We start from the raw sequence: 71,736 nt of genomic DNA, 5'->3' as shown, positions 1-71,736 counted from the left end.
CACTCTGCCCATTGAACTACACCCCCAGCCCTGTAACTTTGGTTTGGTTTTTGTTGTTCTTGTTGTTTGTTTGTTTTACAGGACTCAGAATTTGGTGCCTTAAGAGTTTTTATTTCTGTGACGAAAACACCATGACCAAAAGCAAGGAGACACAGGGATTATTTCACATTTCTGTTGTAGGCAATCCTCCAGGGAGTCAGGGAAGGGACTCAAGGCAAGAACCTGGAGGCAGGAGCTAATCCAGAGGCTGTGAAGAAATGCCTCTTGTTAACTTGATCCTTATGGTTTGCTCAGCTTGCTTCCCTTCCAGCCTCACTCTCCTTGAGACTTGCTTTCTCTGTGTAGCCTTGGCTGTCCTAGAACCTAATGTGTAGAGCAAGCTGACCTCAAACTCAGAGATCTACCTGCCCCTGCCTCCCAAGTGCTGGAATTAAGTGTATACCACCACACCAGGCTGTTGCTTTCTTATACCAACTAGAACCACCTGCTCAAAGATGGCACTGCCCACAATGGTCTAGGCCCTCCCATATCAATCAGTAAATAAGAAAACACCCCACAGGTTTGCCCACAAAGGTATTTTCCCCCCCTTGGCTGTGGTTCTCTCTTCTCAGATTACTAATTTGTGTCAAGTTGGCAAAACAAAACAAAAACAACTGGGATCTTAGAGGAGACTCTGGGCTTTCAAGTCACACTGGACTTGTTAAGACTATGGAGGTCACTGGGCTATGAGTTGTCTGGAGACCAAAGATAAAAATTTAAAAAATAAAAAAGAATGCTATGGTTTAAACAAGGAATCTCCCCAGTGGGCTCAGGTATGGGTGGGATTTGGAGAAGTGATAGACCTCTAAGGACCCCGTCCCCAACAATCCATTAGTCCCTTGATGGAGCCAAAACATAAGGGCACTATTGAAAGGTGATAAAAAGTCAAAGATGGGGCCTGTTTGGAGACAGGAGGCCGACGAGAGTGTATGCTTCATGATTTAGCTCTTGTCCTGGCTCCTTCCCGAATTCCCTTTGTTTCTGCTTCCTGGCTGCTGCCATGATGTGAGCTACTCTGCTCCACCTTTCTTTCCCACCATGGCAGATGGACATCCCCACCCCCCATCCCAGCCTCCCCAAACTGTGAGCCAGTATAAATCTTTCCTCTGCTCCAGATAAACAAGTATTCTTCCTAGGGTTCTCTACTCCCCAGTACAAGCCCCAGACTTGCTGTGCTGACTCTGAAGACCTTCCCCAACCCTGCCTTGTACTTTCTGACCTGCATTCTGTCACAGCTTGTGCCATATTCCATAGTTCTACAGCCGGGTAACTGTTGGTATTTCCTCATTGCTTTGCCTAAATTTGAGTCCACCTTGACCTCTGTTGCTCAGTCATCGGACACCTACAGTACTAGTTGCATCTAACTTCACAGACAGTACCCTTAGAACCCCTGCCATAAAGTGGCAATTACTTCTCCCCACATGGAACCCCTTACATTGGATGGTACCACAGCTGAACACCTTTTCTCTGTGCATCCTTGGACTCCTTGTATACTCTGTGTATCATGTACTCTTCTATGTGCAGGTTCTGTCTGCATGATTGGCATGTGTGCAGTCATGCGTGTGCTTTGGGCGTGTGTATATGTGTGTGTGTGTGTGTGTGTGTGTGTGTGTGTGTGTGTGTGTGTGTACTCCGGGAGAGCAGATGTCAATTTCAAGGCTCTTCCTCCTTATTGCTCACTGCTGTATTCTTTGAGACAGAATCCCTCATTGCATGTCCCAGAGACTGGCCCAACACCAAGAGCCTGGGATCTGCTTGTCTCTACATCCCCAAACCAGTACTGCAGTGACCACTTGGCTTTTGTTTCTGATCTTAGAACCCTAACTCTGGTCCTTAAGCTTGCATGGCAAACCCTTAACTGATGGAGCCATCCTCCTATCTCCATGTGATCGCTTTCCTGTCCTATCCTGGAGCCCTAAACAGTTTTCAGTTAGGGGAAAGCCTGGAGAAGAAAAGTACCTGGTTTTGTATGTGTATTTTGGGCGTACAGGCTACACCGTGGCACACATGTGGAGGTCACATACAGGAGTCTGGTCTTCCCTTCACCATATGGTTCCCAGGAGACTGAACTCAGGTAGACAGATTTGATGAGGGCCTTTGTCTGCAAAAGCATATCTCTGTACCCGTGCTTTTTATTTTCTAATGAATCCCCACCCCAGGACACAGTGTAATAGACCTGGCTGTCCTAGAACTCACTAAGTAAACCAGGCTGGCCTCTGACTCCCCAGTGCTGAGATTGAAGGTACCAGTGGGTTTGCCTATTTGCTTGCTTGCTTTTTAAAGACCCCTCAGTTTTTTAAGTTACTACGTAGCCAAGTCCTGTCTTGCCTCTACCTCATAAGAGCTGGGATTGGAGGGGTACACTGAGAGGCCAAGTTCAGAATATTCTTCACTGACTTCTGTGAGGCCTCAAGACCCAGTTAAGACAGCATTCTCTAAACCCAAGGCAAGCAAGTGTTCTGTGCCTCTGACCTCCACTACTCAACTCAGATTAAAAATTCAAGAGCTTCACCAGAAACACCTGCCACAGGTCACCCCAGCAAAGAAATTTTGCAAAGTTGCCAGCTTGCTTCTAACCCAATAAGGTTGAGGGTAACTGTAGCTCATGACATGAATCCCTACCTCTGGGGCTATGACAGCCTCGAGTCCTAATGGAGTAGAAGCTTGTTCCTAGCCCTACAAGAACACACACAAACACAAACACACACACATACACACACACACACACACACACACACACACACACACACACATCCCTGCACACAGACAGAGACAACTTAATAAGGCCTGGCGGGATTTTGAAGCTTCTCTCCCCAGTAGCCCGTGGAATTGAATTTCTGCTCTAAGTGCATACGTGGATATGCGGTTTCCATTACTTGTTTAGGCAGACTATAAAACATTACTGTTAGAAGAGCCACCGATTTATGAACAGGTTGCAGGATTCAGGTTTGTTTGTAAGCTATTTGAAACTTTGAATGTGTTTTTTCCTGGAAGCAAGAGTATTTAGGTCTCCTAACAGGCACCTACTTAACCCATGAAGTGCTGTACTCTAATGCAAAGGAGCAATTTTCATTTGGGTTTGCAAATGCTACACAAATGCCTTTAGTGGCCAAGGTGCAATGCAAAGGCAGAAGAGGGAAGATGCAAAGGCAGAAGAGGCTTGGGAAAATGGGTAGAGACAAAGACTGCACTGCACGTAGCCCTTCCGTAGGGTCAGACACCCTCCAGTCTCTAGTAGACAACAGGCCGAATGTACCAATCAGGAAAAAGCCAAAACCCATATTTGTATGTGAAAATTGCAAAAATTTTTGAACACCATGCCGACAGATCACCCATGCTCAGTGAGTTACTGGTTGGAAAAGAAAAGTATTTTTATTTAAATAAGTCAACACCAGAGAAGTGGTGTTTTCTCACTTCTAGGGATGTGGGTGGCTCATCCTGGGCACTCATCCCAGGACAAGGCTCTTCTTTGCATGGAGAAGTTTCATGTATCTGTGGCACTAAGATCCCAAATCTGACAAAGGGTGCCTGGCTCTGAAGCTGTCCCCTTCTGGCTCCAAAACTGACTTTGAGGGTATAAACCCTACATATGGAGACCAGAGGTTAAAGTTCAGTTTTCTCCTCAGTCTCTTCCCGCCTTTATTTTTTCTAAATCATTTTTATATTTATTTATTTATTTATATTTAATATTTAGGATGAATATTTTGCCTGCATTATGTATGTGTGCCATGTACATGCCTGGTCGGAGGAGGGCATCAGAGTCCCAGGAACTGGAGGTACAAATGATTGTGGGCCACTGTGGGGCAAGTAGGCTGTATTAAGAACCCTGATTCTTGGTTGAGGCAGTCGAAGCCCCAGGAATGAAAAATGAGATGGCAGTAAGCTTCCCAAACTCTGAGAATCAGAAATCTTCCCGCTGCCATAAGCAGTTGGCCACGCCTCAAGTCCCGCCTCCACAGGAGAATGTGACATAGACCTCAGCCAGATCAACCATGCCCCAAGTCCTTCCCCTGCACTTAGACGTGACCACAGATCATGTAAGCTCTAGGCAGAAGCAGGACTGCACCCAAATATGTAGACAAGGTCTTCCCAAGCCCTCAGGCCAAACCAATAGGAAGTGCTGGTTATCAGACTCAGAACCATTTCAAAACTGTAATTTTACAGGAGCTTGGGGCAAAAGTAAAGAGACAGGGGTAGAAAGCATTCCTCCGCCTGAGTTCCTTTGTTCTAAAGAGCTGATAACACCTTTGTTTGGGAAGAGATTTTCTCTCCTGAAGCTTCTTGCATCCTGCGCCGGAGCCTCTCACTGGCTCGGTTTCAGTTCAACTTGGTCTGGCGCCCAGTGGCAGCAGTGAAAACATGCATGTCCCACCAAGACCAGCAGCAGAGCACTGGTCTCAAGGGCCCAAGCTTGAGCTCACGTGCACCAGCCTGACCCAGGGGTGGAGTTGGCAGAGGCTGCCTTTTCCCCACCCAGAGAGCTGTGTAGGATTCCTAGCACCAGATCCCACTGGCCACCAGGTAAGGGTTAGGAGCCAAACCTAGGTCCTTCACAAAAGCAGCAAGTTCTCTTAACTGCTGAGCCCTCTGTGGCCCGCAATATCACACATGCACCTTATTGTTTAAGACTGGGTCTCTCACTAATTCTGAGGTCCACTCATTGTGCTGGAATGAGTGACCAGCAATCCACAGGGATCCTGTCTCCACCTTCCCAGAGCTGAGATTTTAGACATGCTGGGGACCTGAACCCACACCTTCACACTTGTGAGACAAACACTTAACCAACTGAGCCCCCACTGAAGTCCCCTCGACTGACTTTCTGATCTGTCACAGGTATGTGTTTATGGGGTGTTGTAGAAGTTAGGACATCCCTGTGTTTTGCTTTTGATGTCGTCTTAGCATTAATTCTTGCCTAGCTATCATTGTTCTGTGGTTTCTGATTTATTGTTGGTAGTGGATTTTTCAGATAGGTTCTCCTGTGCTGTCAAACCTGATGCTGATCTTGTTATGCAGTCCAGGGTCTCCTAGACTTAAAATCTTCATGCCTTTTACTTCCTGAATGTTGGAATCACAGGCATGTGCCACCATGCCCAAATCTGTTTTATCTGATTATACATATGATATGGGTTCACTATCGAAAATTTAAAATTCCTCCCAGCGGGAACAAAGTAATCATTGTTATTGACTTATTTTCCTTTTTTTTTTTCATAATACAGGCACAGTAGATTAAATACCTTATGTTCATGTGTCCCTGTCCTTATCTCTGGAGTCTGTGAATGTGTCCTAATTTAAACAAGGGTCTTGGCAGATACAATTAAGTTAAGGATGTTGCGATGAAGAGATTGTGCTGGGTTGTCCTGGCAGGTTCAAACTGCAAGGGGAATGTCTTTACAAATAAAAAACAAAACAAAAACAAGACATATGAGCTGGAGAGATGGCTCAGCAAATAAAGAGCACTTGCTGCACAAGCCAGAGGACCTGAGTTCAAATCCCGAGTGAAAACTAGGGGTGGACAAATGCCTGTAAACTTAGCACTAGACAGTAAGATAGGCACACTGCAGGGGCTCTCTGGTCAGCCAACCTAACCAAGGCACGATGAACTCCCAGTTCAGTGAGACACCCTGTCTTTGGGGAATGAGGTACAGTATGATAGAAGAGACCATGCCACATCCTGCTCTAACCTTTGTATCTGTGCACAAGCATATTTGTGTATACACACACAGAGAGAAGAGGAGGATGCACTGTGACTATGAGACTGGTGTAGCCTCAGTGGAAGAGTCCTGGCAGCCTCAGCAGCTAGGAGAGGCCTGGGACACTCTCTACTGGCCCTTTGGATAGCTGCACACTTGAGCTAATTGTTGGTACTGTTACCAGGTCTTAAGCTGCTCCTCTAGAGTTAGAACTATTCACAACAACCCATCAGGAGGAACTGAGATAGTTCTGGGTTACCCTGTAACTGAACATGCAGGGCCTGAGCCAATCATATGGATTGTTTACAGGTGGCTGTGGGCCTCTGGGGCAGCTGGTGGATCTTAGGACTAACTCATCCATTGATTGCTTGCCTCAGTCCTTTTGAGCACTTGTCTGTCACACAGGGCCTTGAGGGGTTTGAGTCACTGACTGCTTGGTCCCCTTTACTGACTGTTTAGGTACTAAACTGGAGCTACAATCCTGGTGATCCAGCACAGCACTAGGCTAAGTATTGGCCAAGCCGACCCTCCATCAGGACACCCATGGCTCAGCTGAAATTATCGCCTGGCGTCCTGACCCTTGAACTCTTAACCTAATTAAACGGAGTGACCATTGGGCCAGACTTGCAATAGTTCATTTGAGGAGATTATTTGTTGGCTTTGTGCTCAAAGTCTCTTCCCCTACCTCTGTCATTCATGGGTGAGCAGTGGATACACATGTGTACAGGTAAATATATGTGTACGTTTTGAGGTCAGAGGACAATCTTGATTGTCATATTTTGAGGCAAAGCCTCTCATTAGCCAATTAGGCTAGACTGGCTGGTCAACGAGCCCCAGAAATGTGTCTCTTTCTTTGCCTTCCTACCCCTGAGATCACAAGCACACCCAGGATGCTTTCTACATGCTTTTTAGGGATCAAACTCAGGTCCTTGTGTTTGCAAGGCAAGCTCTTTCCAGACTAAGCCACGTCTTCAACTCTCGGTATCAGAATCTGAATTACACTAACCAACTCTTTGGAACATTTGTTTTTCTCAGAGTCCCACAGACAAGCTCCACCTTTTCAGTATGTTGTTCACACCTTGACTTTTGAGAGTTGTCAGTAGAATTTCCCTGAAGTCCATGTTTGGCCTCAAGGAGAGTTAAGTCTGAATTTCCTCCTGTGCTGAAGAAGTACTTGAACAATCTGCCTCCACTCCTGCTCTCAGCCACTCCTGTAGCTTCCCCCTTCCATCCCCCTGGCCTGGATGACAGACAAGCTGCTCACAGGACGCAGCCTTTGGAGAGAATCCTGCTGGACTTTGGATTTCTGGCTTCCAGAACCATGACAGAATAAACCTATGTTTTCCCAAGTTTGTGGTAGTTTGACACAGCAGTCCTAGGAAGCAAATCCAAACAATACACAAACACTTGTGACTGTAGCTTTTCATCACTGGAACAAGTCACCAAGAGAAAAGACTCAGATAGCAAAAAGTGACTTGGGCTTATGGTTTCAGTCCACGATTGGCTGACTCTGTGTCTTCAGCCTGAGGTAAAGCAGTATGCCATGGTTAAGAGGGGGCAGATTGGGGTCTGTAATTGTGATCAAAGGGAGAAAGGGTTCACTTGGGCTCCCAGCTCAAAGGTGCCATCCTTCATAGCAGGGAAGCCATGGTGTCAGAGTGTGAGGTGGCTGGTCATAGGGCAGCTGCAGTCAGGAACAGAGAGCAGTGAATGACAGCCCAGGCCCCCAGCCCACAGAACAGTGCTGCTCAGAGGTAAGGTGAGTCATGTCACCCTAGGGAACCTAATCTACAAAGTCCCTCACAGTCATGCCAACAAACAACTATCACAGACTAATCTGTGCCCTCAATGCTTGGCTCCTTTTAATTTTTTAAGAGTGGTTTTGTGGGGCAGGAGAGATGGCTCAGTGGTTAAAAGCAATGACTGCTCTTCCAGAGGACCTGAGTTCAATTCCCAGCAACCACATGGTGACTCACAACCATCTGTAATGGGATCCAATGCCCTCTTCTGTGTGTCTGAAGACAGCTACAGTGTACTGATACAAATAAAATTAATATTTTTTTTTAAGTAGTTTTGTGCTTGTGTTTTGCCACCAGTATGGGTGCCAAAGGGGACAGAAGGTTTTGAACCTCCTGGAGCCGAAATTACAGGAAGTTTCTCTTTGCCCAAATTGGATGCCGAGTCCTCTGGAAGAGCAGTGTGCGTTCCTAACCTCTGAGCCATCTTTTCAGTCCCAATTTGTTCTCTTTTAAGTTAACCATATCTCAAGCACACTTCTAAACAAGATCTGCCTTCTCCTTCTCACTAATACAGCATATTCTGAATGTGCTCTCATTGGTTTCATGGATTTTAGATGTATTGGAGAAACAATACTGCAATGATAAGCAGAAGTTGGCCCTCTTCCCTTTGCTACAATTAAAGTCATCGTGTATGTGTGGATAGACACACACACACACACATATATATATATATGTATGGGCATGCACATACAGATATATTTAAGGTTGTTACTTCTCCACCATGTCTGACTTCCTGCTTTGTGCCCTCAGAACTGAATGTGACTGAGTGAGTGCTTTGACTAGTCAGTAATGTCCTTCAGCACTGCAAGGAAGAGTGTCCCACCTGCTTCATTCATTTTCCCCTGAAATACAGAGGATGTTCCACCTGCCAGTTCTCCTCGTGAGTGTGACGGATGAACTAGGGAGACACATGGTTTGGTTGAGGAATCTTCCCATGTTGATGAATCTGCAAAAAATTTGAGAGAGTTTTGTTACTGTCGCACATCCCAGACAACCATAGTGGATTATAATACATACTACAGATCTCACATGTGTGTGTTCCTGCTCTCTTTTCTTAATGTATTTATTTTATCTGCGGGAGTGTTTTGACCATCATAAGTATGTAGTGCCTGTGGAGGCCAGGAGAGGACAATAGATTCTTTGGCGCTGGAGTTACAGATGGTTGTGAGCATGCTGGGAACTGAGCTCAGGTCCTCTGCCAAGAGCAGCAAGAGCACTTGACCCCTGAGCCATCACTCCAGCCCTTTCTGCCCTTTTAAAATAGGAGAAATTATCATTTACCAAAGCAGTTCCACTTATACATATATTTCCAATAGAAAACAGCATGGTGGTGCACCCCCCATAATCTCAGTACTCTGGAGTCTGGCAGGAAGATCACCACAAGTTCTAGGCAAGCTTGAGGTACATAGCAGGTTCTAGGCCAGCCAGGGTGATAAAGCAAAAGATCTCTCAAAAACAAAATATTCTAAAATTAAGCAGAATTCAAAATAATCATGAAAATGCTCATATTAGTATATACATAATAGTGGAAATGTGGATTTTTCCAAACATCCACCAATAGTGAATGAATAAAACATGCTTTATCAATAAAATAAAATGCTATTGAACAACTTTTAGAAACAAAATCAATATCATACATAATGACATGGATAGACCTTAAAAACGTTATGCTAGAAGCTGGGTGTGTGGCTTAGCGGCAGAGCGTCTGCCTAGAATGCACAAGCCTGTGAGTTTCATAGCCAATGCTGAATAAAGGAAAGTCTACACTAGCTGGAGAGAGGACTGTCACACAGAAGCACCCACCCCGGGCCCCTCATGACAGGCTGACAGGGGATCTGACAATCCTGGCTTCCACAAGTACTGCACATATGTGGCATGCATACAGAAAAGAAGGCACATTAGTACACACATAAAAAAATAATTTTTGAAAGAATGGGATTTACTTTTTAATCATGACCAAAATGTGTTACACTTGCTGTTAAACATATTTATGAAGAATTGAGCCTATCTGTTCATACGATAACCCATGAGTTATATATAACATGAGTATGTTCATAACTGTATAGGTAACATAAAAGGTATCTAATTATAACAAATGAATGTAGTTATTTGTGTTTATATTATGTCAAATATATTTATAACTATATGTATTTTTATTTCATTCCCTTTTGGTGTTGGGGACTAAACCCAGGGCCTAACACATGCTAAGCAAGTGCTCTACCACTGAGCTACACACCCAGCCCTGAACTGTACCTCTGAAGGCAGCACTGTGTAATCCATAAAGCTGCTAACAAATTATACAACTATGGAAAGGAAGTTCAAGTATTGTGAGTGGTTTATCATGGCTTGGTGTTGATCAGATATATCCCATTTAGTTGGTCTTTCCTTTGTCCATTTCAGCCAGAAGATGAATGTAACGGGCCATGGGGGAGGAGGGCGACCTCCTCCACGTTACCAGGATCATAAATCTCATGTCAGCATTGGCCAGTAAGTACAGTGTGCGTGTGGCTGTTAAATCTGCATCCACTAATGAAGAGGCTGGCCTCGGGTTACTGTCTACACTTTTATATACACTGAAATAACAGCAGTTCCAGGCCTAAGACTACCCCTTCCCTCTGGCTGCTGGATCAGGGATTGGCAGGCACTGGGAACTTCAGAGAAGGGGATGTGTTATGTGATCACTGTACTGCCTCAAGCTAATTAAAGAACTGTGTGCGCAGAACTGGAAGGGCACCAAACTGCCTTCCAGTCACAAAAGATAAGGCCTTGAAAGCTAAGTGGTAAACAGGACTAGAGTTTTACAGTTTCTAAGATCTAAGCAGGTTCTCTCATGGGCAAAAGAATATGGTTTTTAATGATATCTCTTGAAGTGTGTATGTGTACGCGTGTATGTGTATGTGTGTGTGTGTGTGTGTGTGTGTGTGTGTGTGTGTGTGTGTGTATACACAAGATGGAGCTGGGGGGTTGCTTCCTCCCACCTAAACACTATAGAAATGAGCTCTTCACAGTCTGCCCATCAAAGCTCTGCATGGAAGGCGTGCTGCACAGGGCCCAAGTGCCCACTATGTTAGGCTTGCTCACTGCAGCCACCAGATGAAGGAGGGACAGAGAAGGCTGACATCTTAAATTTACAATTCAGATCTTCAAAAAATGCCAGGAGTCACAGGGATTCTAAGGGTGGGTGCTAATCTGGAGGACAAAAGTCACCTGCTCTTTGTGAGAAGATGCTGGAGAAATCAATGAAGCCTTACTGCCCTCCTCCAGCTGGGGTTGGGGGCAGCTCTGTGCAAGGCTCCAACGTGAAGTCTGGGTCCAGGACGACTCAGCTCTGAAGCCACGCAACCTTTGTTCACTGAGCCATCTCACTAGCCCAAGTTTTTTTGTTTGTTTGTTTGTTTGTTTGTTTGTTTGTTTAATCATCATGGTAGCTGGGTATGGTGGTACATGCCTTTAATCTTAGCACTGGGGAGGCAGAGGCAGGTGGATCTCTGTGAGTTCCGGGACAGCTGGGGCTGTCCCACAAAGAAACCCTGTCTTAACAAACCAACAAACAAAAATATTGTTAGACAGAATTCTAAGACAGTCCAAGATTCCTGGCCCTTTGGTGTAGACACACTTTATCCCAGTTACTTGTTCAAATGAGAATCTTAGTGGTGGTGCAAAGAGACTTTTAAACAAAATTTAGATTCCATGTGTGTGATGGCATATGCCTTTAATCTCAGTGCTCAGGAGACTGAGGTGCATAGATTGCAGGGGTTCACAGCCACCCCAGGATACTTAGAAAGACTTTGTCCCAGAAAACAGTTAAGAATATCGGCCATTTTGTTTCAGTCTTTATTCATTTGCTTCCTAATCAGATATAAAAGTATCCTTTAAGATGCCTTTTACTTTACTTATTAAGCAATGAAAATAAGTAGATGTTCCTTATTTAATTTATCCCAAACCTGGAGGTTTAGGATCCTTGTCAAGTATTCCTTGTTTTCTTTTCCATTTCTCCAAAACCTTTGTTGTATTTATATTGATTTCAGAACTCTTAGTCTATTGGCACAGATGTAAAATGGGATTTGTGACCCCAACTCATATATGCAGTAACAAAGCAGAGTAAATAGGAAAACTCTGTGTGATGAATTTACCCAGTGAAATAAATATTTATCAAGACCTGCTGAAATATTGCTACATGGTGGGCAAAACTTAATCTCATCAAAGAAAATCAATCAAAAAAATTAAACCACAAGAGCAATGTTTCTATTTTTGAATTGTAATTGGCGAGCCAGGTGACTGAATTTTCTTCTACTCTGCCTCAAGACTCAGGATTTTCTTTTCTTTGTGTTAATCAATGAAGCTTAGCTTCTAATTAATGTTGAAGTATCCAGACCTTTGAGCTCCTTGAATAAAGGTTTTGTTAAAATACTAGCCTGTTTGCTTGTTTCTTTTTTGTCTCCAGTAATTGGATACATTTTAAAAGTGGTATGTGAAAGGCCAAGGCTTTCACTATCAGATATTCCCATGGAAGGGACCAAGTGAGGCACTTAGTTAGAAAAAGAAGGGAGGAAAAAAAAAACAAAACAGGAGGGAAAAAAAATCGATGAAACAGCACCTCCTAGTGGTAGAACACCAGAGTTACCAGTAAGTACAGTGGATACTGGCTGAGACCCTTTTAAGTGTAAAATCATTTTCTCTTAAATTAGAGTTAGCACAACATCTCAGAATAATCATTGCAAAGTGTGTTATTGGAGTTCCTTGAATGTTCTGAATTCCAAATCAAAGATTAATATTAACTTCAACATTTAAGAAATGAAATCTTCCCTAATACAAGTAGCAAAGCAATCTTAGCAACCATTGTACCCCACTGCCCTGGAGTATAAGTGAAAGCCGTTGACTCTAGGTAATGAGGTGATCGTAGACACGTACATAACCTTTAGAGCCATTGATTCATTAGCATCAGGATCCAGAACCACCTGTGCAGTTGGCCATATGTGGCTGCAATTGCTAACGCTCCAGAAGGTAGGTAAACAGTGAGGTTGATAACTGAGTGTTGTGGTTTCCAGTTCTGTAGCCCACTGGGCTCCAAGTGGCCAGCCATACAGTGTGTACCCCAAACCCTACAAGTCTTTATGTCTACTAAGGAGAAGGCTGTGCAGCTGGTTCACTGTAATTCTGCAGCCAGTCTGCTTAGGTTCCAAGTGGCTTTGCCGCTCACTTGGTGTGTGGCCTGGGTGGTTGATTCAGTCCTTCCTACCTCAATTCTTTTCCTGGAAAATGTATTTCTGAGCAGTAGTCAAGGCGGTGCTTTCAGAACTGAATGTGAGAATGCAGCAAATACAAACTGGGCACAACAAGAAGCCGAAGCAGGGAGTTGAAATGTGGAGACCTTGGGCTGCAAAGAGAACCCCAAAAGGCCACCAAGTAGCCAATTCCAATGTAATCCCATTAGGGTCTCTTTATTATAAACTCAGGCTTGGGCTCTTCCCCAACCCAACCCTGACACAGCAGGACAGGAAGGGAAGACGGAGCAGCCTCAAACTCTCAGCAGGACACGTTACAGGAAAACGGGAGCATGTGAGGGGGTGAGGGAGGGGTGTCCACTCTGGCAAGCATCTAATAGAATGACTATAAGCTGAGGGGGAAGGTGCTCTGAAGCAAGACCTATTTGATCACAACCAATCTAAAAGTAAAGCAAAACAATCAGACTAATTTTTGGTTAACTGTGGTTAGGAAGTAGCTAGGGAGTAACTGGCCAAGGACAAGCCATGGGGTCCTTTCTGGTATATTGGTGCAGCCGGTCAAGTTCTCAGGCATTTTTTTTTTTTAAGATGAAGGCTGGTCCCAAGATGGAGTAAGTTTGCCCTCTCAAAACAAAAGGAAAAGACACAAAGGGGAAATATATTGGTTAATCTCAGCAGTCAACTTGGTGAGCTCTAGAATCACATGGGGAAGTGGGCCTGTGGGACTGTGTGTGAGGAATTATTTTGATTAGACCGACTGAGGTGAAATTACTCACTCACTGGGCAACACCATTACCCGGGAGGGATTCTGGGCTGCATAGAAAGGAGAATGTGACCAGACTGCAGCAACCATCTCTCTCTGAGTCCTGACTGCGGACACATGTGACCAGCTGCCTCCCTCTCCTGCCTCCCTTCCTTCCTGCCTTCCCTACCATGATGGACTGCACCCCGGTCCTTACAGCACATTCTCTGGAATCAGTACACTGATGCCCAGACAGAGGACGATGGAAGCCACACACCAGGGAAATGGAGCTCTGGCCGCAGAATGCTGGCAGCGGCCACTGTGTATTGCTATCTGGGCAGCATGCTGTCCATCTACACTTAGGTTATCAGAGACAGACTCAACCAAAGAGAGAAGCAAGCCATCAGATGCCCTGCCCAGTGTGGCACTGTTGCCCCTACAAAGCCAGCACAAGGCAGATCACACTGGTCCCCACCAACTAGAGGACTGTATAGTTTGACTATATAGTTTAGTATGACTGTAGAAATCATTAAAGTGCCTGACGGTGTTTATCATATCTGGCAAATAGGTATTTGCTTATTTGTCTGTTGTAAACACGGCCTTGCAACTATTAGACAAGCATCTTACTGTACTGTACCAACTAAGCCCCATCTCCAGCCTCCTTAGTCTCTTTAGTTAGCTGGAAGTATACAGCTGACCCTGAACTCTTGAACCTGCTTGACAAATTTTAGGATTCTACTAAGAAAAATTTTAAGTGTACTCAGACGCCCAATGGGTTTATTTCTCCTGTACAAGAGTCCTCTGGTTAAGGGAAGGCCGAACTCTGCTTCTATAGTCTTTCAGGAACCAAAGCAGATAGGGGCTCTCCCATCGTTAATGTTGGGTTGCTGGTGCCCTGGGCTTTGGCATCCAGCTGGTGCAACACTAAGAGAAAGCATGTAGGTGGGGAGTATTATGGGCCATTCCAAGAAACAGTGCCATTATACTCTGAGATTCTGCCAAGTGGAACACAGACACATGGCCACCACACATCTGTCTGTAAGGGAGGCAAAACAGCATGGGTCATCTAAGTGCCTAGAGAAAATGTGAACATAAATTTGGCAGAGTTAGTTCATCCTATCTTCCATAAGGAATTGCATACGGAAGCAAGAGAAATAAGGATTGCAGATGTGTAAAAATTCAAGTTTAGCTTACTAGCTTATGGAGGGCTTCTGCCGAAAGAGGCAGAATACCCAAGCAAAGGATACTGGGCCAAACTCATCCCAAACAATAAGGTGGAGTAGATTGACTCATTTAGAGCTAAGGGGCTTGGCCAGAGCACTGTGGTAAATTGCTTTTACATTCAAAGGGTTTTATATTCAAAAGGTTCTGGATGTCTGCCTTCAGACCTTGAAGAACAACACACCTCCTCCTCTGGCTGTGTGGCCATGTGACTAGCTCTGCCCAATTGCAAGATCGACAGCATTTCTGCCAGGCAGAGTTATTTGTTGGTGTGAGGCTTTCTAGAGTGCTCTCTCCCTCTTCCATTGAGCAACAATATTCCAGAGAGATTCCCTCTCCACAAGCCTGAATCCTGCAAGACAGACAGACTAGTGATGTCCAGTACCCAGGCAGCATCTTGTCCTAAGACACTGAGATTTTTTTACATTATTGATTTTTTAGGGAGTGGGGCTTCAAGATAGGGTTTCTACCTGTAGCTTTGGTTGTCCTGGAACTGGAACACATTCTGTAGACCAGGCTGGCCTTGAACTCAGAGATTCTCTTGCCTCTGCTTCCTGAATGCTGGGACTAGAGGTGTGTGACACCACCACCCAGCTAATTTATTACATTTTATGTAAAATATATGTTGTACTAGCAGTTACCCTTACCTGCTGAGATAATTCACTAGTGAAAAAAATGATTTATATTTTCAACACAGAATTTCTCTGTGTAGTCCTGGCTGTTCTGGAACTCACTCTGTAAACCAGGCTAACCTTGAATTCAAGATCTGCCTACCTCAACCTCCCAAGAGCTGGGATTGAAGGCATGTGTCATCACTAGCGGGCCGAAACTCATATATATATATTTTTTAAGTTTCATATTTCTGTAACATAAACTAGTTTATTTTGCCTAATAGGCATTTTTTTGGTCCAGAGTTCTAAGATGGCCAACAAGACAAAACCACCCAGCCAACCAAGCAAAATGCACTGGCCTATTATAGATCATTTCTAAGAGCTAAGGAATCATTATGTTCCTCAACATAAAGTATAAAACCAGGCCTGGGTGCATGGGAATCCCAGCACTTTAGAGACAGAGGTAGAAGTAAGTAAAGAGATCAAGGCTAATTATCATGACCCTGTGGGGGGGGGGGGCTAAGGATATGGCTTAGTGCTTACCTAGAATATACAGCCCTTAGTTCCATCCCCAGGTACCTGTAAATCCCAAGACCTAACTACAAGCAGAAGGATCAGAAATTTAACTACATGGCAAATTTGAGGCCAAGCTGGGTACCTGAGGCCATCTCATAAGTAATTAATTTGTACATTATTGCCCCAATACAAACCAAGGAGTTGTGCAATGGGCATTGGATTACTGTAATTAACTTAATCTCTGAGATAGCATCTCCTGAATTCAGGCTGCTCTCCAATTTACTGTATAGCCAAGAATGGCCTTGAACTTCTGATCATATTGTTTCTACACCTCCAAGTGATTGGATCATAGGCCTGTGTGCTACCACACCTAAGGGGAGGAGGAGGGAAAGGGGGTGCTCAGCAAAGAACTTTGTGCAGGCTAGGTAAGCACTCTACCAAGTATAAGCTATAGCCTTATTTTAAATACCGATAAAAATCAACTCTCAGTAAAACTCTGGATATGCTCTATTCCTTAAAGGGTGGTTCATTTGCAGACAATTTCAAGCTACAAAGTGCTGAAGAGAGATATTAAGGGCAGATTAGTACCTAATCAAAGTCATTCCTCCAGTTCCATAGCATCCGTGACTTTAAAAAGACAGGAAGGGAACTGGGGAGGACAGTTATCTAAAGCAATTTTTATGTAGAGGACAATTTTAGCTACCCAGTGTCCTCTGGTCTCTCTGGAACTGACTCCTGTATCAGACAGGAACGGCCTCTTTGAATATGGGACCTTCCTTGCTTTAGGGACCATCCTTGGACTATTGTCCGTGTACCAGTTCTACATTATTTTCCCATTTGAGCAAGTTTACCTTGAGTTTCACTGAGTGATTTGACACAGAGGTACAAGGAGGAAGGGAACTGTAGTGGCTATTCCTGGTTGTCAACCTGACTATATCTGGAATGAACCACAATCCAGAATTGGGAGGCTCACCGTTGATCCTGATCTTGAGGTACAGAGGCCATGGACCTTAGGACACTAAGGCCGGGAGATCTCTGAGCTCAAGGTCACCTGGCACAAAGCAAGTCCCAGATCCAGGTGTGGTGCTACAGCTTTAATCTGGGACACACCTTCTGTTGGAGACCTACATAAGGACTTTGGAAGAAGGAAGGCTCTTTGCCGCTTGCCTTGTGGGACTGTAAGTCACCAACAATACCTTACTATATAGGAACTATCATAAGTTCTGTGACTCTAGAGAACCCTGATTAATACAGGGACCTTGACTCTTTAGGCATTCCCTTAGGGTGAAATGAGAGACTGGCTCTGATTTATTTAAGCTGCATTGGAAGAGCCAGGTGTTTCCAGCCAACTGGGCCAGCCACATTAACTCAAGGTTGCCAAGCACTAAATTCCTTAGGTGCTGCCCTGTGTTTTACTCATCAGTGAATAGATGATGCTTAGCCTGCTTTGAAGTTGAGCAGTTTCTAGCTTGAACATTGGTTCTGAAGCTTAATAACTAGGTATCCTTGACTCCCTAAGCTCCCTTAATGCAGCCTCACAGACTGTAAAATGAGGATACAAATAAACGCCCACTTCTTTGATTTAAGGAAGCCAAAAGAGATGCTCTGTGTGTGAAGTTGCTAACAGCTCCAGTGGGCTCGGTGCTTGGAGAATCGAGGGTGTGTGGTCTCCCAAGACACTGTCCTTTTTGTCGAACACTACAAGCACAGTATTTAGTGATCACATCAACAGTAGTTTTAAGAATTTCTTTGCCAGCGCTATAAAAGTTGTACAGTGTTTACCCCCAGAAGGACTGGTTTTCATTTTACCTGTAGTGTTTAAATGTTTATGTGTATTAACATTTAAAATAAGCATATTTTGAAGGGAAAACCGGTTGGGCCAACAGGGTTACCAGTTGGGTTTTTTGTTTGTTTGTTTTTGTTGTGTTTTGTTTTTTGGGTTTTTTGGGGGGTTTTTTTGGGGTTTTTTTGTTGTTGTTGTTGGGTTTTTTTGTTTTTTTTTTTTTTTTTTTTTTTTTTTTTTTTTTTGGCTGAGCCTTTCATTTCCTTCAGATATTGCAAAAAACGAGGACGAGAAAACTCTAGTTACTACCTGTGTTAATACGGCAGCCCTCCCACACCGGCCTGTGGGTAGAAAGAGTAAAAATAATCTTTTCACACGGGACTTTTAAACTAGCTGCCACATCCTACCGTCATACTTGCTGATTCTTAGGGTGAACAGTTTATCTACAGGTTTCCCGCCCGGGGAGCAACAAAGGCTAGAGAGGTGTCGAAGACGCAGGCGGGCTGGGCCGGGCGGATCCTCTGCCCTGGCTAGGTCCTTCCCGGTAGCGGGAACGCAAATACCGCCGCCTGCCCGACCAGGCCCGAGGGGCGGGCCCCAGGCCTCGGCCTCGCCTCCGCCTGCCGCCCGCCGCGTCCCGGCCACCGTGCCGGGCGACGCCGCCAGCATGCTGCAGAAACGGGAGAAGGTGCTGCTGCTGAGGACCTTCCAGGGCCGGACGCTGCGGATCGTGCGCGAACACTACCTGCGGCCCAGCGTGCCGTGCAACAGCCCGCTGTGCCCGCAGCCCGCCGCCTGCCACAACGGTCAGGGCGGGAGGAGCGAGGGAGGCCGGGGCGGGAGAGGGAGGCCGGGGGGGAAAGAGCGAGGGAAGCCGGGGCCTGACGTAGCGAGGGTGGCGGGGCTCTAGTGAAGGAAGCGGGACCTAAGGACCGAGGAGAGCCGAGAAAGGAGCAAGGGCGGCCTGGGGCAGCCGGAGCGAGCAGAGCATTCTGGGCTTGGCGGAACTAAGGCAGCCTGGGAGACGCCCTGGAGTGTCCTCGGTGCGTCCGGTTCTCCCTCCTAGTGATGGGAAGCGGGCAGCACCGGCCTGCAGCTTCAGGGGCGCTCCTCTCAGGACCAGCCTGCTGCAATGGCCCGATCGAATGGGAGGCCCGAGAGCCTGCAGGCACCGGATGCTTCGGGTTTCCCTGGGGGGGACCTAAGGCGTAGGCACCGCCTTCTTTCTGCCCTGGCACCGTGCCCCTGAGTACACTGCTAGGCGTTAGACATTGCCTGCTCTGCTCCTGCCAGTACGCAGACCCCTCCAGCATGACAGCCTCTTCATTTTAGGACTGGGGACTTAGGCTGGGGAGAGGATGCTGCGAGCTAGACTTCCCTTTTCAGGCAGCAGGTTGCTGTTTGTTGTCCCTATTGAGAGGCCTTTTCAGAATTCATGATTGAGGTCACAGCTTGATCAAGCTGGTGGGGTGGAAACCCGACCACTACCCATGGATTGTACAGCACATCTTTTCTAGTACGTTCTCTTCAGTCCCAGGACCCTGTAGCCATGTTCAGAAGCTTTAAGCAGAATTAGTCTTGCAGTTTTTTAGGTACATACACGTGGTTAACACAAACGTATGTGCACTCTCGCTGTGGTGATGGCTTAGTAGAAATTTAGCTTCTTCCAAGGATGTACTTGTTTTTAAAATATCAGTCATCCTCTCGAAGAAGTACTGGCAATAGCATAAACCATGCTGGGCTTGTATTTAATCACAGCTGAGGGGAGGGAGAAGCAATGAATCTGAACTTTGAGCCTCTACCGAAGTAGATTTGTCTTGTCTTTTAAAAACTTCAAGGTGAAATTAAGATGAGAAGTTATTTTGCACACCGGGAGCCCTGTGACATTGAAGTAGTCATAAACCAGGTTTGAAAATGTTACCTAATCGCTTTCACTCTGAATTATGTTTCAGATGGGAAGCTCTTGTCTGCTGAAGTGACTCATTATGTGATCCCAGACTGGAAAGTGGTCCAGGATTACCTTGAGGTCCTGGAGTTCCCAGAGTTGAAGGGAATTATTTTCATGCAAACGGCTTGTCAAGCTGTGCAGCATCAGAGAGGCCGGAGGTACCTGCTTTGCATTATTTATTTATTTATAGTACAGGTTCCCCAGCCCCTTTAGAAAAGGTCCCTTGTTAGAGGGAAAGAGGAGGAATTCATTATTTTGCCAGAAAGGATTTTTGAAACTAATTTGGTATTCTCTTTGCTGGTGAGGAATGCAGTAACATTTTATGTGTGCTTCAACACCTGGCCAAAAGATCTGACTGTAGATCAATAAACTGCAGTGTCCCCAGGATGCACAGTTAAGATCTGTAGTGAATTAGTTTCTGGCTTACATTTTTATAGGTAGCACAATTACTTCTTCTTTTTATTTTTGCTAATAATGTATATTATTTAATCTTATTCATAGATATTCATAGATTGTTTCAGGAGCATTCCTTCTCTGGAAAAGAATACTTTTAAATCTTATCTTTCTCTATTGTAAATGCAAACTGTACTTCCAGTGATTTATTCAACAAAATTAAAAAATAGCCCATTCTGATTTTTAGATTAGTCCTGTGGCTGTCAGCCATAGTAACTGTATCTGCTGAACAAAACCTTTCTAATTGGACCTATTTAAAATGCCTGCCTTGTACCTACATGAAAGTGTAATTGCCCCTTTCCGGGCAAATACCCTAAAATACAGTTTTGCTTCACTTAATATTTGAAACTTGTATGATCTGAACTTAAGACTCTGAGACTCGCACGTTAGAATTATATACCCAAACTCTCAACACCCCAACTTATTTAACAAGTAGAAATTATATTTATTCTGTTTTTAAGATGTTTTGGTTTCTTCAGACTTTGGTAGTAAAAGATAAAGTTTTCTTTATTTGTGTCTTAAAATGATAAATTGTCCTTATGCTCAGTTCAGAAAAATATACATTAGCTAAAATCTGAGTGAGTTTTTTTTTTTCAAATTGAATATTTTAAAATGAGCTTGAAGTTGATTTTATTCAGACCCAGACGTACGGATGTTTATACCCAGCCAGGTTTAAACACTGCTGCGGGTGTCATATTTCAATTTCCTATACTAAAATCAATCTGTTGTTCCCATTTGGCTCACTCACGCACCACAAGCCTCTTCAACCTCTGCTTTCTAAAATGTTTTTAATATTAGGATTGCTTTGAAAACCAATTCCTAGGACAACCGAAAGCAAAGAGTTGGAATTTAAATGTCCTTTCTCCTCAGTGTTTCAGTAGTTAAGTTGATGAAGAGCTCCCATATTGGGTTTTGCTGTGCTTTACCCTGTGTCTTAGGATTCTATAGGGAAAGCAAAAGGTGAAGAACTGGCAAGTAGGCCCCGCCCTCCCGATTTTTCATTAGAGGAGCGCTTTGCCAGCTTGTACTATTGGTGGCTTTAAGGCAAACCAAGTGCCAGGCTTACTCAAACACAACAGTACTAGCCCTGTTTCTAACAGGAAACATCCTCCTGATACCCAAGAGCCAGGGATGGTGGCAGATACCGATAATCCCAACAGATGTAAAGTAGAAAGTTCAGGAATTCTACATTAGTCTCTGTTTCACAGAAAGCTTGAAGCCAGTACAGACTATATGAAACTCTGTTCTCACAAACAAACATACATCATTGTATTGGTATTCAGCCATAAATCTATTTATAATCTTTATGTTTAAGTACTTAATAAGCTTTAAAACCAAATCAAAACCAATTAATAAATACCACTATATTATAAAATCATAAATGTATTTTCATAGCCGCTTGCTTTATATAAAGAATTGGTTCTAGGATCCCAAAACTACCAAAATCTGCAGCTGTTCAGGTCCCAGATATAAAATGGCATTGGAGAGCTGGTCCAGTGGTTAAGATCACTTGTCACGCTTGCAGAGGACCCAGGTCTGATTCCCTCAACCACAGGGTGGTTTACAACCATCTAAAACTCCAGCTCCAGGGGATCCAGTGCCCTCCCTCTTCTGACAGCTGTGAATACCAAACATTTTCATGCTATAGATGCATACATTCAGGCAAAATAGTCACATATAAAATAAATAACTCTAACTTAAACTTTTGAGAATAAGTCAATAAATAAAATTGTACTAGACTGACAATGTGGCCCAACATGTAAAGGAGCTTGTCACCAAGCCTGATTACCTAAGTCCAAGCCTTGGTATCCACATGGTGGAAGGAGAGAGCCAACTCCTTCAAACTGTCCTCTGACCCCATCCTCCTCCAAAAACATAAGTAGAGTAGAAGTTACACTTTATGTTTTTTTTTAACAACTTTATTTTACAAAACAAAGATAAATGTACAGATTTTAAGCATTTTTTGCATAAAATTATACAATACATTTTTGTCAGTACTTTTTTTTCAGATTTTAAAATAATTTTTACATAAAACTGAATATATTTGTTAGTCAGTACTTGATTTTTTTAAAGGTTTGATAGTATGCATTGAAAACTTAATAGTTACAATGAGCATAAAGTACATGTAAAACAAAATGTAACATGGAAATAGTCAAAGTTTTCTTGTTGTATAAAGATTTTTTTTGTTTTGTTTTGTTTTCTTTATTTCTTGGACTTCATACAGTCTGTGAGTTGTTTCTGGGGCAGTGCGAGCCTCTGGGGTTAGCATCCCATTATCAGTGACTGCATATTATGTCTATTCTTTTGTGACTGGGTTATCTCACTCAGAATGATATTCTCTAGATGCAGCCATTTTCTTAAGAATTTGGTCAAGTCATTGTTTCTGGTGGCTGAGTAGTATTCCACTGTGTAAATGTACCACAATTTTTGTATCCATTCATCTTCTGAAGGACATCTGGGTTCTTTCCAGCTTCTGGCTATTATAAATAGAGCTTACACTTTATGTTTTAAATGGCACGGTGTTTGCAGATGATCGTCACTACTCATCATCTAAGCCATCTCTAGGTCACTAACGCACCTAAGCCGACCCAAGGCTGCATCGTGTGAGAGACAAAGATGGGCAAAAGCAGCCATTCTTCGTACAGTCAGATCTGTTCTTTCTAGATGGCCCCATCTAAATGAAGTGCCTCCAGGAATGGAGCACGGACACACAGGGGACTAGCTCCCAGACCATGCCATAGTTGGTGCTATTTTAATGAAATGAAATGACCAGAATTGCCTTTAACAACAGAGAAATGTAACCTATAGTCCTGTTGTGGGGTTTTATATTTTGATCTCAGGAAAACTGATGCAGAGAACACCTGTTTTTATAAATACACTGGAGAGAACAACTGAATAATGCCAAGTCTTTGATGACTGTCACCCAGGAGTCCTCAAGTGCTTATTGAACAGAAGGGCACTGGACTCAGAGGTTCTCCATACTGTCATGCATTCAGATGTATATATGCTCATCCAGATGTTTATTTAAAAATCAAAAGCTCCTAACCCAAAACATCCAAGAAATTCAGGACAAAATGAGAAGTCAAAACCTAAGGATAATAGGTGTAGAAGAGAGCAAAGACTCCAAACTAAAATACCCAGTAAATATCTTCAACAAAAGCATAGAAGAAAACTTCTCTAACCTAAAGAACAAGATGACCATGAACATACAAGAAGCCTACAGAACTTCAAATAGATTGGGCCAGAAAAGAACTTCCTCCCTACACATAATAGTCAAAACACCAAATGTTCAAAAAAATAGCAATATGGAAAAAAGGACAGTCCAGAGAGTGCTAGGACTGAGAACACAGCAGTAAACAAAAGTAGATCCAGTCCTGAGAGGACAGACAAGTAAGAAAGGAGACTTCTGGCCAAGCCTTCATGAAGAGGATATGCGGAACATGAACTGAAAGGAAGGCCTCATGGACTTTGGAGAGGTCGAGGAAGGATTTTTGTGCTGGAAAGCATGATATCGGGTTCTTGTTCTAAAAGATTACTGGGATGTTGCATTAGCCTCTTGTACTACTGTAACAGAGCAAATGAGAGAGGTCACTTTTCTCCTTTGTGTAAATTCACCAGCATTCAATCCTGGGACTCTTCTTGATGACATCTCAATCCTGACCACTTCCCAGAATCACCACCTTTATGCACAGGAATCTGATTGGCTTTCCACACTGAATATCTCATGAGGGGATGAAATTTCAGTGCAGCAGAGAACACATTCAAATCACGTCCAAACTAGAGCGAGGATACCGGCAGCTTAGGCATGGATAGAAATGGGTGTCCTGAGACCTTTCAGTAGGTAGGAATCAATAACATTTCCTAAGTATGTAACCATGGGAACTGGAAATGTATCTGTAACCATAGGAACTGGAAGTATATCTGTAACCATGGGAACTGGAAGTATATCTGTAACCATGGGAACTGGAAGTATGGCCGTGTTGAAACTGAAAACACTACAGATATTCCTCGTAGATTCATTTTAAATGGTGTGTGTGTGTGTGTGTGTGTGTGTGTGTGTGTGTGTGTGTGTGTGTTGTGTGTTTACTCCAGTGTTTATGTGGGTGATGTGTGTGCCATGAACATGTATAAGTTACAGCATTCAGGTTATCAATACTACACAGTAGATCATTTTATCTACTGAACTCTCTCATTGGTCCAACAGCTTAGTTTGTGTAACAACAACCCAAGTGGCCTTCAACTGGTAATATTTAAGAAAACATGGTATATCCATAAAATAGAATACTATTCAACTATAAAAAGGACAGAATATGTTACCACTTGGATCAACCTTGAAATTATTATGCTAACTGAAAGAAGCCAGCTATATACATGTATACATAAAAATGTATATGTTGGAGCCAGCAAGATGGCTCAGGCACTTGCCACCAAGACTGACAACCTAGGTTTAATCCTGAAACCACATAATAGAGTACTAATTCCTACAAGACTTCTTTGGACCACGTTTGTTCTGTACCCCACACAGGCACAGACACATACACATTAATTAAATCAACTAGCTTAAATTTAATTATATACTTTTATTTATATAAGATGTCCTGAATAGACAAAAATAGAGATAGAGGTGCTGGAGAGATGGCTTAGTGGTTAAGAGCACTGACTGCTCTTCCAGAGGTCTTGAGTTCAATTCTCAGCAACCACATGGTGACTCACAACCATCTGTGATGAGATCTGATGCTCTCTTCTGGTGTGTCTGAAGACAGCAACAGTGTACTTAAATAAGACAAATCTTTTTTTAAAATTATTTATATATATAATTGACTAGTGGTTGCCAGAGGCTGGGGGCCATCGGGTGGGAACTGAATGTTCCATTGACACAGCTGTTTTTATCTACTTATTAATGGAGACAGGGTCTCAATATAGCTCTGGCTGGCCTGGTACTCACTATGTAGACCAGACTAGCCTAAACATCACAGATCCTTCTGCCTTCCAAGTGCTAGTATTAAAGGTGTGTGCCACCATGCCTGGCTTTTTAAAAATTATTATTTATAAGATTTAGTAATGATTTTAGATGTGTGATGGGGAAGGAGTGATACCAAGGGCAGCACTACGATTTTGTCTCGGGTAACTAGACAGAAACAGGACGCTTAAGACGAAGACAGGGCTCTACACAGATCCTGGCGTGGCTGAGGCCTCTAAACAAGCAGCACTGATCTTAGCACTGCAGACAGACTGCTTGCTGTATTAGCTAGTTTTCTGTTACTATGACACATTTGCCTGAGGTCACTAATTCACAAAGAAGAAAGGTTTATTTTTACACACAATATGATAGGTTCCAGTCTATGATCTGGAGTTTTAGATGGTGTTTGAGGGGATCAGACCCGGGGCCTCTGAAAGCGCAACAAATGGTCTTAACCACTGGACCATCTCTCCAGCTCTCCTAATGCCATTTTATATCTGGAACCTGAACAGCTGCAGATTTTGGTAGTCTTGGGGTCCTAGAACCAGTTCTTTATATAAAGTAAGGGACTGTGGGAATACATTTATGATTTTATTGTCCTGGCAGCCTGAGGTCAGTCTCTGGGACACAGATGACCCAAGGAGAAAACTAACTCCAGTAAGTTCTCCAACCTCCCTGCATGGGCATGCACCTAAGCACAAAGTAAAGCAGTGTAATTTTTATGGTTCAAGTTACAGCATGACAACTGTTGAAATATCCAAGATGTAATTCACAAATCCCTGGAAGCATTGGCTAATGGGACTAAAGACATAAACATAATGAAATTGTAGCACCTGAAAGTAGGTCCAGGAGACCCACGCATGGCCTTGCTGAGTTCCCTTCCCCGGTTCTTCCTCTTGCTAGCCCTCCAACCAGCAGAGGCAGGTATTGCATCTGTCGACAAGGCCCCCATCAAATATAGTAAAGCCACCAAGCCTGGCATGGTGCCATGGCTTTGTAGTCGCTTGGGAGACTGAGATGGAAGGCTTACCTGAACCCAGTTCACAGTAAGGTGATATACCTCTCCCTCCCTGCTCCCATCCCCAAAATTCAGTCTAAAGAAGTTTATTCATATTCAGGAAATGGTTTGAAATATTTAGTTGATAAAGGTTTGGGGAAAAAAAATCTGAGCCTGTCTGTATAATTTTTTTGTTTTGTTATCAGTAAGACTGAAACTTTGGTTTTAAGAGAGTCTCATGTAGCCCAGGCTGGCTCAAACTCCTTGCAGCCAAAGATGACCTCGAAAGTCTAGTCTTCCTTACCTCTCATGTTCAAAGCCAAGTCTAGCTTAAGGCTAACGGTCTTGGCTGCCACTACTCTGTCCAAGGTGCTATGAAGCTTCTCTGTGCTGGCTTCACACAGGCTGCTATCTGCCTGATTCTATCAGAAACACTGCAGAGCCTAACAGAAATTATGACTGTATTGTATGTGTGCACTACTAAATTATAACCACAAGCCTACACATCTCCAGGAAGCCCTGACTGTCACAAAGTAATTCACTGCTGAGTCGCTGTCTTCCCCATCGGTACGCTCCTGCCGTTATCCATTTCCTTTATCTGGTTGACAAGTGGAAGCAAACAAAACCCTCAAAGTGGACGGAGGAAACCAACTGCACGGTTGTCCTCTGCCCTCCACTCGTGCTTTGTGGCATGCACACGTCATACACACGTCATACACAATATTAAGTACAGTTTAAAATGAACGTAATGGCAGATATAATGGCATGGCCTTTAATCCTAGAACTTGGAAGGCAGAGGCAGATTCAGGTCTGAGTTCAAGGCCAACCTGGTTTACATAGGAAGAGCCTGTCTCAGTAAAGCATAGGTGATGTGTGTATGGTTGGCAGAGGTAACAGGACTCTGAAGATGGCAGTTTGTTCAGGCCCAAATCCTGGGGGCCTGCATCAGCGCTGACACAGGTGCTGAGCTCGTTCCTCGTGGCCCTGCTACAGGGTGAGTGCTGGAGGACGGACAGAGTGAAGCAATGTGTCACTGCCTTGAGTGCTCTGTCCCTACTCACCACGCTTGGGCTGCTTCTCTGCCTTTTTTCCATTTGTGCCTCAGGTCTCAGGCCTGCTCCAGAAAGCCACCCAGGCCCCTCCGTCCTCTCACAAGCTTATCCATGGAGTGAGTGATTCTGTGGGGGGTTGTTTGTTTGTTTGCAAAGTAGCATTGCTCTTTTCAAAATTTTTATGAAATGTATATACATATAAAAGCCAGCATTGTTGGAGGGTGGGGCTTTAACCCAATGGTAGACTGCTTGTTAGGCAGACAACAAAGCCTTGGATTTGGTCCCCGGTGCCTATAAACCAGGTAGGGGAAGCAGGAAGATTACTACACAGTGTTTGACTTGATCCTGGGCTATACAAGACTTTCGTTTGTCTGGTTGGCTGATTGGTTTGGGGTTTGAGGTTTTTTTTGGTTGGTTGGTTGGTTGTTTAGTTTTGTTTTTTTTAAGACAGGTTTCTCTGTATAACCTGGTTATTCTGGAACTCACTTTGTAGACTAGCCTTAAACACCTAGTGATCTGCCTGTCTGACTCCCAAGTGCTGTGGGAGTTTTTTTATTTTGTTTGTTTTGTTTTATTTGTTTGAGACAGAGTCTCTCTACATAGCCCTGGCTGTCCTGGGAGCTTACTGTGTAGACCAAGCCAGCCTCCAAGTCACAGAGAGCCACCTGCCTCTGCCTCCTGAGAGTTGGGATTAAGGGTGTGCCTTAATCCCATGCCTGAGTGAGAACATGCCTTAAAGATAATAAAAAATAGATACTTCCTTAATTCCTACGTGTATGGCTTAGTGGTGGTGTTACTCCAAACTCGGAATTCTTCATCTCCCCCACTGACAGTTTATACCACTTAAATGTCACTTCTCTCTCCTTGACCTCAACCCCTAGTAACAAGTCTGCTTTCTGCCTCTGTGCATCTGCTCTAGATGCATTTATCCAGCAGGGTTTGGGGTTCACCCCAGGGCCTCTGCATGCTAGGCAAGTGTCCCTCCCTGAGCTGTGTCACAGGTCCCTGGTGCTCTCCTTTAGACATGTGCCCAGAAATGGGTTTGCTGAATCATATGGCAGTTTTGGTTGTGATTTTTATCTGGTCAGAATAGCTGTTTTGCTTGCTGTAGTCAGGCTACTGCAAGTAGGGCCCTGGCCTGTCTAGATGGTGTCTCCTAGAGCATTCAGTACATCAGTGTTTACCCACTCCAGCAAAGGCCTGGCCTAGGAGGGGAGCACACACTTGCTGAAGGATGTTAGCCAGAGTGAGTGAGTACCAGCACTGCAAAACCAACAACCCAACCCATTCCCTTTAAAATAACTGCCTAAATGCATTCTGTAATCCCTTGATGACAGGCTCTAGGAAAGCTTTCTTAGAAGCTGACCCATGGCAGACTTGCTGTTTTGGGCATGGTTCTGGCTCACATTGCTAAAAGGCTCTTGACTGGAAAAACTTATACTTTCTGTTAACTATCTGAAAGATGGGTCTATCTCTACCTTATTAAATCGTGGAAACTGCATAAATATAATTCACAGATAAACCCTTAAACTTATCTACTTTGCATGACCTTCCTAGGCCTGCCAGCTAAAGGGAAATGTACTAATACTTACAAATACCATTTGCCGACAAAGTGGGAATCAAAAAAAAAAGGTGCCAAGCTCTACTCACCTCTGTGTACTACAGCTGTAATAGAGCAGATAACGCAGCTCTGTAGTAAAATCGCCAAGCATCTCTGAGGGAAAGCAGGAGGAGTCTAATTAATCTGCAAACTAATTAATGAGCCTTCCCCGAGTGCTGGCAACTAACAGGCAAAACTGAGAAACACTAACAGCAAGCACACCAAAGCCAATACAAATCAATGCTTTTCAGGTGTGTGTGTGTGTTTGCAAGTGCATGCAGCCATGTACATGTGTACATTCATCTGTGTGTGCACGTGTACCAGAGCACTCACTCGTGCCACAGTATGTATGGAGGTCTAGGTATTGGTCTTTGCCTTTCGCTTGGTTTCAGACAGCATTTCTTATTCACTGCCACATACCCAGGAATCTCCCAGCATGAGCACCAGGATGACAAATGCTCTCACCTGGCTTTATTTGGGTTCTAGGAAGTTTGAACTGAGGTCCTCATGCTTAGGTGGCAAGCACTTTTGCCTGCTCAACCATCTTCCCAGCCCTTATTTTGTCTTTTGAGACAGGCTTTTACTATCTCTCCCAAAACAGCCTCAGACTCATGGTTCTTCTGCCTCAGTCTCCCTTGTGTTAGGATGTTTCTTGGGTTTTAAACAATCTGTCTCCCACTCTGAAATGCCTCGTCTGTTTTGATCCTTGGCAGGAGTTGGCAGGAGATGAGTACCTGCTGAGTTAGATTTATTCTGTCCCCTGTGTTGCAGACAGTATAACAAACTGCGAAACCTCCTGAAGGACGCTCGCCATGACTGTGTTCTCTTTGCTAACGAGTTCCAGCAGCACTGTTACCTCCCCCGGGAAAGGGGGGAAGCCATGGAGAAGTGGCAGACCAGGTGCGTCCCGACTCACCTCACTCGTCATAGGGTCCACTTGAGTTTCCTCATCTGTGACTCTCTGGAATTGCTGTGGCCTGTACAAAGTCCGGCAGCAGCTATTATTGGATTGTGGTAAACACTAAAGCGACAGTGTTTCAGGAGTGTCGTCTGAATGCATAATTGTTAGATTTGGGATTGTGGAGATAAAGGTCCTCAGTCTGAGCCTCCTAGACCAGAGCAAGGGCTGGCAGGTCCTACCAGTGCTGTAGAGGGTGCCTTTCGATGACTTGCTCAGTTTAATGTCCTATTTTAGGTCTGCCCAAAAGTACAGTATGAAGCAGGCACTTGGGTGTGGGGTACTTGCAGAGCAGGAGCTGAAGTGATGGCAGTAAGATGGGGGAGCAGTGAAGATGTGAGGCTAAAGTGGGCAAGGAGACTCCGCCAGGCCTGCTGGGGGCTTGAGGAGGCCCTGGAGAACACCTCACAAGGTGACCCAAGGCAAGATCCCAGGCACTTAGCTAAGTGCCCCTAGGTGTTAATTCCAAAGGTCTTTGGGGTGACATGTAAGTGCCACAGCCCTATAGAGGAGACAGACTGCCGAATGGACCAGTGAATTTGTGTGCTTCGCTGAGTGTGCAATACAGTCCTGAACCAGTTCTCCATGAATTTGTGTGCTTCATTGAGAATGTAGTCAGTCCTGAACCCATTCTCCAGACCCACACTGAAGCTCTTGGTGATATCCCAGGCTTATCATGTAGTTTCCTCTCAGGACTTATTGGATTGCCAGCTGAAGCTGTTACTTGTTCCTCCTCTTCAGTACTGTTGCTGTCATTCCCATGTGCCCTGTAGCTCAGCCTCCAGTTAGAATGTGTTACAAAGTAACAGTGTGGGAGAAATGAAAATGTTGCTCTGGGGACTGAACTTCTAGAAAGAAGAGATGGATGGGAGGTGCTTTCTGATTACTATTTGTCTCACAGGGGTCCAGCCCCCTAGTTATCTAGAGTAAATACCCGGGAAGTATCTGTTGTGTAAAGAAAGAACAAAAGAAACAGAATGAATGATTAGCCATATGGATATAGAATGACAGTATGAACCAAGCATGACATTCTGAACAGCAGCTGTGTGTTGTACCTGGGATGCTTACTACCCTTTGCTGTCCCAGGAGCATATACAACTCAGCTGTTTGGTACTATCATCACTGTGAGGACAGGATGCCCATCGTTATGGTGACAGAAGATGAAGAAGCCATTCAGCAGTATGGAGGCGAAACAGAAGGCGTATTTGTAATTCCTTTCAAGGTATTTCCAGTGGTGCATGTGCACACACATAGGCTCATGTGGACGGACTCACACATACACCTTAAGTCTACATCCTTTGGCAACACAGAAAAGAGAAAGTAGACTTCACACCTGTAATCCCAATACTAGAGGTGGTGAGACTAGAGGCTTACTGAAAGTTTGAGGCCAGCCTGGGCTATAGAGTGAGACTGTCTCATAAAAGGAGAAAGAGGAGCTGGGTGTGGTGGTACACATCTTTAATCCCAAAACTCAAGAGGCAGAGACAGGCAGATCTCTGTGAGTTCAGGGCCAGCATGGTCTACTAAAGTGAGTTCCAGGACAGCCAGGACTACACAGAGAAACCCTGTCTGGAATCAAACAAGTGAAAATTGGGGGTGGACAGCAGAAGGAAGACTTTAAAATGATCCATACTGGAGCTAGCAAGATGGCTCAGTGGTTCAGAGCGCTTGCACTTGTTGCTCTCACAAAGAACCTAGGTTCAGTTCCCAACACCCACGTGGATACTTCTGACTTCCTCAGGCACCAGGCATGCATGTAGTGCACATACATACAGACACGGAAAACACTCATACACATAAATTAATAAATCTTAAAAAAAAAAAGCAGATGGTCTATAACATTATTGGTGACCAGGTGGCCTTGACTCTAGCAAATTCGGGCTGACTCCTGAAATTGTGGGAAACACAGAATTCAAGAGCAGCACAGCAAGCCTCTGCTACCAGTAAACTGTTATGTGTTTTGTGTTTTGTATTGTGTGTTACATATGTTGGCATGGTTGTGTGTGTGCATGCACACGTGCACATGCATGCATGTGTGTGTGTGTGTACATGTGTGTGTTAGAATTGGAGTTGAACCTAGGGCCTCACCATGCTAAGCACTACCACTGACCTATATCTTCAGCCCCTAAGTCATGTGTATGGTTTCCACAGGTGATGCTGGTATGGTGGTGGTAGGTTAACACTAAAGTTGCCAATGATCTCATGTTTATACCTACAAAATGCTAGTTTTATTTGTCTCTTTCCATAAACAATAACCAACGTGTTTCCATGACAAGCAAGTGAGTGTGTTATTTCCTTCAATTCTTGCAGCAACTCAGTGAGGTAGGTCAGTATCCCATCTTACTAGTAAGACAAATAAAGCAGAGAAACTAAGTCACCTGCCCACAGGCATCTGCACTAAATGGCAAAGCTGGAATTGGTGCCTAGAATCAGGCTCTAAAACTTTCAGCAACTTGTTGAACTGCCTCCCAGATTTCTATCTGCTAGAGATATATAACTGCTAATGATTTCCAGCACACACAGAGGCAAATTGTCTTAAATCTAATCTCCCGCCTCTCTATCATTTTTCCCTCCCTGCATATATGTGTGTGTGTATGTATGTATATAGATGTATGTATATATAATTGTGTGTGTGTGTGTGTGTGTGTGTGTGTGTACACATTAAATATGCTTTCCCCCCAAGGCAGTGTATACCAGGCAGACCTTCCTGTGTTGGTAAGGATGACCTTGGAAGATGGGGACAGGTGTGCACCACCTCTCAGTTTATGTGGTGCTGGCAATCAAACCCAAGGTTTACACATTCTAGACAAGCATCCTACCAAATGAGCCACTTCCCTAGCCCCTCAAACCAGTCTTGCATGTCAGCCACCCCTCACTCTTCCACATCGGAATAGTTTGTGAGCAAGAGCAGGCGCACTGGAAGGAGTTAAGATGTGGCATCTTTTATATGAAGGCTGTCAGGTCACAGGCCTATTCTCTCATCAGTGGCAGCTGCTTCAGGCTGTCATAGCAACACCTTCTATCTCTCAAGAACCTTTCGAGATATCAGGCTGACTGTTAATCTCTCTGTAGATGGCCAGTCTTGCCTGTCTCTTCAGTTGGCCAATCAAATCTACTGGCTGATTGCTTTTTCTAATGCAAAAACTAAAACACACCCTCCATTATCCCTGACAGTTAATAGAATGTCCAGCTTGATTTTTGAATTGTAGATTCCATAAGGGTTCCCAGGTACACGAATAGCTAAAGATTTGCCAATAGAATTTTCTTGACTGTGCTATAAAAATGTGTTCTGGAGTGCCAGAGAATTCCAGGGGCGCCAGATATTAATGACAGTGTCACTTGGTTTTTCTGTTGCAATATATCATGTCTTGTTCCCACAGAGGACAGTTGACTAAAATTACATTTTTCTACTTTTTCGAGAATTACTTTTCTTTGCAGTCCAGTAGTATAGGACAGTTTTATTTTGTAGAGCAGTTTGAGCAGTTCCTGAGCAAACTGAGACCAAGGGCTCTGTAGAGGTGAATGACATCAGGAAAAGAGAGAGACTGGCAAGCTCAGATGAGCAGGGACACAGAGTTTTCTTTGGGGAAGTTAGATGCAGAGAACCAAGATGATAAATTCTTCATGAAGAGGTTGTTTCCTAACAAAAACGTGGTGCTAAGCAGTAGGAGCAGAGTCGCCATGCTCAGGGTAGTGTACACAGAACCTTTAGGAGGATGTGACATTAACAGGAGAAATGCTGGCCTCCACAAAAGGGTGTCTTCTCTCCATCATAATCTGAGAAAAGGATGTATCTTAGCTTTGAATTGGGTTGAAATCACATATAAGAAGGTAAAAATGCATAATAGGAGATTTTCCTGTATGTCCTTTGTAAACTGTCATGTTCAGAAGTGAGATATGTGGAAAAACAGATTGCTGTGTGTGTGCATGTGTGTGTGTGTGTGTGTGTGTGTGTGTGTTCTTCTGTATGTACAGCTGCATACATGGAGACCGGAGGAGAATACTAAATGTCTTGCTTTATCTCTTCCTTATTTATTCCCTTGACAAAATTTACTGACCCTGAAGCTAAGCTATTGGCCCACAAACCCCAGCACTCCTGTTTCTAAGTCCTCACTGCTCAGCACAGGGTTATAGGCCAAGCCACACTTTTTATGTAGGTGCTGGGTTTGAATTCAGTTCTTCAACCAATGTTCTTGCCCTCTGTGACAAGTGCTGGGATGAAGTACAGCATCTGATGGCATCTCTCTATACCATTGCTACACACAGAATTACCTGGACAACTTCTGGCCAGACTTAAAGGCTGCACATGAGCTCTGTGACTCCATCCTTCAGTCGCGCCGGGAAAGGGAGAGTGAGAGTCAGGAAACCCATGGGAAAGAGTACCCAGAGCACCTGCCCCTGGAAGTGCTGGAGGCAGGCATCAAATCTGGACGCTACATCCAGGTAATAGTGGCAGTGAAGGGTGGGCATCAGTAAGAAGCAGCATATTTTCCTCTTCTCAGCTTGCCTTCCACCCCAGAGCTCTAAGTCCAATGCCTGACCACAGGACAGGCTTAAGGCTATTTGGGAGCCATTTCTCTATAATCCTTAACATCTAGTTCTAAGCTGCCCGAGTGTCACACAAGTATACCAGTAGCCTTCCGTCAATGGGAAAGACATACATTTTTGCACGAAGGTGTAAAGGTGACAGCAACATCATATTTGTGAATTTATCTTTATTCCTTTGCCACTTCCCTCTGGAGGAAGGCCTCCTTGTAACTCCCCAGGACCGAGAACCCAGGGGCTGCTGGGGTTTAGGGAAGGACTCTGATACAATAACTCCTCAGCTTTGACTGTTTAACCCGTATCCATTTCCTGTATACTTGTGTGACTTTATGTGGTCTTGTGTATCCACCACAGTCATCAGAACTACTCTGCTGAGGATTTTGCATCTCTATCAGGCAACTCAGAACTCTTTCACGGTGGCTGCAGCTCATGCTGAATTCGCACCATGTTGAATAAAGTGTATTCTCAAGAAAAGAAACCAGAGTGGTGAAGATAGGAACCACAGTCTGCTGAGAATATGATCACTTCATAACTTTTTAAAAACTGTGTCAAGAAAAAACTTTGTTCACACTGATTTTTGCTTATGGTTTTAGGGAATTCTGAATGTCAACAAGCACAGAGCTCAGGTAGAAGCTTTTGTTCGCCTACAAGGAGCCAGCAGTAAGGACTCAGGTCGGTACCAACCATATATTTCTATACTGCCTTTTTAGTTCTGACATTAAATGGTGAAGAAAGTATGAATTGTCATACAACCCTGGGTACACTGGGGCTTGTGTATTTTAGGGTTTTTTACTCCTGTTTATTTTATCTACAGTTTGGGGCTGGTTTATTAGTACTAGGAATTGAGCCTCAGGCTTTGCTTCTGTTATTTGTCTATCATTTCTGACTTTATTGTTTTAATTCTTTAAAATTAGCTGGGAGTGATGGCGCATGCTTTTAATCCCAACATTTGGTAGTCAGAGGCAGGATCTCAGTGGACTTAAGGTAAGCCTGGTCTATGAAGAGTTCCAGGACAGCTAGAGCTCAGAGAGAGACTCCGTCTCAAATAAATAAGAATCAGATCAGTAAGTGAACATGTAGTACAGCACATCCGAAGATAGAGCAGACGCCTCACAGCCCTCAGCACACATCCCAGGTCCTCTGTGTTCTCATGAGGCTGTCATCCCCCGTAGTTAAAATCGTACTGTGCTGTGGATTTTAAACTTGCCCCTGTAGGCAGCTGCAAACCTAATTGTTGGTTTGTTGTGGTATGCTGTATGAGGACTGCTAACTGTTAGAGCTGAGTTTGTAGCCCAGGCTGTGACCTAAGCAATCCTAGATGGCTTCTGTGTGCCCAACTGCAGACACATCTCAGGCAGAATGGGGAAACTAAGATGAAGTATAAAAAGGAAGAGGAAGCCTTGATGGTGAAAATGGAGGAGACCAAGTAGTAACAGCTCCCATGGCTCCTGTTCAATCGTCCCTCTGCCGGTTTGCATCCTGCTTGTGTAGTTCATCCACATGCTGACCACTCCTTTGGCAATGCAGAGCCCTGGAAGGGTTGAGCAAAATTCCAGTGTAGGCCCAGTTACATTCAGGAAATGATGGAATAGGGAAGGATTCAAAACAAAATAACAGAAGGGCGGAGAGTGGTCATTATGCATTCATTATGTACCCGTGTGAGACTGTCAACAAATGTAGTGACTTTAAAAAAAAAAAATGAGGACGGGTACCTTGTACAAGCACATTATCCAGTCTTATGGCATGGGAGCAGTCTTAGGTCTCCCCCAACCTGGCAGAATGTAAGAAGTTTAAGCCACGTATGGTGGCACCTCTAACTCCAGGGATCAGTAAACTGAGGCAGTAGGGTCATAGGTCTGAGGCCAGAGTAGTCTACACAGAAAGAAAGAAAAGAAGAAAGAAGCTGTTTGACTTCCCCTTTAGAAGGAAGTTTGTTTTGGAACAGGTGTATGTATGTGTGTATATGTGTCTGTGTATGTGTGTGTGCGTGCATGCATGTGTGGCGTTTCAGTGTGTTGCATGTTTATGTACCCCTGGCTTTTATGTGGGTGCTGGAGCTCAGGACTCAAGTTATGATGCTTACAAGGCATGCTGAGCCATCTTCCCAACCTCCTCCACCTTATGTTTTGAGACAGTCTCACAGAATGTGAAGCTTGCTCTTTTGGCTGGACTGACTGGCCAGTGAGCTCCCAAGATCCCCTGTCTCTAGTCTACCAAGTGCACAAGTTACAGACATGTGGCCCACACCTGGCATTTGACCTGGTTTCTAGAGATCCAAACTCAGATCCTGCTCGTGTATGGCAGACACTTCACCCACTTCACCCATTCCAGCCCCATGGAAGGAGGAAACTTCTCAGCAGAATGATTAGACTTGAGATGGGGTCCATGTGAATGCTTCCTGGTGAGGCATTGCTCCTGCTGTGGTAGTCACTGACTCCCAGCTTCTCTGTGCTACACACACAGGCTTGGTCAGCGACATCCTCATCCATGGCTCAAAAGCTCGGAACCGCTCCATCCATGGAGATGTGGTAGTGGTGGAGCTGCTCCCCAAAAATGAGTGGAAAGGAAGAACTGCCGCCCTGTGTGAGAACGACAATGAAGACAAGGCCTCGGGCGAGTCCCCGAGCGAGCCCATGCCCACAGGTGAACCCACCCCCAAAGTACAATTCTGCCCTGATTTTGTGTTCGTTTAATGGAAATTGTGTGTACTCATCATGTATAATGTGATGTTCTGATATAGGTATACATTGTTGAATGGCTAAATCCAGCTAATTAACATATATAATACCTCACACCATGTTTTTAAGAAGTAATCTTTCATGTATAGGAATGTTTTGCCTGTTCGTGTGTTGTCTGTGCATGTCTGGTGCCCACTGGGGCTGGAGTAGGGTTAAAGACAAGTCAAAAGCCAGACATGGATGTGTACACCTTTAATCCCAGCACTGGGAGGTGGAGGCAGGCAGATCTGAGTCTCAATCACACCTTACCTAGAATGAGTTCCAGGACAGCCAGGGCTGCATAGAGAAACAAGCAACAGGCAAGCAAAAGGCCAGGCCCAGAGTCTGTGCTTCTGTCTCAGGACTAAGGAGACAGAGGCTAACCTTGTCTCAAAAAACAACACTGAACAGAGCTGAGTGTGGTGGCACATGCCTTTAATTCTAGCATTTGAGAAGCAGAGGCAGGAAGATCTCCCTGAAGTTTGAGGCCAGTCTGGTTTACACAATGGGTTCCAAGACAGCTAGCTAGATTTACATGGTGAGACCCTCACTCAACAAAACAAAACAAACAGTGAACAAGTCAGTCAGGAAGGAAACCATTGACTTCGCAGCATACCAAGCCCTGAGTTCCAGGATGTGACAACTGAAGGGCCGATAAGGACATTCTGAGTGTCATGTTGGGCTGCAGGAAAAAAGTAATGCTGATAGTGTTCTGTTGTTATTTGTTTGAGACAGGGTCTCTCTATGTAGCCCAGGCTGTCCTGGTACTCTCTTTGTAGACCAGGCTAGCCTTGAACTCACAGCGATTCTCCTGCCTCTGCCTCCCTAGTGATGTAATTAGAGACATAAACTACTACACCCAGCTGACAAAATTTTTAAGTTATTTATTTTTTTAATTAGATTTAATAGACTTAAAGTGCTAAGAAAGCAGGTCCTCAAACACACTGAGCTGTGTGCTTGAGAATGAGAGCTGTGTATTTCTTGTTCACTTCCTTCCCCTTACCACTCTCACAACCCAAAGAGGAGATGACTAACCAGTCAGTGCCTTGTTATGTTTTGTCTTCCTCAAGGTCGAGTGGTAGGCATCCTACAAAAGAACTGGCGAGATTATGTGGTGACATTTCCATCCAAAGAAGAGGTCCAGTCTCAGGGTAAAAATGCTCAGAAGATTCTAGTTACGCCATGGGATTACAGAATCCCCAAAATTCGCATCAGCACTCAGCAAGCAGAGGCCCTCCAGGTATCCCCACACTTCTGTTTGCCCCTGCCTTCGCTGGCTTTGAGTAGCACCAGGAAGCATTGTTATTTCCTTTGCATAAGAGGAAATAAATTATTGATGGTATCTGGCACTCTGAGATACTGTTTTTAAACATTCTAAATATATAAGAACCATCCATTAGGTGGTCCATGGTTAATAAATGAAGGCCATAAAAAAATTGTCCTAGAAAGAACTGTGTAGGACAAGCTGAGGGAGCATCCATTACCCAGCTGTCTGACTCAGAAACTTTGAATACACACAGTTGGCCAACACTAACAAGCTCCCTTCCAGGGAAAGATGCAGAAATATGACCCAAGTGTCCTGCAGGGATGATATAGAATAGCTTCACAGATCGATTATCTGTATAGGACTGGAGTGCCAGAGAGAACTCATAAACAAGAAAGACAGAAATTAACTTTTACTTGGGGCAGAGAACGGAGGCAATGCCTGACTTAATTTGGCCACTGCTCTGCAGTTTGTAAATGAGACACCAGAGTAGAATGTCCCCCAACCCTTGCCTTTGCCTCTGGAATCTCCCTGTGGACACTCAGAGGTCAGCTAGGAACCTTGCCCTTTGCGTTTCTAGGATATCTGGGTGGCAGGATGGTGGGAAGGTCCACCTTGCACTGATACTGTCTTTTCTGCCAAGAAAAAAAATTAGAAAGTAATTCCCACACTAGAAATTGAGACTGTTGTTTTATTTATTTTTTAAGATTTATTTTATTTTTAATTGTAAATATGTGTGGGAAATGTGCACAAGCCAGAAATGGGTGTCAGGTCTTCTGGCACTACAGTTACAGAAGACTCGGAGCTGTCTGATATGGGTCCTCTGGGAGAAATGTTTGCAAACACAGGGATCTAGCTCTCAAGACTCGTTTTAAAAATTAATTAGGACCCTACATTATTGGATTGTACCTTTTGCATCTCAAGTGTTAACAAAAAATGTGTTACAATTGACTTCTTTTAGCAGACTAAAATTTCTGACCCAGTTGTCTGAAGGAGAGACATAATGCCTCCTGTCAAACATCAGCCAATGGCCTGCATACCAGCAGTGGCAAAAACCAGAGCTCGAAATAAGCCACTGCAGGCCACTGTTTGCAGGTCGGCCTATGTGTGCTCTGCACTGCTTATCTGTCTAGTTTGATGCTTTCAGATTGGGCCGCTTAACTCCAGCTTTGATTTACATTGTATTTTTCCCCTTGTATAGGATTTCAGGGTGGTTGTGCGCATTGATTCCTGGGAGACAACATCAGTTTATCCAAATGGACACTTTGTGCGTGTCTTAGGAAGAATCGGTGATCTGGAAGGGGAAATTGCAACCATCCTGGTAGAGAACAGTATTAATGTGGTTCCCTTCTCGGAAGCCCAGGTCAGATTTCCCTGAGGCCTTTGGTCCAGAGACATACATACATTTCTTTCTGCTTCTGTTGCTGTTTCATCTTGAAGAAAGAAAAACCGTGTGTGTGTGTGTGTGTGTGTGTGTGTGTGCGTGCGCGTGTGCGCATGCATATCCACATGGGTGGCCAGAACAGAATGTTGGCCCCCTGGGTCTGGCTGCTGCAAACTGACATAGGTGCTGGGAATCAGACTTGGGTCCTCTGGGAAAGCAACGATGCCCTTAACTGCTGAGATCTCTCTCCAGCCCCTTTACCTCATTTTGAGACAGAATCTCATTGAATATACAACTCACTAAATAAGCAACCCTGGGGGAGGTCAAGTGTCAGAGACCCTCCTGACTCACCTCCTCAGCCCTAGGATTACAGGTGTCCTGATGCACCCAGCTTTTCATGTAGGAGCAAACTTGGGTCCTCGTGTTTGTGTGGTGAGCCCTGTACTCACTGAGGCTTCTCCCCATCCCTGAAAAGATGGCATACTGTGCACCAACCCACCAACTCAACCACTAAAGTCAACTCCAAGTATAGACAGAGTTTCTTACAGCCTCACAGCTCCCAAAATTTTATTTTCCAGCTTGCTTAAAATAACATGTCAGGGTCTTGAAGTCAGTGCTCACTCCCAGCCCTAGGCATCCATCATCCCCTCTTTCTCCTCTTCTTCCTCTTTCTCCTCCTCCTTCCTCAGTCTTTTTTATATTGTTATGTAGCCCTGGCTGGTCTGGAACTCACAGAGATCCATCTGCCTCTGCCAATGGAGTGCTGGAGTTGAAGGCAGGCACCACCACACCCATCCTGCATATCTTCTTTACAGACCCAGCTAAGCTCTGCCCCAACTAGGGATGGATGTGTCAAAAAGTCAGGCTCATTATGAGATAGTCTCTGAACCTTTACAGAAACATAGTCAGTGGACATAAAACACCAGTGACCCGACCACCAAGGTCTCTCACAGCCCCATAATCTCCTTTATCTCTCTCCTGGCCATAGCTGTCTGCAAGTGCGCTTGCATTCCGTCTGCCCTTTTCACTTAAAATGGTCGCTATGCATTGACATAGCCTACTTATTTTTAGTAGTTAAGACAAATTACTGAAATTAATTTACCCTAGTTTGCTTAAACATTTCACAATGTTTGGACATCAGTAGTGTTTAATTTTTCAGTATCAAGAAAAAAATGTTACTTGAAACATTTTTTTAAATCAGTGTTGCCTTTTTTATTCTTTTTGATCATCCCCTTGGAATGTCATCCTTAAAGTTAAATTACCAAGCCAAAGGCATAAAAATTTAAATAGTTTTGTTATGTATTGGCAGATAGCTTTGCAGAAAAATGTTGCCCCAGTGTGAATTACCATTCAGAGCGTTTGGGTGTTCCTGTTTTCATTATAGCTTCTGACAGAACAGGAATCACAGTAAGAAAATATTGTAAACTATTTTACATTATTAAATTTAGAATATCTTACATAATTAAATTTTTATGTTTAACATTAGTTACTGAAAATTATTTGTTGGCTTTCTTGGCACCTTTTAGTGAAAATGTTAGACTAAAATAAAGTAGAGACTAGACTTCCCAGGCCTACAGTTCTCTCCCCTGTAGCCTCCTTAGCTTCAGATTGATAGTTTAAACAGGCACTCATAGAGGGAAAATGCCCCAGATTAGTTTTGTTTAAATTATCCTTAAGAAATAAGCTTTTATTTGGAGGGTTGTGTATATTTTTTTTCTCCCCAGGGCTTGACTTAAGTTAAAAAAAGCTCTCAGCTCACATGGAAACAGAATGCAGTGCATATGTCAGTTTTACCTGTGCATCCGTCCTCTAGCCTCGAAGCTGGGGAGGCTGTCAGAAGTCACAGAACATTTCCTACCAGACCATAAGGTCTTCAGTTTTGTCTTTTCTGCTGACTCCCAACTTTCCAGAGCCCAGCCCGGTGCCTGACACTTGTGAGGCACTTAATGAACAGTTACTAACCAAAAAAAAAAAAAAAAAAAAAAAAAAAGGCAAATAAGGGTGGGAAAGTACTTAGTAAAGTACCTACTATGCAATCATGAGGGTTCTAACCAAAACCCACTTAAAAAGCTGGCAACAGTGACACATGATTGTAATAGTCTTAGTTCTGGGAAAGGAGACCAAAAGAGAAGCTAAGGGTTTAATAGATGGTGTCCTCATGAATGCCTGATGTCCGAAGAGGCCAGTAGAGGATATAGGAACCCCAGGGACTAGGGTTACAGACAGTTTTGAGCCACCATGTGGGTGCTAAGAATTGAACCTGGGTCCTCTGGAAGAGTACTCATTGCTCTTAACCACTGAGCCATTTTTCCAGTCCCTCTGAAGAGAATGGGTTTTGACAGAGCCTTATGGGTTTCTGAATATTTGGTCTGTGACGCAGATGGGTGAGATGCCAGTGAACACACCAGAAAACCCTTGGAAAGTGAGTCCCAAAGAAGAGCAACAACGGAAGGACCTGAGGAACACCCACCTTGTGTTCAGCATCGACCCCAAAGGTTGTGAAGATGTGGATGACACGCTCTCAGTCAGAACCTTGAATAACGGCAACCTGGAGCTTGGGGTCCACATTGCTGACGTCACACACTTTGTGGCCCCCAACTCCTACATCGATGTTGAGGCTAGAACCAGGTAACCCTGTTGGAAGGCAGTATTGTGCTGAGTGTTTGTGTCTGGGTTACTTTCAGATGCTCACAACCTCTTGTTTGTGCAGTTCTGAAAATCTCTTCTGGGTTTTCCTGCAGTTCCCACCTTAGGAAAATAGTACCTTGATTAGTTTGTGTCCTTTCTTAACCTTTTACCTATCGTTCATTTCCTCCAAAGTTAAAATGAGTAAATTTTCACATGTAGTACAGTATTCTGTATAGATGCTAGGCCATTATGCCACCATTTTTCTCATACAACCAAGATTCGTGTCACTTTTACTTTCTACATCAGTGGAAGAATATTCCGCCAAAGCAGTGCGACTTGGCCAAGTGGGCACAGGGGAGCCATTTCATTAGGCAGCGGCTCCGCTCTATGAAGAGCAGTAGCCCCAAGGGAATCCAGCCCTACTCTCAGCTGTTTACCTTCTACAGCCCACACTGTCAGCAGTTCTGCTGGCTGCTGAAGGTCAGTTACGTCATGTGTCATTCCAGGGCTACCACCTACTACCTAGCCGACCGCCGCTACGACATGCTGCCTTCCATCCTCAGTGCAGACCTCTGCTCCCTCCTGGGAGGCGTTGACAGGTAGGTCTAATTTCATCTTCAGAGCTGCCTGCCTTCCAGTGTGCTCTCCACTCCACACCTCTACCCATTGCTTTTGGAGCACCTCTGTCTGCTCACCACTGACTTCTTTTCTTCCATATATACTTTCAGAGAGCTTTATTTTTCCAGCCTCCTCCTTTCATTCTGTTCTCTTGATGTTAGCTTTCTGAAGCTGTCCACAAGCTGAGGAGAATGTAGTAAGCTCTCCCGTGGATGCTGCTCTTTAGAAGGCCCGTGAGCTTAGGGAGTTTCTGTTTATTAGTGAACACATAAGTCAGCCACTCCAACACTAATAAACTCCAAAAGACAGAAGGCAATTTCCTATTTTTTTTTCTGGCTACTGAATTAGTGAATATTTTTTCTATATTTAATACACACAAATATGGATGTGTGTCATTTTATTTTTTATAAAAATACTAGCATACAGTAGATATAAAGAGGAGATTCCCATTCTAGGAGTGCTGGCCCTCCTGAGCAAACTGCTTCTGTTTCTAACCAAAATAAATACGTACACACACACACACACACACACACACACACACACACACACAAAGAGCATGTCTATGCATGCAAGTGTACCATTTATATACAATTTATACACACATATATTATTCAGAACTTAAATTTATTCCTTTTTTTTTTTTTTTTTTTTTTTTTTTGAGACAAGGTGTCAGGTATTCTGTGTTTGGATCCATGCAGTCAGATTGCCCTCACAGAGGTTGCAGCAGTCTGTCCCTGCAGCACTAAGTGCAAGAGTTTGTCCCACAGCCTGGCCGTGCACTATGCTGTCCTTTACTGTAAGTTAGCTCGCTAGATGAGTAGTGTCTTAATTTAAATTTCTACGTTTCTCCTCTGTGTAAAGCTGAGCATTTTGGTTAAAGGATATTCTATATTCTCTCCTGTGAGCTACTTCACAGTCCTTACTGTTTTCATTTGGGTTTGCGATTTACTACTGATTTATTAAAACTCTTTTTTTTAATAAAATGTTTTGGTGGCAGAATGGCTCTTTGCTAAGTGAGCTGTTTGTTAATTAACCTATCCTCAAGATTGAGACTGAGCTGCTGTCATCTTGGAGGATTGAGGGGCTTTGTTCTAGTTTCCTGGCACTAAACAGATTCCACTCAGTCAGTGCCAAGTTTTCCTAATCAAAATAGAGAACTGTGAGGTGTTCATGTCCTGTGTGAACTCACCTCAGAGTTGTTCAGAGTTTAACAGAACCCATTTTGACTTTGTTGTTGACACAGGTTACATAGTGAACACAGTGGCTGGCCTGGAACTCCCTAAGCAGACCAGGCTGGCCTCAGCTCCACAAACATCTGCTTGTCTTTGCCTCCCAAGTGCTGGAGTCAAAGGTGTGTGCTATCACACCAGCCTGACTTTGTTTTTAACATTAAAATATGTGTGTGAATGTGTGAAGACAGACAGACAGACAGACAAAAGGGGGTTGTGTGTGATGAAATGATTAAGAAATTGTACCAAAAGTCTGTAGCAAGGTCATTTCTTCAAATTTGCTTCTAACACAGAATGGAAGTGTACTGGAGAGATGGCTCTGCAGCTAAGAGCCATCTTTTCCACACAACTCCAAGAACCCAGGTTTGATTCCCAGCATCCACATGACAGCTCACAACTACCTGTAATTCCAGTTCCAGGGGATCTGATGCCCTCTTCTGGCCTCCTTGAGCAGCAGTCACACACCTGGTGTTCAGACATACATGCAGGCAAAATACCCATGTATTTTAAATAATGAATAATAATCTTACAAAAAAGAAATGAAGCCCTACAAGATGACTCAGAGGGTAAAGCTACCTGTGCTGTGTCTGAGTTTGATCTTTGGGACCAACATGGTAGTAGGAGAGAATTGACTCTCAAGATGTCCCCTGACCTCCACGTTTGTCATGATGCTCACATGTGAAACCATACACATAAACATACACAAAATAAATAAAATATATAACTTTGTAAAGAATGAAATAATGATACTGTCAATATCCCTGGTTTTATAGGTACGCTGTGTCGGTCATGTGGGAATTAGATAAAACCTCTTATGAAATTAAGAAGGTGTGGTATGGCAGAACCATTATCCGATCAGCTTACAAACTGTTCTATGAGGCGGCCCAGGAACTACTGGATGGAAACTTCAGCATTGTTGATGATATTCCAGAATTCAAAACCTTGGAGGAACAGAGCCGACAGGCCAAACTGGAGGAGTTAGTGTGGGCAATTGGAAAGTTGACAGACATAGCTCGCCACATCCGAGCAAAAAGAGACGGCTGTGGTGCCTTGGAGCTGGAAGGTGTAGAGGTTCGAGTCCAGCTGGATGACAAAAAGAACATCCATGACCTCATCCCCAAGCAGCCTCTGGAGGTTCATGAGACAGTGGCTGAATGCATGATCCTGGCCAACCACTGGGTGGCCAAGAAGATCTGGGAGAGTTTCCCCCACCAGGCTTTGCTGCGCCAACACCCTCCTCCACACCAGGAGTTTTTCTCAGAGCTCCGGGAATGTGCTAAAGCAAAAGGCTTCTTCATAGACACACGGTAATCTGCTTCTGAGGGGGCAGAGGGATGGCAGAGAGTGTGTGTGTTTATCTTATACATCTTCCTAAAATATGACCTGTGACAGGCACATTGGTGCCTCAGAGCCTGAGACAGCTGGATCACCAGTTTGAGGCTGGGCTACTTAAAGAGGATTTAAAAATTATGTTGTTGCCAAGCACAAGGTCCTAATTAAATTATCTTTGGTCAGTTTAGCAAATAGGTTTTTAATAGGTTTTTTTTTTTTGTTGGTTTTTTTTTTTTTTTTTTTTTCTGTCTTCAAGCAACAGAGTCTGCAATCTGGTTACATTGACCAAGGACTTTCAAATATCCTCTTGGCTACTCCTTAGCATGCTGAGATAGCAAACTGATCATTCATAGTTTACTGATGGGAACTTTAGTCTAATGTGGTTAAGTAGCTTGCTCCTAAGTTACCTGTTGGGCCAGGCAAGGTCAGGATTTTCAACCAATGCCCTTATGCCTTGAAGTTCCTCTCCGTGGTCATTTCTCAGGCTGTCTGAATGTTCACCATCGACCTCACCCCTCTGTGTTCACCATCGACCTTACCTCGTCTTCTCTCCCCTTTCACAGCCAGAGCTCAGAATGATGTTACATTCTTAAGTTTTATTTTTAATATATCAATGTGTTCCTAAAGGTTTAAAATTTTATTTTCAGAGTAAATAAATCTCTCTTGCTCTTTAACAAGCAAAAGTAAAGCTAGGCAGTGGTAGCACTCAGGAAACAGGCAGAGGTAGGAGGAGCTCTGTGAGTTTGGGGTCAGACTGGTCTACAAAGTGAGTTCTAGGACAGCAGAACTACATTTAAAAGAGGAAGGGGGTGAAGTAACTTAGGTGTACATCAAGTTTAGGTTGCTTTTTGTTGTTGTTTTGTTTGTTCTTTGAGATTGGGTTCCACCATGTTTCCTGGCTTAGCCTCTGAATTGCATAGAGAATAGGCCACCATGACAGTTGCTTTACTTTTTAAAACTCACTCTGGCTAAATGATTCTTTTTTTTTTTTTAAAGAATTATTTATTTTATATGACTACACTGTCCGTTACAGATGGTTGTGAGCCACCATGTGGTTGCTGGGAATTGAACTCAGGACCTCTGGAAGAGTAGTCAGTGCTCTTAACCAAAGAGCCATCTCTCCAATGAGTCTTGAATAAAAAACAAAAAGCCCATTCTTTGGACTGTATAGGATGCTTACAGTTGAGTGTATTAAGAATGAAACTCTCTCCCTCAGCTGAAGAATGGATAAAGAAAATGTGGTACATCTACACAACGGAATACTATTCAGCTACTAAAAAAACAAGACATTAAAGAATGAAACTCTTCAGGTAGTGGTAGCACACACCTTTGATCCCAGCACTTGGGAGGCAGAGGCAGGCTGATCTCTGAGTTCAAGGCCAGCCTGGTCTACAGAGCTCCAAGACAGCCAGGGCTATAAGAGAAACCCTGAATCCAAAATCAAACAAATAAAAAAAGAATAAGTCCACAAAAACCTGACAAGCTATTCCAGTCAAGCATTGACTTAGTCATGTATTAATATTCTATACTGCTTAAGAAATGTGAATTCTAGGGACTGGATAAATGGCTCAGCACTTAAGAGCAAAATGACTTTACTGCTTTTGCAGTGGACCCAGGCTTGATTCCCAAGACCTGCAAAAGATACACACATATACATATATAATGAAAATAAATAACTTTTTAAAAATATTTAAATTCTGAGGGAGGAGGTGGTGATGTACACCTATAATCCCAACACTTGGAGGCAGAGGCAGGTCTCTGAGTGTGAGAGGCTGCTGAGGCTACAGAAAGAAATCCTGGATTGAAAAAAGCATTTTTTTTTTTAAATTCTGACAATCTTTCTTTGTTTAAACTTTAAAAGCAAACTAGTATTGAAAATAAAATTGTGGCTAAGATAAATTTAGCTGATGGCATTTGAGGACATTTAAACCCAGCAGTGGAAAGTGTCACCTGTAAATGACCTCTCGGGACTCAATGAGCCTTCTCTGTTTCTTATCAGGTCCAATAAGACCCTGGCCGACTCTCTGGATAGTGCAAATGACCCCAGTGACCCCCTGGTAAACAAGCTGCTGCGCTCCATGGCCACCCAGGCCATGTCAAATGCGCTCTACTTCTCTACAGGCTCCTGTGCAGAGGAGGAGTTCCATCATTACGGTGACTGGTGGCATTGGCTTACATGTGGCTTAACCTTGAGCAAGTCTTTCCAAAGTGCTTTTTTGTTCTTTGTTCTGATGTTTTGCTTTCCTTTTGAAGGTCTTGCATTAGATAAATATACCCACTTTACTTCTCCAATAAGAAGATACTCAGATATTGTAGTACATCGACTATTAATGGCAGCCATTTCAAAAGACAAGAAAATGGAAATTAAAGAAAATTTGCTCAGCAACAAAAATCTTGAGGAATTATGCAGGCACATCAACAATAGAAACCGAGTAAGAAGGAATTTTAAGCTCTATCTATCACCTCATAAGAGTTATAAGCTTTAGTGCACCAAAGAATGGAGTACTATATACTTTTGCAAGCTCCATTATTATTGTAACCAGTGCTCTTCATACAAGTGTTCTGAGGTAACATGTATTTGGGGGATTTCATTCTTGTTGTTGCCCTTTGTTTTTGAGACATGATCTCATTATATAGGCCAGTCTGGCCTCTGCCTCCCAAATTCACCAGCCTCTGCTTCTCAAGTGCTGGGATTAAAGAAGTCCTTTCATTTTTTAAGATTTATTTATTATATATGAGTACACAGCCATCTGTAATGATATCTGATGCCCTCTTCTGGTGTGTCTAAAAAGAGTGACAGCAGTGTATCCACATACGTAAAAATTGATCCTCCTGTCTCAGCTTCCCAAGTGCTGGGATTACGTGCAAGCGCCACCACCATACTCTTGAATCCTGCCCTTTTAAAAGCTGTTTCTGTGGGAATGAGTTTCTTCCAGGACAGCAGGAAACAGTTGTCATGCTGTTGTCACTCTTACAGGCGGCACAGCGTTCTCAGAAGCAGTCCACCGAGCTCTTCCAGTGCATGTACTTTAAAGACAGAGACCCGGAAACTGAGGAGCGCTGCACAGCTGATGGAGTTATTTATTCCATTAGAACAAATGGTGTCCTTGTATTTATACCCAGGTATGTTACTTCTAATGCAATGGTTAGCAAGAAACCATGGATAATCAATTCCAGTGAACACAAATGTTCATTTATATATAAGGTACTATTGCGTGTATAGCTTAATGGTGGATTGCTAGCCTAACACATAAACCAAGTGTGATGACACTTGCCTATAAGCCAAGATGATCAGAAGTTCAAGGTCCTCCCTAACGCTATAATTCTGATGCCAGACTGTGCTCTGTGAGACATTGTATAAGGAGAATATAAGATTGCCATGGTGGCACACACCTTCAATCCTAGTACTGCAGAAGCAAACACAACCAGAGCTCCTGAGTTTGAGGCCAGCCAGGGCTACACAGTGAGACCTTCTGAAATAAACTCCATATATTCACATATACAATGCTGCATACATATGCTTCATAAAACTATTGTCTGTACATAGATTAACATGCAGTCAGGAAATAAAGGGAACAATTGAAAGCACATACAGGTGCACATCCCTATCAGTCTTAGAACTTTTCTTAGCTAGCAAAGTATCGTTTCTTATCTGATTTTGTAAAATGTTTTTGGGGTAAACCACAGGAAAAGTGGCTAAGTATAGTAGGTCTGCATACTAAAAATACATTATCTGTTTTCGCCCTGCCGATGATCTGAGGTTTGGGATTAAAGGTGCTGCTTATTTGAAGAATAAAGATGGTTTAGTGATCTCCTGTGGCCAAGAGGGCAGCTCTGAATGGAAGCCAGGATCCCTACAAAGATCTCAAAACAAGATCATCTCTACCACAGCTGGAGGGCAGTCCGTTACATTTCATCTATTTGACCATGTGACAGTAAGTCTCTGTGTACATTCAATGTTGCTTTCAGTGTGGAAAAAAAAGACATGATGTAGTTAACATGTATTTCTCTGTGCCAGGTAAGAATTTCTGTCCAGGCCTCCCGTTGCCACTCTGATACAATCAGGCTTGAAATAGTAAGCAACAAACCATACATGATACCAAACACCGAGCTCTGTCGTCAGAGCTCCCTCCTGCTGAAGAGTGAGTTGGTGAAGGAAGTAACCCGATCTGTGGAGGAAGCACAGCTTGCACAAGAAGTCAAAGGCAAGGTGATTCAGGAAGAACATCAAGAATACTGCCAAACAAAGGGAAGAAGTCTGTACATGCTTCTGGAGGAGATAAGGGACCTAGCTCTTCTGGATGTTTCCGACAGTTATGCAATGTGAAATACTTCCTTGTCATTAAAAAGCTTTGTCATAAGTGGTGTACTTTCTTTTCAAACTTAAACTTTGTGTCAACTGATGCTCTAGCTGAAGGAAATTGTATACTTCACATAGGCACACAATGTTCTCAGATCTCACTGAAGTAGAACTAGCTCCCTATACAAACTAGGTTTTCCTTTTTTGTTGTTTTGCTTTTATTTTTTTCAAGATAGGGTCTCACTATGTAACTATGGCTATCCTGGAACTCAAAGGCAGTCTTAAATTCAGAGATCCATCTGCCTCTGCCTCCCAAGTGCTGTGATTAAAGGCATGCAACACTACACTACTAAAAACTGGCTTTTCAGCAGTGAACAGTGATAGGGATGTAAAAGACATCCTTCTAGTAAATCCAAAATTATCTTACCTCAATTCTTAGTTTTTTAAAAGAGGGTCTCACTATGTAGCCTTAGCTAGCCCAGAACACACTATGTAGAGCAAGCTATTCATTGAGATCCTCTTGCCTTTCCTCCAGACTGCTGGTGTTAAAGGTATGTGCCACCACACTTGGCTCAAAATGATTCTTTCAAATTAAGGTTGTTTTGTTTTGTTTTGTTTTTGGTGGTGTTTCAAGACAGACTTTCACTGTGTTGCTGTCCCAAAATTTACTCATATATCAAGACTGGCCTCAAACTCAAGAAATCTGCCTGCCTCTGCCCCCAGACCCCCACACACATGCACCCCCTGTACTAGGATTAAGGCATGTGCTGCCACTCTCTAGATCAAATGAAGTTTACTTTTTGTAATTTTTATAGATACATTTAACGAGTCATAGGCCCCTCTGACATTAGGTAAAATTTTAGCCATTTTAGGTAAGACTACCTTTCTTCCTCAAAAACCTTATGTTGATTTAAGCTTTACCAGTTGTTTTGGCACCAGCTGGAGACGGGGCATAAGAGTGGTGGGCTACACCCTAAGTCCTGCCTCAAACTCCAGTCCCACCCTTGTTCTATTGTGTGCACCTTCAAGGGCCAGGTACCTGGCCTTCCCAAGAGAAGAAGTGTTCCCAAACTCATCCACTAGAAAAGTAACTCTTTCCCCACCTGCCCTTCTGTAATCCAGTCTAGCTGTTCAATGTCTATTTATTCTTCCCTGGCCCATCACCAAGATAGTTCCCATAAATCCACTTGTACTGGCTGGTTTTGTGTCAACTTGACACAAGCTGTAGTTAATCACAGAGAAAGGAGCCTCAGTTGAGGAAATGCCTCCATGAGATCCAGCTGTAAGGCATTTTCTCAACTTAGTGATCAAGGGGGGAGGGCCCACCCAGCCCATTGTGGGTGGAGCCATCCCTGGCCCAGCCCATTGTGGGTGGTGCCATCCCTGGGCTGCTAGACCTGGGTTCTATAAGAAAGCAGGCTGAGCAAGCCATGGAAAGCAAGCCAGCAAGTGACATCCCTCCATGGCCTCTGCATCAGCTCCTGCTTCCTGACCTGCTTGGGTTCCAGTCCTGACTTCCTCTGGTGATGAACAGCAGTGTGGAAGTGTAAGCTGAATAAACCCTTTCCTCCCAGACTTGTTTCTTCGTCATGTTTGTGCAGGAATAGAAATCCTAAGACACCACTCCAATCCATAGTCTGTGCCCAATATCCTGGCTTTTCAAACCATCTTTGTTACTCAACTTCCCCATGTCAGTCCAAGATGTCACCTGTCCTGGCTTAGGAATAAAAGTCACCATAGCACCATCATCACTCTTTCCCTAAGAGACAAGAGACCTTTTAGTCCTTGTCACTAAGAATTGTCTTTCCAGTCTTTTCCCCCAACTCATGAGAATATGCTGCCATGAAAAAGACCATAAAACATCTCAACATGGTGCTTTCTCAGCTCTAGTTAGCTCCACTAAGCTCAAAGCAAAAGCTCAAGTCAGGTTCTCTTCATCTGACCCCATCACTTTTAGCCTCCTAGTCATCATTCCTAAATCTTTATTTCCTAAATATTTCTGGCATATATATGCGTCCCAATATTCAGAATCCCCTCTACCAACTGACAACAGCTTCATATGACCCTTGTACACTATCCCTCACAATACCATCTAAGTTTCTCACCAAAAAGTCACTAACATGGAGGAGGCATCCTCTTTTCTAGAAACAATAGAGTTTCTTACCCATGGTCTTATACACCCTACAAAAGCCCTCTAGCACATTCTCAACCTACGAACTTTCTCTGAACTTGCCTACCATCATTAATGGGGAGAGAGTTATCAACCACTTATGTGATCTTTTAAACATTAAAGTGACTCGAGGTAAGAAGGGTGTTGTGGCACACACCTTCAATCCCAATACAAGGCAGTCTTCAAACCAGCTGAGGCTTCAGTGAGACAGACTGTCTCAATAATGACAAGAAAAGACCAGTTGAGGTTGCAGTGAGACCAACCATTTCAGTAATGATGAAAGCAAAGACCAGCTAATGTACACAACTGTCATCCTAGCACTTGAAGGCAACAAAAGCAGGACACTGACCTTTAATTTCAGACCAGCCAGGACAATGCAATGAGTCTCACAAAATAGTCAAAATCCTTAACCGCTTCAGCAAAAGGTTTAAATTGTGTAACTAAATCATGGTGAGAAACTCAAATCCTGAGTTGCATACAAAACAATTTATTTCTTTATAAAAAATGACCTAATAGTGCATATTTTAAATCATTACCCAATTTAGTGAGAAACAATTCAATGCAAACTACAAAACAGCTTATAAAGCCAGAGTTACATAGAACAACAAAAATAATAAATAGACTTACTAAAATAAGTAGGAAACAATTTAAATAGTCACTGTATTAAGCAGAAATCCACAGAAGTCTTAAGACAAGGATTTATACAAAGTAGAAAAAACTACAAATAATCTCAAACTTGCAAAATTCTGTTGTAGAGGGTTGGCTACTTATAACATTTCTGAATTAGTCTAAGCTAGGATGGTCCAGCTGTGTTTCCTCTGTTTTGAACTGTTCCTCTTCATGTGTACTGGCAGAAGGAACTTCATGTGGACTGTCAGCAGTCTGTCTGTTTAATCCATTTGACTCTTCTTGATCCTCACCAATACTACTCTCTTCAGCTATCACTTCTGAGAGAAAAATCAAATCATTATTACTCATTATAAGCAACTGGTCCAATCTAGATAAATACAAATCTCTCCAAAAGCTTACTTGATAGAAATCAAATCTATAATCACCTAGTTAAAATAACTAAGCCTAAATATAAACCAGTTTTTCACACATGCATAAAAGAACACTTAAAATGCAAAGGGTCCTGGGGAAGGCATAGCTCAGTCATAGAATCAATTCAGATCAGCAATTTTGAGGTCCTGGATTCAATCCTGGTACTCTCAAATACAAAAGCTAAGTTTCCGAAAATATTATATTCAAACTCTTCATTCTTACTCAAATGTAACTTCTCGTTCAAAATAAAATTAAAAAGATTTAAAAGAAAAAAAAATTCAGACACAGGCCAAAAGATGACTCAATGGGGGAAGGTCAAGCCTGATTAACCCAATGGTGGAAGGAAAGAATAGACTCCCAAATTGTCCCAACTTGTATGTGCAGGAATACACATGCACATACACACCCATACACAGGCAGAGGCACAGGCACACACATACATACATAATGTCAAGACAAATGCAGCTAAATTTTACATCAAAGTGATTAATAGTAAAGAAAATTTAAACCAGGGATCAAGACATATGCCTGTTAATCCCTGCACTTACAACTCTGTCTGGAGAAAAAGAAACCTTAAAATATTTCATTACATCTTCATATGATTTTTAATATGTATTCCTACTTAGAATTGTGTGTAGGTATGTGCACATGAATGCAGGAACCCCTTGATGTCAGAACTCACTCTGTATACCAGACTGGCCTTGAACTCACAGACTTCTACCTGCCTCTACCTCCTAAGCATTGGGATTAAAGGCATGCACCACTCACTGCTCAGATGGATGAGACATAACATGGTATTTACTTACTATAGTTATTTTTTTAGGTATTTATTTATTTGTTTATTTGTTTATTTGTTTGTTTGTTTGTTTATTTATTTATTTATTTATTTATGTTGTTTTTCAAGACAGGGTTTCTCTGTGTAACAGCCCTGTCTGTCCTGGAACTCACTTTGTAGACCAGGTTGGCCTCAAACTCACAAGAGCTTCACCTGCTTCTGCCTCCGAATGCTGGGATTAAAGGCTTGTGCCACCACTGCCCAGCTGGATGAGACATTTTACAATATAATATTTTTTACTATGGTTCTTTTTTTAGACTTTTATTTTTATTTTTCTGTATGCACACATGTGCAGGTGCCCAATGAGGCCAGAAATGGGCATTGGGTCTTCTAAAACTGCAGTTATAAGCTATTGTGAACCACACAATGTAGGTGCAAAGAACAAAAGGGTCCAGGAAGTGCTTTTATTCAGGCAAAACATTTATATACAATAAATAAGTAAATCTAGAAAATATTTAAATACAGTTTCAGGGCTACAGGATGGCTCAAGGTGTTAATAAAATGTTCTGCTCTTGCAAAAGACCTAAGTCCAGTTCCCAGCACCCACAGTGGGCAGCTTACAACAGCCTAGAATTCTGGGTACCTAAACTTACATAGATATAATCAGAGATATATATTAGACACATAATGATAAAAAAACATAGTATCTCTGTTCTGAACCCAGTTTGCTTAAAAAAACAAGCAAATAAGAGAACAAACAAACAAGTAAGAGAAAAAACAAAAAAAACAGGAAATTTGTGCTGGGGTACAGTCCAGAGTAGAACAAAGGCATTAATACACATAAGGACTTAGGTCCAAAAATAAAGAAATAAAAAATGGGAAAGAGATGCTACAGATAAGTAAACTATAAAAAGTACAAATAAAAATAGAATACCCAGGGCTGGAGAGATGGCTCAGTGGTTAAGAGCACTGGCTGCTCTTCCAGAGGTCCTGAGTTCAATTCCCAGCAACCACATGGTGGCTCACAACTATCTGTAATGAGATTTGATGCCCTCTTCTGGTGTCTGTAGACAGCTATAGTGTACTTATGTAAAATAAATAAATAAATAAATATTTTTTAAAAAATTAGAATACCATAATAAAAAGCATTTTTAGTAGCCAAGTGTACAGCACACCTATAACCCCATCACCTTAGGAGGCTGAGGCAAGAAGATCACTAAGTGGGTAAGTGGAAAGTTAACTATGTAGCTTAGAAAGACCTCAACTCAAAATAAAATTTTAAGGAAGGGTTGAGGATGCAGTTCAGTGGAAGAGTGCTTACTCAGCTTGTCCACGCCCATTTCAATCTCCAATGTCTGCCATCCCTAAAAAAGCATTTTAGTACCCTACTTACATCACAAAAATTGATTGCTAATCCTCAGTGACTAGAAAGATGTTATATTTACTATTATGACAAGCTGGTGCAGTAGTACAAACCTATAACCTGGGCTCTCAGGAGGCTAAGAAAAGATAAAGGTAAGTTCAAGGCCTGTCTAGGTTATAGAATTAGTTTAAGGCTAGCTTGGGCAACCTATTGAGACCCTGTATAGCTCAATGATACAGTGCCTGCCTAGTATGTGCAAAGTACTGGGTTCAATCCTCAGAACTAAAATGTACTGATTCCACAATAATAATTTTCCTAAGTATGATTCTAAAATGTATGTAAAGTACTTTAAGAAGTCAAAGAAGAATATTGTTAATATATTAGCCCTATGAGAAAGTTATCCAGAAAACCATCTTAAACATTCTTTAAGGATTCCAAATAGCAAGCATACATACATTCACTCTCTCTAAAATATACACATACATACATACATAAACTTAACATCACTTTTCTATTCCTAGAGGTATTATTTCAAGAGATAGTAAAGACGTTAAAATTTCTAACATGCCCTAGATATTATATGGTAGCTCATAAAACCAACATAAAATTTACCATTTTCTAGGGACTGGCTATTACTCAGTAGCTTTGCCTGCCTTCTTTCCAAGGCCAGCTGTTTATTTCTCTCAATTCTCTGTTGCTGCTCTTCTGTTAGACTTCTACTTGATTCAGAAGCAAACTTCTTACTGTCAGATGAACTTGTCAAAAAGGGATCAAATCCAGTAGCAGTTACATCAAGGTTATTAGTCTCCTCAACTTCATCTGTGGGAGAAAATAAAAAGTTAATACAACTGAAGTATTAGATGAGTTAGAGAAAGAACTTATACAACAATCAACTGAAGAAGCTTCAGTGGTAAGTGGCCTGACCTGACAAAAGTATTTGTGAGGTAGAAAAATATGGCCAATACTGGCTGATTCAGGTAAAATATTTACAAATTACTCTGCATGTTATATCAAATGGACTTGTTAAGAGGTCTGGGAAGAAGCTCAGTTGGTATAGGAAGCACAAAGGCCTGGGTTTGATCTCCAGTACTGAACTGGGTGTGGTGAAAAAAACTCCTATAAGCCCAGTATTTGGAAGATCCAGAAGTGAGCTCAGGTCATCTTAAAACCCTATCTCAAAAAAACAAAATATATAAGAAAGTTAAATTTGGTAGTACAAACCTGTAATTCCAGAACACCAGACAGAGGTGGAGGCAGGGAGGTGAGAAGTTCAAGGTTCCACTAACTGGCAAGTTTAAAGCTACCCCGGGTTACTTGAGACCTTACATTTTTGTTTTGTTTTTCATGACAAGGTTTCTCTATGTAGCCCTGGCTATCCTGGAATTTGATCTGTAAATCAAGCTGGCCTTGAACTCAGCAATCTGCCTGCCTCTGCCTCCCCACCCCCACCCGGCTTGAGCTGCTGTCTTTAAAAAAAGGGGGGAGGGGGTCAGGCATGAGCCTTTAATTCTAGCACCTGGGAGGTCTACAGGAAAGTCAGGAATATAGAGAAAAACCCATAAAAAACCCATAAATCTCAAATAGTCAAAAACCGAAGGAAGGAAGGGGGGAGGGAGGGAGGGAGGGAGGAAAAAAAGAAGAGAAGGAGAATGAGTAATGAATGAGAAGGATGTAATTTTAACAGTAGTCAGGAAGATTTAAATTAGTTTGTATCTAAGCACAGTTTGAAGAGGAAAAGAAAATTAACTGTTTTGAACCAGGGAAATTCCAGGTTTTACTCTTAATGAAATAAGAAACCACTGCAATATTAAGGTAGAGACTTAACTGATCTGTTAGAAATGGAAAAATCTTAGCAAGGTGATAGTGGTGCTACCCACCCAGTACCGAATAGGCAGAGGCAGGCAGATCTCTGAGTTCAAGGGCCAGGACTGGTCTACAAAGTGAGTTTCAGGACAGCCAACACTACACAAAGAAACTATTGTTGGGGGGTAGAAGGTATCTAATCTAATGCCTGATTCATTTGGAGAAAAACAAGTAAAGAAAGAATAGAGAAAAGTTCAGTAAGGTAGTTTAGCAAATAAAGGTACATTTCACATACACATAAAAAATAGATAAATTTTAAGAATATATCATAGAAAAAGAATAAAGGATATTTACCAGTAAACATTAACAAAATTTTCAGCATTTCAGAATAATCTTTAAAAAATGAGGGACAGTGAAACTGGAGTTACAGGTGAGCTGCCACACGGGTACTGGATATCAAATCCATAGCCTCTGGATGAACAGCCAGTGAGCCAATCTCTCCATGGCCCTACCTCCAGACCGCCTCCCCAACCCTTCCCCACCTGTTTTTTTTTTTTTTTTTTTTAAAGAAAAAGAAGGGCTAAAAGTTGTGTGGTAGTTCACACCTAGCACTTGGGAGGCTGAAGAAGAATTACCACAAATTCAAGGCCAGTTTAAGCTACATAGTTCCAGGCTAGACCAGGCTACAGAATGAAAGACTATCTCAAGGAAAATAAATGAGGGCTAGAGGGATGGCTCAATGTTTATGAGCATTGACTGCTCTTCCAAGAGGTCCTGAGTTCAATTCCCAGCAAACACATTGTGGCTTACAACCATCTGTAATAGGATCTCCCGTGTCCTGTTCTGAAGACAGCTACAGTGTACTTACATACATTAAATAAATATTTAAAGAAAAGGAAAAAGAAATGAGCAAAGAAGGGCTGGGAGAGAATACCTCAATAGTAGTGCGTGCCATGTGCAAAGTGCTAGTCCAATCCTTACTTAGTCCTAAGGAAGGAAGGGAAGGAGGAATGAAAGACTCACTAAGCACAGTTCATATGACTGTGAATTGTCCTCTAACCACATGAGTTCCATGGTACACCTATGGAGGTTAGAGGACAATTCACAGGAGTTTGTTCTCTCCTTCCACCAGTGGACCCCAGGGACCAAACTCTGGTTGTCAGGATCAGTGACAAGCACCTTTACCTGTTGAACCATCTCACCCACCCCCAGACTTTTGGAAGAATTATTCAATCACACTGTGCTTACTTTAGAGTTGTACAGTAATATATTTTTGATAAAAAATTAAGACTTTTATGTTAAAATAAAAAAATATATTAATAAAATTAATTAAGTACTCAAACATTCCGTGTTTGTGTGAATGGTATCTGCATGTTTGTCTGGAGGCAAGGTCAACATTAGTTGTCTTCCTGTATTATTTACACCCCTTTTTTGAGACAAGGTCTCTCACTGAACCTAGAGCTCAATACTGAGTTAGACTGGATGCCCAGCAAGTCCTAGGTCCTTCCTGTCTGGGATTATGTCACACGGGTGCTGGTGATTCAAAGTCAAGTCCTCATGCTTACAAAGCAAGCACTTTACCCACTGAGTCATCTCCCCAGCCCCAAAACACATTTTGTTTGGGGGTCTATTTGCTCAACATACACAGATACCTGGAATCCCAGCACTCAGGTTTCAGACAGGATTCTACCTCAAACAAGGAAGCAAAAGGTGAAAGAAAATAAAGATCCTCTGATTAAGGCCTTTCCTATGTCAACATGATTCTTCTGAATGACTCACGTTGATTTATGCCAATGTACAAGGCATACATCCCAAATCACCTTTGGCTGACCTCTACTGCTTAATAAAAACACTTGTGATACCTTCTCTATCTAGCTTCTTCCCAGTTAATATAACTTTTGTTCATGCACCTCACATCTAATTACAAACTACTGACAAAGTTATTTGTCTAACTCAATCTATACACTATAAACTTCGAAGCTTAATTTTACTCATCTTTTATCCTCAAGCCTTCAGCGCAACAATAGATAGCTCAAACATGCTATTAAACAAAACAACTAACCCAGAATTATAGCCTCTAGTATTTAAGACCATAGTAATTATTTTGACATGCCAAATTGTATACCATTAATAAATACCATTTTTTAAAAGAATTTAAAATCCTAGACTATTTTTTAAGAATTATTTTATTCATATGAGTACACTGTAGCTGTCTTCAGACACACCAGAAATCTGATCCCATTACAGATGGTTGTGAGCCACCATGTGGTTGCTGGGAATTGAACTCAGGCCCTCTGGAAGAGCAGTCAGTGCTCCTAACCTCTAAGCCATCTCTCCAGCCCTAATCCCAGACTATTTATACCAGTGGTTCTCAACCTATGGATCAGTGGAGTGTCCAACAAGCCTGTCACAGGGGTTGCCTAAAATCATCAGAAAACACAGATATTTACATTATGATTCACAACAGTAGCAAAGATATAGTTATGCACTAGTAACAAAAACAAATGTATGGTTGGGGGTCACCATAATAACATCCCCATGAGGAACTGTATTAAAGGTCTGCAACATTGCCAAGGTTGAGAACCACTGATTTATAAACAATAAGAGGATTGTGTGTGGTGTTTATTATTTATAACTCATCATATACATTACTAGTTAAAAAATAAGTATGAGGGACTGGAGAGGCGGTTCAGTGGTTAAGAGCACTTGCAGAGGACCACAGTTTGGTTTCCAGCATCCATGTTAGGCAGCTCACAACATCCTATAAACCCAGCTCTAGTGTTTGGGTTACTGCACTCAGACATGCACACATCCAAGTACAGATGCACACATAAATATACATGTTTTAAAAAGTTTTTAAAATCTTCATGTATGGAGCCATCGCACAGAAAATCTGATAACTATACAGATCCTGTCGGCAGGAACCATCTGTTTTGATGTATGTGACTGTCTATGGTTGCATTGTACAACTATAGCAATGCAATCAATACCAGGTACAGTCACACAGTCTTCCTAAAGTCCTATAGCCATGGATCTAGTTTTTTGAATTTTCTTTTAAACAGGGTCTTATATAATCTAACTTAGCCTCAAATTCACTATGTAGTCAAGGATGGCCTTCAATTTTTGAGTCTTCTACTCCCACCTCTCAAGTGGTGGGAAAACAGACATGTGTTATCTATCACAATGATAGATAACACACGTTCAGTGAAATGGAAATGTTCATCAACAAACTATTCAACCTAATTCCCCAGAGCCAGTTTTTCTAATGGTTTCTAAGCATATGAACACTCTAGTTTAACATATATTTGTACTGATAAGAACTGCAAAATATCAATGAAATAAGTAAGTTCCTAAATAAGCTTCACAGCCTTTCTTCAATCCTGGAACATTCATGATGGAAAAACTAACTCTAGAAGTTGTCCTGATTTCCACACACATGACATGGCACACAAACAATATAAATAAATGTTAAAAATCCCCCTTTTTTATAGATACTTTCTGTAACATGTCTAACGATACTGCAATCCTCTTTTTTTGATTGTATGCATGAAATAGAGTCTCAGTAAGTAGTCCTGGCTGTCCTTGGAGCTCCTGTATACAGACCAAGTTGGCCTTAAACTCGGAACGTTCTGCCTGCCTCTGCTTCCTGAGCACTGGGATTTTAGGCGTGTTTACCACCATGCCAGGTTACCATCATATTTTTAGGAAATAAATTTTAAGAGAAAAGGAGTCAAGAAAAGTAACATGGACTTGAGCAAAATACAATGATATACACATGAAAATCTCATAGTAAAGCACATTCTTTTAGAAGAAGGAAGTGAGACAGGGTCTAAGTAGCCTTGGCAGTCCTGGAACTCAGTATGTACAAGGCTGGCTTTCAACTCACAAAGATCCATCTACTTCTCCCTCTTAAGTGCTGAGATTACAAGCATGCGACTCCATTACCTGGATGAAACTCATTCTTTTGTATGCTAGCTATAATACTTAAAAAAAAAAAAGTGTCAAATATAAATATTACTGGGCTGAAGAGATTATCTCAGTAAATAAAGGTACTTGCTGCCAAGCCTGATGACATGAGAGTGATCTCTACAGTTTATACCCACATTAACAAATAGCTCACCACATACACACACACAGACACACACACACACACACAAAACTACATTCTAAATTTACCAAATTCTAGACTTAACTATTAACTACACTGTGGTTACATAAATATTGGGTTAAGACCTCAGTTGTACATTATGTTGCCTACTCCAGCTAGACCCATTTCTAAAAGCTACATTGTAATAAAGTGAACAAACATAATTACCAGTATTGTTAACAAAATCTTCATGAACAATAGGCAAATCAAGTCGAATTCGCTTTAAACAGGTCTGGAAAAAAAAAAGACATTTTCCCCCATTTTTATCAATAAGTTGAGAAGGGAACAATCACTTATTCATATCTAAAAGAGCTGTATTTCAAATAATGACTATTAATTTTCCTGTCTTAATGAGACAGATTTCAAAAGTAAGACTCCTAAACAGCAATTCAGCTTCAAGTAAACCCATCCTTGTACTACTTAGCATTGTGAATGACACTCATGATAATCACACTTACCTGAACCTCCTTTTTATTTCCTAGGTTTTCAACTCTGTCAATAAAATCTTCAAATTGCAGTTTGGGGAATAGCCTATGTGCCCAGTGCTCCATGTGTCTGATTAGCGTTTTCAAGTCTTCAGCCTGACACATAAAAATAAAAATGCTGAACAGAAGACTCAATCTCATAGCTGACCATGTCAGCAGATTTTAGCATTTAAAGGCAATGCCAAAGTCACTGCTGTCAAATTTATAAGGCTAAGAAACTTTTAGAAAGAAACAGAAGAGGGCTTGGAAGATCATAATCTCAGAAAGCATTTGGAAAAAGAGTGCTGGATACAGATTTTGATTTAGACCCAGAATTTTAGAAATTAGCGGGGAAAATAACACCACAGTGCTAGGAAGACAGTTCTGTTGGTTAAATGGCTAGGGAATAGGCCTGAGAACTGGAGTACAATCCCTAGCCCCACATTATAAACAACAACAAAAAAAGACAAAAAACCCACAGGCATAGTAGCTGTGCTGGATAGTTTTATGTCAGCTCAACACAGGCTAGTCACTGGAGAAGAGGGAGCCTCAATTGAGAAAATGCCTCAGTATAATGGGCTATAGGCAGCCCTGAAGGGTATTTCCTTAATTGGTTGAGGTAGGGAGGCTTAATCTATTTCAAGTGAAGCCATTTCTAGGCAGGCGGTCCTGAGTTCTGTAAAAAAACAAGCTGAGCAAGCCATGGAGAACAAACCAATAAGCAGCACTTCCCTATGGTCTCTGCAGTGATAAATGAAATAAATACTTTCCTCCCAACTTGATTTTGGTCATGGTGCTTCATCACAACAATAGAAACCCTAACCAAATCAGTGGCAGACCTTATAATTTTAGTGCTAAAAAAATAAAGGAAGGCTGATCCTGAGGCTCACTGGAAAGAGCCTAGAGGAAGCACACCTGCAGTTGACCTCTGGCAACCACTCACACATATTGAGAGAAAATAGCAGTACAAAATAGAACAATGTTTTTTAAAAATCCTATGTGCATCTTTTTGGAAGTGTACGTAAAACCCCAAAATAAGCTTTAATAAAAGATGTCAAAATATCTCTCAGGAATCACTGAAAACTCTTGACAGCTTCCTAAATACAAGCTTTGAAAATTCAGAAATACACTCCAAAACCCCAAGAAGAAAGCAGATACTTGTGTTAACAGTTAACACTCTCAAACCATAACATCCCTCTACATTTAAAACCCAAAAAGATTACTAAAAATAAATTTTAAAAATCAAGTTCAATAAACTTAACTAAGAAGTTATAATGCCTGCCTTTACTGTAAAACATCTCACTTTTCACTTAACAATACTATAAACTAGAAGAATGATTAAAAGCACAGACCCTGGAACAGAAAACATATATTTGAATACAAATTGCTTAGCCTTCCGTGCCTATTTCTTCAAGTATAAAATATACTCACAGGATCATTGTGAGGGTTAAAGCAAGAGAAGCACGTGACAAAGTAAACACTCACACGTTAGCTGGTACAGGTACTGTAATTCAACCCTGACTAGAACGCACAGTAGGGCATACCTTTTATCCCAGCATTCAGGAGGCAGAGGCAAGCAGATCTCTGGGAGTTCAAGACCAGCCTGGTCTGCAAAAAGAAAAAAAAAAAAAAAAATCAATCTCAAACCCAAAAAAGAAAACATACAGCTCTTCCAGAGGACTGAATTCAGTTTCCAGCACCCACATCAAACATCTCAAAAATGCTTCTAATTCTAACTTCAAGAAATCAAACACTTTCTTCTTTGGGCCTTTGAAAGCATCTGAGCCCATACAAATACACCCACACATACATAGAATTAAAGTTCAAAATTAAAATAAACAGGAATAGAACTAGACATTATGCAATATCTTAGAGACACATATAACCAATAGAAGCAGTAGTAATTCTCATGAATCTTAAAAACGACTCTTTAAGGTAGTGGTGGTGCAGAAGTCTTTAATCCCAGCACATGGGAGGCTGAGTTTGAGCCCAGCCTTATCAACAAAGTGAGTTCTAAGATAGCCAGATCTGCACAGAGAAACCCTGTCTTGAGAAGCTTAAAAAAGAAAAAAAAGACCCTTTGAGAAAAAGCCAAGTAAATTTTATTGCTATTCACTTTAAGGTAAAATTTGGGGTAAGAGACTCCAATGTAATTTTCCTAAAGCCATGTTAAACATGGTGGTAAAAAATGAAACTACACAAGATGTTCTCTTAATTCTCCCAAGTACCCTATTTGACTGAAGCTATTTCTTTAGAGGTGATGATTAACAACAGTATATATTCAGATGTTTTTTCACTTCACTTTCTCCTGCTTTACTTATTCACTTTACATCTCACTCATTGTCCCATTTACCCCCTCCTACACCCCCTATTTACCTCCTTCCACAATCCTTCCATCCCTTCTCTCCTTCTCTTCTGAGCAACTGGGGGCATAGGTATTCCCCCCACCCTAGAACTTCAAGTCTTTGCAAGGCTAGGAGCTTCCTCTCCCACTGAGGGCAAACAAGGCAGCCCAGTCAGAACATATCCCATGTACAGGCAACAGCTTTTGGACAGCCCCTGCTCCAGTTGTTTGAGACCCACATAAAGACCAAGCTGCACATCTGTACATATTTGTGGGCCCTGTTATTTTTAAAAACAAAAAAGAAAAGCTCTAAAATAAGACAGGTATGATACAAGCCTTAATCACACACTTGGAAAGCAGACAAAGGCAGATCTCTGTGAGTTCAGGGCTAGAGTATTGGTCACTGTTCTATTGCTGTGAGAAGACACCATGACCAAAGTAAAGTTCACACTTACAACAAACAGAAAGCAAGTAAGAGTGTGTGGGGTGGGGATGAGGGAGTGTCTAAGTAACAGTTTTAAAGGTTTATAGTCCATTATCATCCTGGTGGGGAGCACGGTGGCACACACTAGAGCAATAGCTGCGAGCTACATTCTGAACCATAGGTAGAGAGAACAAGACTGGGCCTGGCATGGGCCCCACTTCCCTAACCCTTCTAATCCTTTCTAATATTGCTACTCCCTGAGGACTAAGCAGTTAAATACATGGCATTCTTATTAAGACCAACACAGCTAGCCAGGGCTACACAGTGCTACTTTGTCTCAAAAAATTTTTTAATAACAAAAGCCTAAAATAAACCAGACTGGGATGTACTCCAGGCAGTATTGTTTAAGATGTGTTTTGGCACTTGCCCTGAATTCAATGCCCATTGCTAAGAAACAAAGATTAATCAGACATTTCCTACCTCATGACCTTTCCCTTTGAATTTTGTCTTATCAAATACATGCCTTAGGGCTGGAAGCCCTCTCTCAGAAGTCAATCTGTGAAGAGAAATATATTTTGAATTTTTAGCCATGTGAAAACTAAGACCATGAGAAAAAATTTTCTTCCTAAACTGGAAAAAAATAAAATGTTTAAAAGAGAAAAAAACCCTTACAGAACTCTATCTAATCTCCAAATCACCCACCAAAGCTTGTAATAGTAGAAGAAAAACACTAACTGTGTAGAAATCTGTAAACGTATCAAAGTAAATGTCCATACCTCGAAGCATCTAGCTTGGGTAGATTCCTTTTAACTGTTCTCTTTGGCAGAACAGGAACAGGTGCTTGACTCCCTGATCCTAGTAAACAGACCAAAATTTAGCATTAAAAATTGTCCTCCGACCTCCATATGCACACATAGTAGCACCTGTGTGTCCACATACATTCAGATACACACAAATAAACAAATATACTTATTTTTGTTTGTTGTTTGTTTGAGACAGGATTTCTTTGCATAGTTTTGGCTATCCTGTAACTTGCTCTGTAGACCAGGCTGGCCTTCTCACTGAGATCCTCCTGCCTCTGCCTCACAAGTGCCAGGATTGAAGAAAGAAATGTGCCATCATTACCAACCAGCCAGTAATTGTTTTCAAAATTCAAGCCTTATTTGCAAAATGTACCATTTCTAAGTTAATCTGTGTGGCACATTTCAGAAGGCTACAGCAGGATTGCAAGAGCAAAGCTAACCTGGAATACACTCTGAGTTCTTGTCTTAAAAACCAATGAACAACTAAGCTCACACCTTTAATCCTAGCATTTGAAAGACAGAAGCAGTTAGATCTCTGAGTTTGAGGCTACCAGAGTCTACAAGACAGAGCTATATGAAAAAATCCTATTTAAAAAAAAAAAAAAGGCTGGAGAGGAGGCTCAGTGGTTAAGAGCACTGACTACTCTTCCAGAGGTCCTGAGTTCAAATCCCAGCAACCACATGGTGACTCACAACCATCTGTAGTGAGATGATGCCCTCTTCTGGTGTGTCTGAAGACAGCTACAGTGTACTTATATATAATAAATAAATCTCTTTTTTAAAAATAAACAAAACCAACAACAACAAAACCAGCAAACAAATTAAAGGACATTTCTGAGAAATTCTTGATACAGACCTTCATCAGGTTCAGCTTCTGCAGGATCTCTTTCTGGAGAGCCCGGAGGTGGGAAGGGAGGAAAAGTTTCATCCTCTACATGTTCATAATCTGGTATTTCAAACAAGCCATTTTCTTCTTGCTCTAACATCTTTTCCTCCAAGAGAAAAAAACATTATTTTATTCAGAATAGCCACAACAGTCTATCACACGATCTAGTTCCATCCAGTGAAAGCCATGTTACAATCAGTTAAACTACATTTCAAATTCATATAAGATTTTTCAAAAGTAGAGAAGATAGCATGAAAAAAAATGACTAAGCCAAACTGAGTTGTAATGTAGACCCTACTGCTAAATAACTCCATGTTTTTTAATGTTTGTGTACATGGGTGTTTTGCTTACATGTACGTCTGTGTACCAAATGCATACAGTGACTGTGAAGACCAGAAGAAATTATACCACTGGAATTCAAGTTACAGTTATAGGTGGGAATCAAACCCAGTCCTCTGTTAAGAGGTTAAGTCAGTGCTCTTAGCCATTGAGCCATTTCTTCAGCCCCCGGATTTATTAATTTTGATTCTTCCAACCTAGACCATATTTTGGGACTACAGATCCCTATTGTCCATTTTGCAGCCTTCGACTGTCAAGGGTATTTATTAACTCATACACAAAACTAAGTCCTTTTCTGGTGGACCAGGGAGCCATTAGAGTCTAGGTTTCTCTGTGTAGCCCTGTCTGTCTATCTGTCTGTCCCGAAACTTTATCTGTAGGCCAGGCTGGCCTCAAACTCAGAGATAAATCTGTGTCTGCCTTTGCCTCCCAAGTGCTGGGATCAAAGATGTGCGCTACTGCCACCCCACCATCTGGCTACAAAACTGAATTTCTAAATGCCCTCAACTCAAAGACACCCATCATGCTATTCAAGTTACAGACAAGTCATCTTTGACACTTCCTATATTCAACATAACATTTCTATTTAATTTCCTAAATACTCCTTCAATACTGTCCTTATCTCTAGAACCACTTCACAACACTTCTTGTTTCAAGCACACCATTATTTTCACTCACTTCTGCCGCTTTCAGTGAATTCTCACTACTGGTGGACTGAATTTTTGAAAATGTAAAGCTGACATCATGCTAAGATTCAGTTTAAGAAATCCAACATAGCTGGATGTGATGAACATGTTAATCCTAGCACTGAAAAGGCAGATGATCTCTTGAGTCAAGTCAATATAGTCGAAACAGCAAGTTCCAGGACAGCTAGAGAGACAGAGTCTCCAAAAAAAATTTTTTTTCAGTAGAGAAAAACAGGCTTTAAAATCCACAGATCCCAGCATTTAAAAGAAAGAAAATCAGGAACTCAAGGTCAGTCTTGGCTACATAGCAGTTCAAAGCTGGCCTAGATCATGACTCTTTTTAAAAAAAGAATAAAATTTATATAATGCCAACTTCACTTCACACTGTCCTTTTTTTTTTTTTTTTTAAGATTGATTGATTGATTTAATGTATGTGAGTACACTGTCATGGTCTTCAGACACACCAGAAGAGGGCATTAGATCCCATTACAGATGGTTGTGAGCCACCATGTAGTTGCTGGGAATTGAACTCACGACCTCTGGAAGAGCAGCCAGTGCTCTTAACTGCTGAGCCATCTCCCTAGCCCCTCCCTCTCTTTTTAAATTCCTTGAAAGAGCCATTTCCACTGTCAAGAACCTGAATGTTTCATACAAAGTTGTTTTTTGTTGTTGTTTTCCCCTAAACATGGTTTCTCTGTGTCTTCCTAGGTGATGGCCTGGAACTTGCTCTGTAGAGCAGGTTGGCCTCAAACTCAGAGATCTGTTTATCTTTGACTCCAGCTCTAGGATTAAAGCCTTGCACCACCACCAACACCTGGCAAAGATATATTTTTACCTGTGTGTCTGTGTATATGTGTAGTATGCATTATATTTGTTCAAAGAAGCAAAAGGGTAATGCATTTCCCAGAAACTAGAATTACAAGCAGTTGAGTGGTGGTGTAGCTGGTGGGAACAGAAAACAGGTCCTTTTCAAAAACGGTAAATCTCTTACACCCACTAAGCCCTACTCTTATATTTTTAAAAAGGGTCTTATATATAGGCCAAACTGGCCTCCAACTTCTGATCCTCCTGCTTCTACTTCCCAAGTGCTAACATTACATGCATTCTAAAAGCTCTTCCCTGACCTCTAATTTTTCTTAAATTTTAACCATTACCTCATCAGGAAAACCTATCTCAAACCAGGAGATTATCAACCAGCAATCCCAACACAAAGGTAGGAGGTCATCCTAGTTACAGATTTCAGGGCCAGCCTGAAATGTTGGTCTCCTATGTTGATTGTGGCTCTTAGGACAAAAATCATGCAGGTCTCTTTGTTTCACAACTATGTCCCAAAACCTGATACACAACAGGTGCCCAATATGCATTTGCTAAGGAAAGGAATTTAAAAAGAATTCCAAGCCAGGAACAGTGAGTGTTATGTGCTGTAGTCCTAACACTCAAAGAGTCTAAAGTAGGAACCATGAGGCCAGTTAGGGCAACAGAATTCTTGTCTATACACAGGGAACATACAATACAGATGTAGGTTCAGTCGTTGGAGGGCTTGGCTAGAATCCACAAAGTTCTGAGTTCAATTCCAAGTACCCCATAAACTACCTTGGAGAGCAGGGGTAGTACATGGATTGTAATCCCAGTCCTCAGGAAGAGACAAAAAGATCAGAAATTTGTTACCTTCAGCCATATGGCTGAGCTAACCCCAGACTAGCTTGGGCTACATGAGAACCCCTATCTTTAACTAGAAATAAAAATCTTGTGCTGGAAAGATGGCTGTGGATGGTTAAGAACACAAACTGTTTTTGCAAAATATATCTGAGTTCAGTTGCCAGTACCACACACACTTCGACAGCTCACTAACACCTGTAGCTACTGCTTCAGGAGCTTTGACATCTAGTTTCATGTGCACATATCCCCCAAGATACAGTTAAACCTCCAGAATTTCCTAAATTAAAACTAAAAATATGGGCTGGAGAGTTGGCTCAGCAGTTAAGAGCACTGACTGCTCTTCCAAAGGATCTTGAGTTCAATTTCCAGTAACCACACGATGGCTCACATCATCTGTAATGGGATCTTATGCCCTCTTCTGGTGTCTGAAGACAGTGACAATGTATTCATATTAAAAATAAATAAATAAGTCTTAGAAAAACAAAAACTAAAGATATTATACTCAGAACATGTCTAAAACATAGCCAAAACTTTTGAATTTACTTTTTTGTTTGTTGTGTGTATGTATATGAGTGGGCATTATGTGCCATGAAAGAGGTCAAAGAACAACCTGCAGTGACAATTTTGGAATTTCAGTTTCTTTCTTTAAAAACACAGAAATATTATGTTTTCATTTTAACTCCTGGTATGAGAATTGGCTGCTTCAGATCATCCACAGCAGCTGATATGACTTGCTTCCTGCTGAAAGGGGAAGGGTGTGTGTGTGATTCTAACTGCAGATAGCTTCTGCAATTGTGTGCTGTTTAGAATTCTGGGGGGCTTTCCAGAGGGCATATAAAAGCCAGGGTTGATTGTTTGCTGTTGGTCATGGTTTATTAAGTAGTAGTGAGCAAAGACAAGAAATTACATATCCTGATGATGAAGGTCAAACTTGCCCCCAGGAACCTGACACCCCTTTATCAGCAGGATAACAATATCATTGTTTCTCTCTTTTTTTAGGGGGTTGAAAGGGTAGATTAAGGGTAGAAAAGGGTGGAAGAAAGAAGAACCCACAAAGTAGCAAAGGCCTACTATAAAGAATCTGTCGAGTCAATTCTTTTCTTCCATCTTTACATGAAATCCAGGGATCAAACTCAATAAAGCTTGGTATCCAAGCACTTTATTTACTTTACTAGCTGTCCCCAGTTCTAAATTTCTGCGACCATAAATATATAAAAACAACGTACAGGCTCCTAATATTAAACCGCTAAGTCTTTGAGTAAGTTTTATGATTCATTAAATTTGAGAACCAAGGGGTAGAGATTATACCTACCTTTGCGTTCTAGGCCCAGAAAAAGCACCCCAACCTCCAAACAACTAGTAAGTAATTCACTCCCATTTTAATGAGTTTGAAAACAGGGCTTAAAACTACAATATCCAGCAAATAACCAGTAAAGCACCAGGTGAGGCTTATCGGTAAACTGGTTTCTCTTAGTATTTGTAAAGAACTAGATGTTCCTTCTCTCCTTGACAAGGGTCACACAAAGTTTTAGACACTAATGATTATGTCTATTTCCCCTTCTTGGTCCTCAAAGCCCAGAGCAGCATGGGTAACTTCAACACCCGAAGCACAATTCCTTCCCAGACCTGTTTCCAAGATACAACTTTTTTCCTAATTGTCAAAAAACAAATGCTCCTCCCCCAAAAGGAAGTCCTACCATCCTAACTCAGGTTCCGCCTTGGGTGCCATCCCTAAAAATCTCGCATCTCCCTCCCCTCCTCTCGAGCCTGCCGCTCACCCTCCCTCTCAGTCAAACTCATTCCACACCCTCAGTTCCGAAGCTCGGCACAGGTCGGTGCGCGCCGTGAAGAAGCCGCCTCGGGTACAGGCCCGCCATTCTCTGGTCCCTCGGACGCCTCCCACCCGCTCCGCCCGCTGCTCCTCAGGCCCGGCTCTGGCGTGCGATCCCACTGCCCGCGTCCCGCGGCGGGCTTACCGCGCGGCCTCTGCTCCCAAAGCTGGCCTCACAGAAACGCATCTCACCTCATCCAAAGGCGGCCGCCGCCAAGCGCGCCAACAACACTTCTCGCGAGACTCGATCGCGAGACTCGGGACCGGAGCCCCGCCCACTGCGCTCTGAGCCCCGCCCACTACGCGCGGAGCCCCCAGCCCCACCCGGTGCGTCTTGAACTGCCGAAGTTCTGAGTTCTCCGGATTTAGAGACCGAACGGTGGAAACCAGGCGCGATAGTGCATGCCTGGAATCCCAGCGCTCTGCTGCTGAGGTCGGAGGATCGCCACAGGTTCCAGACCAGCGTCTACAGTCTCACCCAAAAAGAAAAAACTGATTTGTAGATGGAGTAAAATGTAGTGTCGAGCAGCATTGGCTGGGAAAATGCTGCTTCTTTAGAATAGCAAAATGTCATGACTATGGATTCTGTTAATTAAATAAAGATAGGAAGAGAAGATTGTAGTTAGGTTTACAAGTATAGACCCAAAGAAATACGTCAAAAAAAAAATGTTCCCTGTTTTCTTTAAAAGTATTGAATCTAGTGCTTATTTTTAATCTCAAGCAGATCCCCAATTTCAAATCTAGGTCTTCAAGGCAAGTTCTAGGCCATCCAGTGTTACACGATGAGACATTGTTTCAAAACAAACAAACAATAAAAAGGGAGTTCAGGGCTGGAGAGGCCCCTCAGAGGGTTAAGGACTTTTCCACACAGTATGATGACCTGAGCTCAGATCACCATTACCCAGGTTAAACAGCGTGAGGTTGCCCATAATCCCAGTTCTGCGAATAGGCAAAAATAGAATTCCTCCAGCTGGCTAGCCAGCCGTTCTAGCTTAACTGACAAGTTCCTGATACAGTGAGAGACCCTGTCTCAAAAAAAAAAAAAAAAAAAAAAAAAAAAAAAGAGCACCAAGCACTATGTATATTTATGTATGTATATTATCATTTATGTATGTATGTTTATATGTGTGTAAATATGTATGGTTTATGTAGTTGTAGGTTTGTATAGATGCATGTATAGTTTATGTATGTAGGGTATGTATGTATGTAGGGTATGTATGTATGTAGGGTATGTATGTATGTAGGGTATGTATGTATGGGTATATATGCATGTATACATGTATCTCATACAAAATTATACATATAAAAGAAGTCTGTTTTTAAAATGAGATTGTGAAGAAAACAACCAATGCTCACTCGATTCTGTACCCCACATCCAGTACAAACTAAA

The 71,736-nt window shown here is 42.4% G+C and overlaps 2 protein-coding genes across 4 annotated transcripts; one reads left to right on the top strand and one right to left on the bottom strand.

The window, feature by feature from the left end:
* Positions 1-18,269: 18,269 nt before the first annotated feature.
* On the top strand, positions 18,270-49,666 carry DIS3L (DIS3 like exosome 3'-5' exoribonuclease). 2 transcript variants are annotated; one of them, XM_080929674.1, is made up of 17 exons: positions 18,270-18,432; positions 19,579-19,732; positions 29,408-29,536; positions 30,681-30,816; positions 33,861-34,037; positions 34,733-34,811; positions 36,603-36,782; positions 37,927-38,096; positions 39,322-39,483; positions 41,885-42,132; positions 42,639-42,731; positions 44,753-45,286; positions 47,311-47,465; positions 47,565-47,743; positions 48,289-48,434; positions 49,072-49,246; positions 49,330-49,666. In XM_080929674.1, the coding sequence occupies exons 1-17, from the start codon at positions 18,294-18,296 to the stop codon at positions 49,636-49,638; spliced, it is 3,165 nt and encodes a 1,054-aa protein (XP_080785800.1). In that variant the 5' UTR covers positions 18,270-18,293; the 3' UTR covers positions 49,639-49,666. The 2 variants fall into 2 exon arrangements, with proteins under 2 accessions (XP_080785800.1, XP_080785801.1); XM_080929675.1 differs by lacking the exon at positions 18,270-18,432 and adding an exon at positions 18,569-18,669.
* Positions 49,667-52,293: 2,627 nt separating this feature from the next.
* TIPIN (TIMELESS interacting protein) lies at positions 52,294-70,564 on the bottom strand. Of its 2 annotated transcripts, none has more exons than XM_080930765.1 (8): positions 70,539-70,564; positions 65,802-65,937; positions 64,919-64,997; positions 64,623-64,698; positions 61,369-61,491; positions 61,079-61,142; positions 55,573-55,779; positions 52,294-52,728 (listed from the first exon to the last, which is right to left on the bottom strand). In XM_080930765.1, the coding sequence occupies exons 2-8, from the start codon at positions 65,929-65,931 to the stop codon at positions 52,565-52,567; spliced, it is 843 nt and encodes a 280-aa protein (XP_080786891.1). In that variant the 5' UTR covers positions 65,932-65,937; positions 70,539-70,564; the 3' UTR covers positions 52,294-52,564. The 2 variants fall into 2 exon arrangements, with proteins under 2 accessions (XP_080786891.1, XP_080786890.1); XM_080930764.1 differs by lacking the exon at positions 70,539-70,564 and adding an exon at positions 70,492-70,537 and having other exon boundaries at positions 65,802-65,931.
* Between the last annotated feature and the right edge of the window lie 1,172 nt (positions 70,565-71,736).

The sequence above is a fragment of the Micromys minutus genome, assembly GCF_963924665.1.
Source record: "Micromys minutus genome assembly, chromosome: 16".
Lineage (NCBI taxonomy): Eukaryota > Metazoa > Chordata > Mammalia > Rodentia > Muridae > Micromys > Micromys minutus.
Note: the sequence above shows the minus strand (reverse complement) of the source record. Positions and strands in the feature narration are given on the sequence as shown.

Excerpts from the sequence above, each read along its gene's own strand:
- DIS3L (XM_080929674.1), top strand. The coding sequence starts at position 18,294 with ATGCTGCAGAAACGGGAGAAGGTGCTGCTGCTGAGGACCTTCCAGGGC. Across the intron at positions 29,537-30,680 it reads ATGGAGAAGTGGCAGACCAG|GAGCATATACAACTCAGCTG; the intron begins GTGCGTCCCGAC and ends TTGCTGTCCCAG. Across the intron at positions 38,097-39,321 it reads AGCAAGCAGAGGCCCTCCAG|GATTTCAGGGTGGTTGTGCG; the intron begins GTATCCCCACAC and ends CCCCTTGTATAG.
- TIPIN (XM_080930764.1), bottom strand. The coding sequence starts at position 70,533 with ATGCGTTTCTGTGAGGCCAGCTTTGGGAGCAGAGGCCGCGCG. Across the intron at positions 61,492-64,622 it reads TCAAAGGGAAAGGTCATGAG|GCTGAAGACTTGAAAACGCT; the intron begins GTAGGAAATGTC and ends TTTATGTGTCAG. Across the intron at positions 61,143-61,368 it reads GAAATAAAAAGGAGGTTCAG|ACCTGTTTAAAGCGAATTCG; the intron begins GTAAGTGTGATT and ends TTTTTTTTCCAG.